The 69799-nt window shown below is 39.0% G+C and overlaps 1 protein-coding gene across 3 annotated transcripts; it reads right to left on the reverse strand.

The window, feature by feature from the left end:
- Positions 1-5259: 5259 nt before the first annotated feature.
- Positions 5260-37956, reverse strand: LOC108940083 (transcription factor 20-like). 3 transcript variants are annotated; one of them, XM_018761937.2, is made up of 7 exons: positions 37390-37956; positions 10322-19159; positions 9914-10007; positions 8910-9047; positions 7999-8048; positions 7255-7356; positions 5260-7075 (listed from the first exon to the last, which is right to left on the reverse strand). In XM_018761937.2, the coding sequence occupies exons 2-6, from the start codon at positions 17897-17899 to the stop codon at positions 7297-7299; spliced, it is 7920 nt and encodes a 2639-aa protein (XP_018617453.2). In that variant the 5' UTR covers positions 17900-19159; positions 37390-37956; the 3' UTR covers positions 5260-7075; positions 7255-7296. The 3 variants fall into 3 exon arrangements, with proteins under 3 accessions (XP_018617453.2, XP_018617454.2, XP_018617455.2); XM_018761938.2 differs by lacking the exon at positions 37390-37956 and adding an exon at positions 36224-36312; XM_018761939.2 differs by lacking the exon at positions 8910-9047.
- Positions 37957-69799: the final 31843 nt, after the last annotated feature.

The following is a 69799-nucleotide window of genomic DNA, read 5'->3' on the forward strand; positions in this document are numbered from 1 at the left end:
AGATGAACAGACCTGATCGCTCACTGCACTCCAACCAGACTGCATGCTCCTCCACCCCTGCCCACTTGATGGTCCCACACACGAAGTGGTCCAAAATCACAAGCACAAAGGTTTTCAGTTGTGGCTGCATTGTGGTGGAATGACCTCTCCCTCTTACTTGCTGGATCTCGCTCAACATTCAAGAAGGGTCTCAAAACTCATCTCTTTAAGACCCATTTCTTTTATGATCTCCAATGTTCTCTATAAAGATGTACCGTTATCCGTTTAATAATAATGATAAAAAAAACGAACTACAGGTGGTCCCTGACTTACGACGGTTTGACTTACGATTTTTCGACTTTACGATGGTACAATAGCGATACGCATTCAGTAGAAACCGTACTTCGAATTGGAATTTTGATTTTTTTCCTGGGCAGGCGATATGCGGTGCATACTCTCTCACGATGCTGGGAAGCGGCAGCGATCCGCATCTCCCAGTTTGTCACGCAGAGGTGTGTTTTAAGTGTATTAAATGCATTTTCGACTTACGATATTTTCGACTTACGATGGGTTTCGCGGAACGTAACCCTGTCGTAAGATGGGGACCCTCTATATGCAGCTAGAGGTGTGATGTACGCTCGTTCATGTGGTGGTGTGTGACAAATTGACCGTACTCAAGAATCACGCGTCTGCATCTAGATCCCTCCGTCTTTTGGTGTAATGAACGGTTGCGTTATACTCTGGGATGTAAACTGCTTCGGAGAAAAGCGTCTGCTAAATGAATGAACGTAAATGAATGAACGCAAGTAAAAATCAAAGCTAGTTCAGCCTTGAAACAGTAATATAGCGTTTGTGTTATTATAGGCTTATTCGACGCGAGACTGTCGCAGCACAGCAGAGAAATGTTAGTGGGCGTCCGTGCGGCACACAACCCCAGATTTACCGCGTTGAGGCCCAGAGAACTAATGGTAATCGTTTCCAAAAAAGAAGCTGGAGACGGGAATTTCTCCAAGAGGGGACCTGCGCAACGTGCGGTGCGTTGTGAGCACTGGTGCAGTAAGCTGAATGCACAGAATGGGACCCTCTTAACCGGGCACTGCGCAGCGTGTGTAAAGGTTTGAACCCAGTTCACGTTCCACGTGATGTACAAGTTTTACGGAGCATTTCTGTGCAACTAGAAATCCCCGAAGTGGACATTGCTGCAGTTGGAACCAATTACAGAACACAGCACTACTCTGCTCACTGCCAGAAATAACTACCCATTTCCTTCCATATCCAGCTTTGTTTGGGGGAAATATGACCATAGCACACATGCTGAAAAATATGTAACTGCTCTCAGAGACATAAGTCTGTTTCCAAGGCAACCTCCTAGGCTTGTAATTATGCACACGGTTAGGTCAAGAGCTTTGCTTGATTTTCTTTTAAAGAAATACTCGACTTTCTAAATACTCAGCAACACATTTTTCTACACTTTCGTATATGAAATCCACTTTGGGAAAAGCGTGATGTTTTGCAGTTCATCGATTACCTTTTACTTTCAGCGACTGCTTATCCAGGAGCGGTGGCGTGTGGATCTGGAACCTATCTAGAGGAGCAGAGCACACAAAGTGGGAGGGAGATGCATTGGATGGGATTCCTGATCATCACAGGGCTTCTCTCTCCCTTTCTTTTAAGCACACACACACACACACAGGCTCTCACAGACACATACACACACAGTCATTTTGAGTCAAAGATTCACCTGAACTGCACGTCTGCGCCAAAACGATGGAGAACATCAAACTCCTACAAAGACACAGCCCGGGTTAAATTCCGACACAGAACTGTAAACTGCTTAAAATAATCACACTACGGCCATACAGTCACAAGAGATTCGGTGACGCCGCAGAAGTTTAAATGCCGAAAATGAACCGTCTTTCACACGGAAGAGAATGAGAGGAAATGCACGCAAGACTGCGCTGATCAGATTTTGTTTGCCCAAAACATACTCTTTGTCCATGATTTCACTATAAGTATCGAAACCCATCACAGGTGAGCGGTATACTGAAAATAGGCATGTCCGCATGGTTAGCGTTCATCCAAATCATCTCAGACCTCACAAGTGGCTGCAGTAACACCCGAGCCACCTAAACTGAGCAGTGTAAAAGGTGACTGTTATAACAGATTGGCTCAGAACCAGGACTTATGACTTTAAATGGTCTGGCCTTTCGCACAGTGCGCCAACACCATTTATACATTCATTCTAAATCTTTGTGTGACTACTGACACCAGACGCTCTTGTTTTTTTTTTCCCCCCACAGCACAGAGACCTGTTTCAGGAGAACTGCTGACTCTAAATTACCCTTAGTGTGTGTGAGAGAGAGAATGTGCACTATTGCCCTGCGATAGGCTCCAGACCACCCTGACCCTGCACTGGACAGGAGATAGTCGACAATAGATGGATGGATTTGTTAATGGGAATATTGGTCAAGTCAGTTCAGTTGGTCAAGTTGTAGAGACGACAACCATACGGCTAAGAGCAATAGCGATAGTGATAGTGACTGGAAAAGTAACAGGGATAAGTGATAGTGATTGTAATAGTGTTTCCTTTGAATTAAGTCTGACAGATATTATTACCAAACACTGGGCAATAATATCTAATGACCACAAGAGGGGGTAAATAAAATAAACTGCTTTTATTTGTGGACAAAGGAGTTTAATCAGTTGGAAGAGGCTAAGAAGATTCTTAATATGATTAAATGAGTACACATAAACGGAGTGAAGTAAAAAAAAATAAGAAAATAAGTAATTGAAATGGAAATAATTTCTGAATATTGATTCTAAAGTGTCTTCCTTATCTACATTTTTCTGACGCTTTCGTCCGAACTGTCTTACAATGTTATGGTACTTACAATCATTTACCCATTTATACAGTTGGGTAACTTTACTGGAGCAGTTTAAGGTAAGTACCTTGCTCAAGGGTACAACTGGAGATTGAACCCCCCCCCCCCCCCCACCGCCCCGCTTGTCCCAAGTGAGGTTGCGGCGAACCGGAGCCTAACCCAGCAACATAGGATGCAAGCCTGGAGGGGGAGGGGACACACCCAGGACGGGACGCCAGTCCATTGCAAGGGACCCCAAGCAGGACTCGAATCCCAGACCCACCTGAGAGCAGGACCCCGTCAAACCCACCGGGCCTCTGCACCCCCACCCCCACACTATATTACCAGCTGTCCCTTTTTTTGAATCTGATACATGTACACAGATAATAACTGGCATTACTATTATTATTACTACAAAATGTGTTTTGTATGGGATCAAGATAGTACATGAAAAGTGTATTTTAAAGCGAAACAGATTAAGAAGGGTTCCTTTGTCACACTCTATAAGTATCCTAATTCACTTTTATCCACTTACAATATTTTATGTCTAGAGTTTCTTCCACATTTCTTCTTGGAAAGTGCTGTTGTGCATTTATTTCTGAAAGAAAAGCTGAACCGTAAAGATAGACAAACATTTAGGGAGAAAATTTGTTAAAAATATGACATCTCGCCGTGTGCTCTGAGGAACTGAGAATTACAGCCCTGGGCCAAGCACAGACTGTTAAATGAATTTAGATTACAATCATGAATTTTGTCATTTATTCCTAAAGGAAAAATGGGTGTTATGGCTGCAAACATTTTTAAGAAATACATTTAAATATATTTAACATGTATTTACTGGCATATAACCTCTTGAAAACCCTTGCAGATAAGGATGAGTGGATACACACACACACACACACACACACACACACACACACAGAATTAGTGACAGTGAAAAAAGAAAATGCAGAGACAGAGGAAGATGTGTTACTGACAAAGATGCAGTGGGAGTGGAGTTATCTTTTGTATCATTCTTTGCTTGCACAGAGGTCCTTTACACAAAATTTACCATATGGCATGTACCGTATACAAAATGAAAAGCAATCAAATGAATCATTTAGAAAAAAAGAAACAGAACTGAAAAAAATGAGTCAAATATAAATTTTAAACTTGAGGACATAAGTTTATGCAACGTATGTTTACTAAAATAAATACTAATGAATATGTAAAACATTATATATTATTATGCATCTTCAAGCATTATAATCATTATAATTTTAATAATTACATTGCGGCATAGGGCTAACTCACCTGCCTGAATATTTTAGATGATTTGCAGTCCATCACTGTGCATACTTTAAAAGACTTTTAAAGCAGATAAGATGAGAAAGAGACCCGTAGTAAGAAACCCGACAATGAGCCGAAGAGGAGTGTCAGATGCTGGCTGATGATGTTCTTCTTAACGAGAGAAAAGTGGAGGGTAAGGAATGACAGTCGTTAGAAGAATCCAGCTAAACAAAGATGCATTGCAGAGTAAGGAAACTATATATTTTAGTTGCAACTAATGTTAAGTCCCTGCGTGTAGTATTTTTCACCAAAAAATATGCCTCATTCATCCTTGACATATTTGCATTCTTTCTTCAGGGTTATCAAAAGACAGGGCTATTCTTCTGCTTTTTCAGACTGCTAATTATTGTAGGCTTTCAGACATTTATTGCTTTATTTCTGAGGTCTTTTCATGTAATTTCCATAAGCCTCTTTCCTTCTCCTCATTCCTTATTCCTCACAGTCACTCTAGTTCTTACCCTTTGCCATCACACCCTGAAGGCCTTTCTGGTCTTGTACAAACAGCGTTGCTTCACTGAACTGTTAATGACGTGCAGTTGCACTTTATCCTGGAAGTGATGTGTGCTTTGGGGAAAATTTTTAATGTGTGTCTCAGCTTTGCTGTCATTACTGCAAAAACGAAGGTGCTTTGGGTTGTCTGGGATAGGCACATCGAGAGTAAAATCAAGTTCTACTGCGATTGCCCTGAATTTAAGAAGGAGTTGAGACTTGGCCCTATGAGTCAAAGAGAAGAAACGCATTAATGCTTTTCTGCCCACTAATATATAAGACCAGATGAGTGGTATCTAGTGGCCTCAACAGGCAGACAGTGCAATTATATAAATGCAGAAGAAGGACAGTAGAAATTTGATGAATAATATTTCATATAAAAATTAAACTTTAAATTAGTGTTCTGTACCCTGCAAAAGATGTATTCCAGAATCACTCAAACAGCAACCACTGGCCACATAACTGCTTTAAGTATACATTTTTTTTTTACATTTATTTAAATATAAATAAATGTAAAATGTAAACGTAAGTCACTATGTTAGCAGATATGAAAATGACATAGTAATAGCTAAACCAGCATAGATAACTTCCTGTTTGAGCCAGAATTTGTAGAGTATGTCACAACGACTACCTTATGCATTTCAGACCACATAAGAACACAGCCATTTTCCTGACATGCTTAAGGTAACACATCTGTAAGGGCAGCCGTTTCCCTTTGGGTTCCGTTCCAATTCTGCGGTAACTTGGCGTGGAAACACACCTGCATCAGCATAACGTCGGATCATGACCTGCCTCAGCCTGTGCACGAGACACGCTTGGGTCTCTGGCTTTGTATGCAAAAAGTATGACTCGACCTGTCTGTCTGAATCCTGAACCTGAATGAGGAGCTTATGGCTCTGGTTCTCAAAAGACTGATTCTATTACTATATTTTTTCATCATACACTTTCGAAAACTGTAAAAATGACTTCTAAGTGTAGAACATGCCAAAGCCCATAACTGGGATGTCCCTCTCAATACAGAAGAACAAGGGGAGAAGGATCATTACACAGACAAGTACAGACATATTTTTGTAAACATTAGAAAGAGAAACGTGGACATCAGAGTATAAAAGTAAAACCCATCAAGAAGCATTTTCCATTTTTTTCCATTAAATTTATAATTCCTGTTCATATTTACAGGAGGCTGTAGTACCCCTTTATATTGTCATTTTTTACTGGAATTAAAAAAAAACTGAAATGATGAAAACAGCAACAGACAGATCAGTTTACATTTCAGCGTTATATTAACATTGCCTTTTCTAGGATGGAAAAATGTTTATGCCTATCTGTATTTTTAGTTTACTGAACCTCTTCACTGCAAGAAATAAGGTTTTTTTTTTTTTTTTTTTTAAAACTTAAATCTTGGCTTCATTCACTCAGACACCCATAGGGTCAATATGGTCATTTGCATTCTTCCATCTTTCACTCAGATAATCTTTCTCTGTCTATAAACAAGACTTCAAAAAAGTCTGTACATATGTTGTTTGTGTCTGCTCTGTAAAACTGGAATGTGAAATAAGAACACTTTTCAAAGGACTGAAGGTAGATGACCAAATGCACACACATGTGAACCTAAATACACTCACACATAAATGAATTATTCAAAAGGCAACAGGCATTCAAATTTCAAGGCAATGCCACCCTCATGGAAACCCAAACTGTCATATTACTGATTCTTCTTCTCAGGCATTTGGTGGCATAAGAAATATTAAATGAGTAAGACATTTACGACTTTTTTTGTAGTGTATGAATTCCAAATTAAAATACTGCCATTCAAATCTGGAATGTCTTGATGACAATAACAGCAAAGATCAAAATAATGACAGAAAAATCATAATGATTATAAGAATAACACATAACATATTGGCCCTTTCTCAGTTTTTCATAATCTCTCGATGTCCTCTCAGATGCTTGTTCACAATTCCCTGTTCCCCTTTCCATCCATGTATCTGTACAGAGCTTCACAATAAAAAAAAAGATAAAATAACAGCAACGGTAAGAAGGAAAGCACAACAGCTCGGTCAGTTTCTCTACAAATTCAAAGCTTATTTAAGAGAAAGAAAAGTCCTTTTTATGAATTTCTTTATGCTCTCAGTCCGAGGGGTCGGCTCAGATTTTCTTTTCGGTCCAGTTTGTTTGCCTTCCCTCAGTCCTACTGTACAATCGTCCACAATGTTTTCTTTTTCAATAAATCTTTTTCATTTTTTTTTTTTTTTTTACACATTTTCTCAACCAATGACAGAAAACCGCAAATTTTTATTTTTTGCTTGGTAAAAAAGTCTTTCTAGTTCGTTAGCACTAAAATAAAATTGCCACGTTTTTCATTTCCTTTCATTTTTATCTCTTCATCCCTCTTTCTTGAACTGGCATTAGTCAACCTGAAAAAGGACAAAATAAGAAAATCCAAATCAAATCCACAGTTTAACCACATGATATTGAAGTTTCACCACAAAATTAAGATTGTTTAGTGGCTCAGAGAAGTACACAGATCCCTTCAAGCTAAGAGAGACATAGCTTCATTCGTCGCTACATCGCCTAAATTGAATCTCTATCTCACCAGTCCCAGTTGGAATTTCTTCTCTTCCTCACACAATCACCCTCAGCCTCTCTCTGGTTGTTCTGGGTGGATGATCTTAGCTGGTTTAACATTCTGAGAGAACTGCAGAAAGAGGAATTATGAGAAAGGGTGGAGAACTGGACGACACCAAACATACCTGCCTACACGTAGCGTTCAGAGAAATGAGTTTACAACAAGTGGCCAGTTCTAGGGGTGGTGATCCAGCCACAATGTGACTTAAATCAAATGGGCACCACAACTGTGTCAGAGGAAGATGCAGTCCATTTTAGGAATATTTCATTTGAAGGAACAATGACATGCACCCTGATGTGGAATGGCAGGAGTTTCTTAGCTACTCATAAGTGCCTTCAAGCAATATGTCCGGTGCATTCGGGTTGTCAGTGTCTTCCTTTCTGAAAAGTACTAGTCCTTCTCCCTTTGTTTCTTGGGAAGCACTTTGTGACCCACAATGAGTGAAATGGACAAAAACATGTAGGGAGTGTGAAATACATAAATTATTAATTCTGTGTTTTTTTGATGTTTGTTGTAAGCGTAATATTTAAGACGCCCTAATTTGGTATTTAAACTGGCTAGCATCTGTTCCAGACCCTCCTCTTCAGGATTTGACAACAAACAAAACATCTGTGTACACCACTTAACAGCATTAGTTTCACTCACTAAAACAATCAAAGAATCTCTTGACATTTGACTAATGTGCAGACTTTTTACCAAGTCTTTTCCTACCTTGTGCTTTGGACATCGTAATGAAAAGTTGTCTTCGTTCAGGGAGCACTCTAGGGCAGAGGAAGAAACAGAAATAGATGCATTAATTTCATACATATTGAAGTATAGAAAAGTCTTACAGACTAAATAGCTTATAAGGAAGATCTTGCATCCTTTTATTCTGCTGTTTCCTTTACAAAAACTAATTTTTTCCATAATAAACTACAATTTGCAGCTAACAATCCAAACAAGCTTTTTGCCACAATGCTAATGATTTTGCCTCATTTTTACATTTACATTACATTTATTTATTTACATAAATTTTTTAGAGACAAAGCTGATTTCTTCACCAGGATGTTCTTGACATCCACTTCCCCATCCTTGCTAGGACTCCAAGCAAAGTCTCAGTCTCCAGATTTCACCCCCAAAATCTCTGACCTCCTGAACTCACACCAAGCCACCACCTGCTCTCTTGATCCAATCCTCTCTCTTACAGTCCATTTCTGTACAACTCATTCCTTTCATTTCTTGCATTTTTAATTCTTCACTCTCCTCTGCTTGCTTCCCATATGTCTTTAAAGTGGCTGATATGGCTGTCAAAGAAACATTCTCTGAACCCAAACTCAGTCCAGAAATACAGGCCAATCTCTCTTCTCCCCTTTCTTTCCAAAATTCTGGATCATGCAGCTTACAACCAGTTATCCACATTTCTTGCCTAGAATGATCTGGGAATGGATGTCAATCTGGATTCAAGATTGGCCATTCCACACAGAGTGCTCTCCTTGCATGGTCAGAGGCTCTTCAGTCAACTAGAGCGGCAACATTTTAGACTGCACTGTCAACAACCGCATCCCACTTGCATCTACAAGGTGCTTAGGATTAAAAGACTGCAACTGAAACGGTCTGAGTTTTAATTATCGGGTAGATCTTACCAGGTGGCTTGGCGTAGCTCCCTGTCTTCCCCTCAGTCTCTTTCAACCGGTGTTCCACAGGGGTTGGAGCTGGATCTGTTACTCTTCTCCATCTACACTGCTTGATCTTTGGCTCTGTCTTGCCTGTCATGGACTCTCCTATCATTGCAATGCTGATGATAGTCAACTCCTCTCTTTCCCCCAACTGCCAGAGATGTGTCCTCTCACATTGCTGCCTGCCTCATGGACATCGCTACTTGGGTGACTGACCTCCCTCTACAACTTAATATTTTCAAAAGAGAGATCTTCTGTCCAATAGCATCTATCCAGCAGGCCCATCCACCTGTCAGCATCTCTCCATTAACGTAGAAAATTTGCTTGCTCTACGCAGCTCTTGGCCCAGGCCATGGTAATATCTTATCTGGACTAACGCAACTCCAGTTGCCAAAGTGTTTCCATGTATCTCCCCTCTTTGTCTCTCTCAATTAGCTTCCTGTGATTTTCCATATCGAGTTCAAATCTCTGATTATGTTCTACAAGACAGTCAAAGGATCTGCACCCTGATACCTACAAAACCTCATCACACTCTATACCTTTGCAAGACTGCTACACAAGAGGTCCAAAACTGAAAGTTAGTATGTTTTCAGTTTAGGCTCAGATGTAGTGGAATGAGCTGCTGCCGAATGTCTTTTAGACCCAAGACTCTCAAAACCCATCTCTTTCAGACCAACCGTTATGATGTCCTGGTAGTTTAATAAATTTCCATGACACCATCTGTCATGATCACCTGTGGTATTGGAGAAACTAACTGTACTTTGACAATCACATTACTGCAACTGAAGCTTTCATCTGTTGTGAAATGTATGTTGTTTACCTTGAGGTGTACACTACTTAAGAAACAAGCTTCTGCTAAATAAATAAATCTAATGTATACACAGATACCAAAGGATACTGATCCATCATTGTATGTTTTCACTAATACAAGAGATGTGAAAATATCCTCTTCTGAAAAAACCTACACTGACCTGCCTCCAGGGCACAAAGGTAGTGATATCTCAGAGTGCAGCCTTTACTGTAGCAACCAAGAGTTGAACCCGCCGCTTCACAGTAAGAGCAGCTCTAGCGGAGATAGAGAGAGGACTGTTACAACATATATATCGTTTACTGACTGTAAATCTCATGAACAACAGTCAGGCAAAGAAATGCAAAAGGTAACCACAAAACATAATAGTGCAAAGTCATGAGAGAGTCACGCATAAGAGATCCAGATAAAAAAATTCCAAAATATTTAATCATCTGTAACTGTTTTTGAAGAAAGTTAACAGTAATATAAATCTACTGTTTAAATTTGAAATAAGATGGGTAACAGCATTTTAAAATGAACGCTCAGAAGATCTTTAAAACAAAGATGAACTGGAGTGAAAAAAACTCACTGTGTCTCTGGCACCGTCTAGGGCTTCCTGCAGTCCATACAGCCTTCCATTGACCAAATACACCCCACTGGTCCAGACTATACACCCCTCATGTACCCACAACTCTTCAGCATCTATGGGCACCTGAGGGAGCAGGGATAAGACTGCTGAAGGATCAGTGGGTTCCTGGTTAACAAGCTGAAGAGGTGGAGGGGGCTGAAAGGGCAATAAGGCTTTGTTGTTAATGGATCCAGTTTTGGGCAAATCCTCATTGGATTTATGTCGTCTTTTGAAACGTGGGTGTGACGTTAGCTTCCTGAGTTGTGGTCTTTTCTGAGCATCCTCCGTCTGTTGCTGTGGACTCTGCAGTGATTGTTCAGGGTTAAATGCATCTCCTGTCAGATTCAACCTCACATCTGTGATGGTCAGTTCAGATGTCAGGTCCCAACTGTCCTTTGTTATTTCTTTGTTCCCACTTTTGTCTGTATTACATGACACACTCAGTCCTTCCACTGGAGACACTTTTTCAGTTGGAGTAGCAGCAGATGCAGGGTCTCTATCTTTTTCTGCTGAAGAATTACCATTTATTACAGATACAGGGGTCTGGATCTCTGTTAGCAACACCTGTTGCTTTGACAATTCAGCTGTGGTTGTTCCCAAATCTACCCCTATAGTGCTTAGCTTTACAGTTATCTGGTTCTGCCTGGTCACTGGAGAGTTCTTGGGAAGCTTTGTTAAATAATCAGGAGGATAGTAAGGTCCATAGAGATCTCCTAGATCTTTGTAGTTAGCCCACTTTTTGCATAAGCAGCAGAGGAGATGGTCACTTGTGCTTGACTCAGTCATCACAGGTCCAGAGAGCACAAATCCAGAGGAAGGAAGGGCCTTACCCGTTGGGCTGGACTGAACAAGGACAGATGCTAAGTTTTCTGCATTTCTCTTCTCTTTCACTTTATCCTTTTCTCCATCTCTCCTGACAAGTTGAGAAGAAAGGGCTGAGCTCAGTGGAGTGTCAGCTCCTTGACCCACATCCTTCCCTGCACATCTACCTCTGCTGTATTCCACAGCAATTTCAATCTTCTTCTTATCATCTTCTCCATTCACAATGGTACACACATTCCCCATCTCCTCCAGCTTTCTTTCTACATGAATATAAGGGGTAAAAACAGATTTTCTGTATGTAGAGAAAACCCCACGGCTGCAGAATTTTCCACTTCCTATCTCAGCATCAATTTCTTCCTTACTCAAAACCCCTACTATGCCTCTTTTTCTCCGTCTTTGTTGTAGCCCGGCATCTTCTATATGACCATCTTCCTTCTTTCTTCGTCTCTGTCTTCGAGGTTTTGCTTCTGGATCAGGTTTGGTCTCTTCAGTTTCAGTGTCTTCTTTTTTTGTTTGTGATATAATAGGAGGAGAAACTGAGGTAGGAGGTATTTTTGGAAATTGCAATGAGTCAGCAGGAACTAAACTTGTGTTGTTAGTGCTTTGATTCTCTACTGGAGGTGTAGGAGCTGGCACAGATGTGTGGGATACGGGTAAAGCATTAACAGACAAATTCTGAGACTGGGTTTGAGTCCTCTTTTGTTTATTCACACTTCCAACTGGGCGTCCCTTTTTCTTCCCAGATGGAAAATAGCCTTTTGGCACTGCATTCTCAAGCTTGGGTTCTATAAACTGTTGGTCTGTCATTGTGGTGCCAGTAGAAGAATGTTGATGATGATGTGGCAAATGGGGGTGTGAGGGACTGTTTAGCAGGCAGTGACCTAAGCTCTGGTTATGGTGGGGTGACTTGATACCAATGTAATCCCTTCTAGTATAATTATCCATACCTAATTCAATATCGCTCTCTTGAAGTTTTTGTTTCAAAAGCGTAGCTGCTGTGTGCTTACCTTTTCGTGTCTCTAGCTGCAAATAAGTAGTTTCAAAATGCTGAATGTCTGCCAAGCCAGAGGATGAGGGAGGTGGGGAGGCCTGTACAGGACAAGGTAATGGTGGGGGTGGGGGTAAAGGTCCTAGAAGAGGAAAATCAGGAGGCATCCTTAAATCATCCTTGATCCTCTCTCCAGCGCACTCTCTCTCTGTTTTTGGAACTCCTGACACCCCTAAGTCAAAGTTTAATTCTGACTCCAAATCCTTGATAACATTCCTTGTCATGTTTCCCATTACATCACATTTAAGCATGTTTTGATCTTGATGGGGACCACATGGATACGCAGTAGGTGGTTGAGGCCCTGTCTCCTCAGCACCTCTGTATAATACAATATCATCTAAAGAGAGAGCATCTCTCATATAGGGCAAGCAATTTCCAGAGCGAGCACTAATTCCTGTGAAATTCCCTTCATCAGTAGATTCATGGTCCTGGATGTCAGTGTTGTAAGAAGATGTTGTGTGAGACAAGTTTGACAGATGATTTGGGACTGAATCTGTATTACTAACACTGCTGTCACCATCTGCTTTTTTAATGTTAGGTGTAATTTTTTGAACTATTGCCTCCAATTTCATACCTCTGCCTTTCCTCTGTGGAAGAATTTTTGTTTTAGTAATAGTAGATGTTGGAGACACCGAAGAGTCAATTTGAGCAGATACAGTCAATGGCATTCTTGGACTGGATGGATTGAGATGGACTGCATCTATATTGAAATTAGCAGCATCATTATGACTGGATGCAGAGCTGGTATGCTGAATTGGGGGTCCTCGTTGCTGTCGGAATGTGTCCTGGTGCTGCCTTTTTGCTGGAATTGGAGAGATGAAAGAACGGATCTTCCTTCTCATCATTAAGGGTTTTGTATCCCCAGACCCACTTGTTCTGCTTTTACTACAGGTCCCTACACTATTACTACCTCCAGTACCACCACTTGTTCCATTATCAGTCACTGGATGCAATGATTTGACAATGTTTTCCCGTCCATCTCTTACATGGTTTGAATCTAATTGCTTCAGGCCTGTTGATGTAATTAGATGATTAACAACTGATTCAGGGGGTAGAGCAGAAGCAGGCTGCTGTTGTCCATCAGTTTGTCCATCTATTGCCCCTTGCGACATCTTTTCAGACAGTGACATGTTCCACATTTTGTTATAGTAATTTCCATGTGAAGACACTGAGGGCAGTTGGTGGTTAGAAAGCATACTTGTTTGTACTCCAACTTCTGAAGAGTTCAGGCGTTCACTTGTGTCTGGGTATATTACATCCTTGGATGAAGGATGATTGGTGCTTGGAGCTCGCCAGTCATCTACACTATGAGAGTACTGAACAGAATGTGAGTGAGGATAAACTTGTAATCTGTTAGTGGATTGTGGGGTTTGTGTATGATGAGAGGATAAATGAGGGTGTTTGGAAAGATGATGAGCACTCTGAATTTTGTTGGTTGCCTCCTTTCTTGTTTCTTCAAACCCAAATCCAGCAGTTTTTGTAGAATGGCTAGATTCATCTGAACCTTCAAAGTAGGACCGAAACCTTGAAGAATTTGGTGATGACTGAGAATTAGAATTTGAGAGAGAATGTTGGGAGGCTTGTTGAGGTTTGTAAGAAGCTAAGTTGGTGAGAGCTTTTCCTTCATTGTAAGTCCTACAGAAGTTCATATTTCTGTCCATTGATTTAGGAGATCTGGCATGGTGTTCAGAGGCATTTACTTTTGAAGTTTTAGAATTAAATATTTCAATGCTAGGGGCTCCCTTTATTTCATGGTTGATCTCTTCCTGCTTCACTTCCCTCTTTATATTCGGTTCTGTTTCATTGTCTTGTTTTAACATTTCAGATGAAGAACTTACTGACTGTTGAATAACGGAAGCTCCTGGGCACCCAATTTGTTGCTCACAATTCCCCGTCTCCATTTCTTTTTCTGTGCCAAGCACACCTTCAGATGTCACATCATCAGCTGGTGAATTGTCACAGATGACTGAATGACGCTCAGCTAAAGATATGTTCTGAGGGTTTCTTTGTCTTACTGATACTTGACTGTCACTTGTTTGTTCATGTTTGTTTATTGCAGTCTCCTGCAATAGCAGTTGCTGTACTGCAGAAGTGGGAGTAGACTGATTTAAGGACAATTTCCTTGGGGAAAGAGAATAGTCCGCCAGATTGATATGTTTGGAACTGGGTATGTCTGCAGATTGCGGCATGCTAGAAGCAGTGTGACCTGGGGGTATTACCATTTTACTCTGACTGTCTGAGGAAGTCCACTGAACTCCCTTTGATCCAATGCCAACAGCACTCCAGGACTGAAGAGAAGGTTCTTGTCTTAGGAAAACCTCACTTTGATGTCTCTCCTTTTGTGGGTATTGTTTTTGAAGGGCTGGTGTTTGAGAAGTGATGTGATGGTCCACACTCAGTGTAGTGTGGGTGGTCATAACATGGGGTCTTAACTGTTCCATCACAGATTGAGGATGTCTGTATTGGGAATAATGATGAGTATTAGGGGTTAGTAAGGGTTGAGAAAATCTCTCGTGGCATCCATAGCGTTTATCTGTGTGATAACCCTGAAGAACTTCTTGTAAAAGACTTGGAAATGGTTGTTGCAGATGAGCATTGAGATCATGCACTATTCTGTCCTGCCCTTCAATGTCTGACCTTTTTCGTACTGGAGAGCTGTAATGTGATTGATGCTGATGGTAATCCCGATACCGAAGATTTGTCCCTATTCCTGCTTCACATGATGTCGGTTGCCCGCTTGTCTTTAAATTCATCCCAGTACCCTTTGATAATTCATATACATAGAGAGTTTTCTGAATGTCAGAATGAGGTTGATGAGTCGTTACCCAGTGGTCGAAAAATGGTTTAGAAGGAAATTTAGCACCATGATATGAAGGGTTGGCAGTCAAAATTCCTTCACTTTCACCATTTTGACAACTTGAATCCGTGAGGGAAGAGCAAGAGTGAGTCTCATCTTTTGGGTAAGAGCTACAGTTTCCAGCTTTATTCTTTTGATCAGACTCATCTGATAATTCTGTCTGTTCTGGCATTGTCTCAGGCTGAGTTACTTCTAAACGGGTTGAGACAATTACCCCAACACCTCCTGTTGTGTAGGTTTCTTTAGAGCTCAGTTTTCCATTTGATTCTTGAGAATGGTCTGTCTTTTCACATTTGTTTCTCTCACTCTTTGTTTCTTTCCATGAAGGCTGTGTATGCTCCCATTCCTCCTTCTCCTTTTGTTTGCTTCTTCCTTCCTCTTTTTGAAGGCTCTTTTCTTTCTGGGAAATATCAAGTTTTGTCTTTCCCACAGGTGATTTGCTGTCTTCCTCCAGCTCCTTTAATTTATTGCTTATCTGCTCATGCTCTAGCTCTTTAGTAACATTATTAGAATGTACACAAGAAACAACAGTTTCATCATTAGCATTAGATGAAGAAATTCCAGGGGAAGGAGGAGAAACAGGAGAAGAGCCTATTGAAGAATGGACTGCAATGGGTTTCACTGATGGAGCAAGACAAATTGTGGAAGAAGGTGTAACAGCACATTCATCAGTCTGGCCAGTTTTCTGCGAGGGAGATGACATTTTGCACTGTTTAGATGTTACCATGTTCACATGAACAGGTGAGACATGACAACCCTTTTCAGTCTGAGACTTGACTTCATCTTGAATAATCTGGGATGGAGGGCAGCGGTCATCTGATTCAGACACAATGTCTATTCCACTCAACCTTCTCACATTCTCCATATGCCTTTCTGTAAACTGCTCTTCAACTTCAGCGCTCCTCATTGGACTGTCCAACATTTGAGAAGATTCCTCCTGCATTGCAACTTCAGAATTAGTGCTCCCATTATCCCTTTTACTTTTACTTCCTTCTCTTTTTGCAGTTGTACTACAAGCAGCATTTATAATCTTGTTTTTGTGCTGACTTGAAGGAATATACTGCTCTGATTGCTGGCCTTGACTTTGTGGTCCATTTTCTTTGCTTTTTTTACGTGAGACAACAGAATCTGAGAGCAGCATGTGTTGCACAGTATTCGGTAAATTAGCCACTTGCGTAGTTAAAGCATTCAGACTATTGTTTCCAGGGCCCAGGATTATTTTATCTTGTGGAGAAGCTGGGTACAGGGAGGAAGATGGAGGCTCACCACTGAACCCACCTTTGGTTCCTACTCCCATTTGTGATGGAGGGTGACTGTTACTTGGGTTTGTACTCAGACTGGCAGTGTTAACACTGCTGCTTCCACAACTGCTGCTGCTGTTGTTAGAACTGGGTGTAGGGCTTAGTTGAGGAATCATCTGTAGCAGATGATTGTTACTGTGGGTGGTTCGTGGCTTCAGAACAGGAGGGTGAGCTGGGTGTACAGAAGCTCCAGCAGAACTGCCTTCAACACTACCCATCAAAGGAGAAGGAGATGAACTACAGCTGGGTGACTGAACCACAGAGGCAGCTGGAGAGGGGTTAGAAATTGGACTAAAATTCTGGTGGAACTGGGGTTGCTGGGTTTGAGAATGCATCGGAGACTTCGGTACTTCTTGTGATGGGAACTGAGGTATAGAGAGAGCCATGGAGGAAGACTTGGAGGATGAGGGGTGTTTAGGGTAAGGAAGCCCTGGTTGGTGTAACACACTGGAAGGATGCATTTTGTAAGATGGGTCACAGGTTTGTGCCAAATTTTGCTGATGACTGTGATTAGGATAAATAGGATGGATAGGATGGTTCGGATGCGAATGAGACGACTGTGAATTATATGCATAATCAGAAGTGGGATAACTCTGACCCACGCTCTCAAACTGCCCTATGCTATTTGTACTAGGCAAACTGGGATTAGGATTTGAGTTTGAATTGACATGAGTAGAACTGTTTATTTTGCACTCAAAATTGTTTCTCCCAGTATGGTACCTTTGTGGAGGAGAATTATAAACACCTCCTGACCCTATGGATCCATTTGGAGGGTAGTGTAAGAAAGTATGAGGCAGTCTGTGACCAGAGAGACCATAGCCTCTTTGGTGGTGCCCTTGGTGTGAGGAATAATTTGGGGCCTGATGACGTAAGTGAATCTGAGGTCCAACTGCTGGAACTGGGGAGTTCTGACCTAAACGGTACTGGTGTGAGGGAGAAAAGGTTCCAACACCACTGCTACTGCCGTTACCACTACTACCAGAGCCAGCTGCAGTACCGTAGTCCACCTGATAGTGAGACATCCCAGAAGCAGAACCTGAATTTCTGACAGGCCGGTATGGATGAGGCACTTGACTATCCACATTTGAAAAACCCAAACCGATCCCATAACTGAATCCCTGGCTTCCTCTTCGATTTTCTTCCTTGCTACTTGCTGAAAAATAATAATCAATCACTTCTTTCCTGAAAGGGATGTTGGTGCTGTTAATATCAGCATGTTTTGAGTCACTCGGGAATACCTCCCCACCTCCACTGACTCGGCTTCTTGCCCCATAACCCTGCATGAGGGCTGCCTGGCTGGTGTGAATAGGCATCATATTGTGAGGATGCTGGCTCTGTGCCTGAGGATTGTGTTGTTGCTGTTGTTGTTGTGCTGCCACATATTCTTCAGGTATTCTTGGAGAGCTCTGAGGGTCTAATGACCGTGATGGGTAAAGGGAGGTCCCGCTGCCTCCATCAACCCCACTAGCAAACACAGGATGAGGAGCAGAACCATCACGAAAACTTTTCATTTTTCTCTCACTACACTGAATAAATCAGCGTACAAATAATTTCACTGATACTGTGGTGAGAACACTTCTGGAAAACTATTTCCGTAGCTGTAATAATACAAAAAGAGTCTGTAATAGTAACTGCAGACAGAACTGCATAAAAGTGGCGTCACAAGCGCAAGAAGTCCATCGTTGCCACAGGCGCAGCTGAAGCAGGTGTAATTCGCGCAGTTGTAGCAGCAAGACTTTTAATTTGCTACAGCCAAGGCAGACAGGTGATAGAAGACCTGGCCAATAAAAATCTTCAAGGTACACAACTGCAGTTCTTTTGTCCTTTTTGGCTAAAGGTAATTAAAGTATCTTACTGGATCTCGAATTGTAAAGTAAAGGAAGTGAAAACGGGCTGCCTTCTGAAAATTTACACAGACGTGAGTAACAATTGAATAGAAAATATAAATATTGCAATTATCACAAAGCAGACACAGCAGTTTGGCACTAGAAGAGAGCAAATATGAAAATTTAAATGGATCTGCACCGAAGAGTAAAGTAAAGCTCAAGCTACCTTAGATAACTACAAACAAAACTGAAAGAAGATAGTTACACTGTAATAAAACACAACTGTTTTTGCAAATGCTGTTAACTGCTATGGTTACTGTAATGCTTCAAATCAGGTATCACAGCCATATCTAAAATCTGAGGAAAAAAAAAATTTGCAATAGCATTAGCAGCAGCAGTCCTGTACTATATAGCACAACTGGTATTTCAAGCTTAAGCTTTGCTCTACAGTGACAAAATTATTAAAAACATGACATTCGTTTGTCCAGAAAAATATCTACTTCAACTTCAATAATTCTTAGTTTATTTTTTCTTCGTTCTTAATGACTGCCTGTCCTTGTTTTTCACTTGTTAATACTGACTTTATAAGTGGAATCTTAGTTTGCATTTGCTTACTGTTACATCATGAAAAAAGAAAAAAGTGATTCTTTGGTCCCCAATCAATCCTCTTTTGTAATCCCAAGTTTTTTTTCTTTTCCTAGTTGGATATATCAAAAATATATTCCCTTTTTGTATTTTATTTTAGCGTTCTGTTGATTGATTTATCCCTCTCTTCTTTTAATGTGTCTTCTGTTTATCATTCTGTAATTCCAAGAATTTTTTTGCTTTCCTTTTTCATTGTGATGTCCATGAGCACATCTCAGTCAGCCTTCTTTTCTTGCTTTCTTCTGCATGCAAGGGAGGACCTTACATTCAATATTCAAATATTCCATTGAGGGAAAACACCTGAAAATATACGGGGAAAAAAAAAATCAATTACCATTAACAACAATTTTTTGGTGGCCAAGCAAGCTACTACTAATTACAGTTCAGTACACAGTTGGATTTTAGAAGTTTGCATTTTTATGGATCAAAACACTTCTTACATCTCCAGTTTCATGTTCTGTTTATACACCCTTCTTTCATACTGTGATTCACAGTTTAGTATAGTATGAAAATATGTGCATATCCATATGCATGCATGCAGTACTTTCAAACAACATTTCAAAATTATGTCCTGGAAGCAATGAATATGACACAGGGAGCATTGTAGATGGGATGCCAGTCTGCTGCAGGAGTTTTATTAAACTAAAGCAACATTAAAGTCTACGTTTTAAAGTGAGAGTAAAAATCTCCACAACCTGCTTTATACATGGAAGACAGTCACATTGCGTGTGTGTCAGACAGCTTGGTAGTGAAGTGGAGAACAGTGTGGAGAGAATGAATTAAAAAGTGTTTGATCTTAAACAGCAACTGCCTGTCTGGTTTGTGACTGAAGACAAAAAAACATAAGGATGGACCCATTCATCAAATAAATGTGCAATGTTTGTCAGTCTATGCTCACCTTCAGTTTGCAATTAAAAAAGCATAACAGTAGACAGGCACCTTTATTTATTCACTGGATGGTGTCTGTAAAAGTCTAGGATATACAGATATAATAAAAAAAAACACACTGAATCAAATCAGTCCTACAAAGCTCTGTGAAATTATCCCTGTACAAACAGAACCTTTTATTACAGGATACTAGGATAATAATTTATTAATCTCTGCAGGGAAATTCTCATTTAGTTTCTATTCTGAGTGCATTTTGCTGCAGATTAATGGAGGTAAACTGAACAACAGACCAGTTTCACTCCTCAACAGAGAAATTTTAGAAAAAAAAGTGGTGAACAAGACACCATTACAAATAAAAGAACTGGGAAATGTTTGTATGTTTGAAAATTTAAAACTGAAACATCTGCAATTCCAGTGTATAGCACTAAAAGACAAACCAGAAATAATTGTTTTTGCTAGAAACATTATAAAATGTGCTTTAGTCTGGTATTTTAATTTTAGGCGACACCCTTCATCCATGGATCTTTAACCATTATAGATAATGCTAATTCAAACCCCTCACAAAGGGAATCTGCCTAGGCTAATGGGGTGGTTTCACGAAATGAATTAACATCATCATGTGAGGAATGAGTATACTGAAATACTCAATGCACTTGAAAAATAATGTTTTTCAGTACTTTCATAGATTTATTGCGAGATTTACATGTAGCATCTTGAATGATTAAAGCAATTAAACCATCATGGAGTCAGCCTTTTTTTGCCGCTTTTAAAAAAATAAAATATGAGTACACAATTGTGGCACTTGAGTTTAATGGAAAACAAAGAAAAATTCTTTTCAGTATGATAAATTGGTACTGGTATTCTTGTAGATGTTTATCACATATGTTAATGGTTTCTTCTCTACAATAATGAAAAATCAGTTATTTTTTAAAACAATCTACAGTACCTAATTTGTGGCAAAGATTACTGCTCCCTGAGTGCTAAAGAACTTTCTTCCTAGAAAACTCAGAATCACCTTTCTAAATCAAGCCTTGAATAATTAATGTACTGCTTTTATTGCAGCCATTCACCCTTCACTTGACTCGTCACTTTCAATGTTAAGTTTTTCACTAAATGCATACTAAACAGTTCAAACTTTACATTTATTACCCAGTTACTGTGATAACCATCAATTTTGTTATGCAGATGTGTACATAAGATTTGGAAACAAACTCACAGCAAAATTAAAATTACTTTAAAAATACAAAAATAAAATAAACCCAACAAAAAAGAATCAGCTGTGGCACAGGCAGAATACACTGGTTTGCCATCACATTACCCAGTCAAGCATTTTTCTGTCAATCGTATAAGCCCACCAGTCTTCTTACTAGTATTTGTTTTATAGAACCGCTGTACCTCTAATTTGCATAAATTCAGAATATTTACCCATCCCCAAAAAATAACACCTCTCAGTTAACAAAATTTTAGTAGGACATAAAAGTGAATTGCAATCAAATTTGCTCAGTTATGCCCACAGTCATTCACTGTTTATAGCCATTCATCCTAAGGCAGGATCACAGAGGTCCGGAGTCTATCCCAGTAGCACAGGGCATTAGGCTGGGATGAGTACAAAATGACCCAACAACAATGAGTAACAGGGAATTAAATTCTAATTTGTGGTTTATTTTCTCAGTTGATATGGTTTTACCCTAAATACAGTCACATATTGGTGTGCTTGCAGCATTAACATTTATCAAGATTACAAGCCTACCTCAACATTTATACAATGTGGCCAGTAGACATACGGATGCAGCTAGAATGTATGTGAAAATGAGCATCTGCATGATGACGTAGATGAATATAAGCTGGAAGTTTTTTCAAGATCGGTATTAAAATCCATCATGTGTGCCATATAAAATATGCCTGGAATTAATTAATTCAGCAGGGATTCCAGCATCCAGGCCTCCGTGAAAAATAGTGGGTTGACAAGCCTCAAATCATAACAATGATGCAAAACAGAAAGGCATCAGTTAAATAATATTTCATTTGAATGTATCTGTATATGTGATTTGTCCATGTTACAACCACAACTGGGACCAAAAATCTGTTAATGAAATTTTATTTGTTCTTCGATCAAAAATCACTTTTACCACTAATTCTCAATGGATAAAAGCTTAATAATACAGGTACCCTCAATTAATTCATAGGAAACGTTCTGTAAAAATCTTGGACATCCATCAATTGTCAATAACAACGGTTTAATGCAGAGATGTGACCTGAAGCTTATCCCTGAAGCACATCAGGCAGGGTACATCCTGCATATGATGGTCTCGAATATATCAATAATAAATAAAAACAGTTTGCAAAAGTTTTTACTTCAGTGTTAAAAAGTTTATTTATTTTAGTATCTACTATTAATTTAGTATTAATTTGGTGCCACATTAAAACTTTTAAAATGAATGAAAATAAATATTATTTACCTCTACATCTTGTTTTTGATGACAGTTACTATGAACGGCAAATCGTGGAAGCAAGGTAAATTAGTTGCTCACTCGTAAAATGAAGAGCTGGTGCATTTTAGTAATATCTGAACTTCACTACAACTTGCTCATTAAGATATACTGTATACAGGTGGTCACCGACTTACGATGGGGTTACGTTCCGCGAAACCCATCGTAAATCCAAAATAGCGCAAGTCAAAAAGGCATTTAATACACAGCTCTGCATGACAGACTGGGAGATGCAAGAGAGAGCATCACGTTTTTTTTAAAAAAAAGTGCGTTTTTAACCGAATGTCTATCGCCAGCTCACCATCAGAAAGTCGAAAAAATAGTAATTCGAACCATCGTAAATCGGGGACCACCTATACAGGCTGGGGGGGGGGGGGGGTTGATAAAAACAACCAGGTGAGGTCTGTTTAAACATGAAACACAGGGGGCCAATTTCAGTATGGGACACAGTCAGCCAGTTAGGCTTAAGTAAACAAAAACAGCATCCAGTGGGGGTGTACCAGAAAATCTCTCAGCACCTCTTTGGTAAACCAGAGTTAGACCAGAAATGGGTAAGTCTGCTGCAAAAGCTTTCTGCCTCTGCTTCTGAACCTGTGTCTTTTATATTTCTCAGTCCTGTAAATGACCTGAATAATAGACCACAAATCTAACACTGTCCACACAACGCTAAGGGCAGTAATATGTTTGCAGAATCAGGCAAATAAATCCCTGGAATCTCATATTCATATTGCAGTACACTTGATATCACCCTTGGTGGTACATGTTTGTGCACCCACTGGTTCAAAGAGCACAGGCAGTGGACCACCAGGCTTAAGATAAATAGTCAGATGACTCACCCTTTACTGTGTACCACAAAAATGGAGGACTATGGGCCAAACTAAAAGAGCTCGAAGTGCTTTCTAGATTCAGGCAGTTCTGCAGTAATCTGGTGCACATATTTCCTGGCATGGTTTGAATGCATTCGCTGTCACGGGAGCACAGTCAATGTTAATTGCTATTTAATGACACTAAGTGGTCATATTCACCCCACCCCATTTTTCAGCCTTTCCTACTTGCAGATAAGGGTGTTTCAGAATGACGGCACCCCCTACAGAGCACGTGTAGTTGCTCAGTTGTTTGATATTTATATTTATTTATTTACGTTTATTTATTTAGCTGAAGCTTTTCTCCAAAGCAACTTCCAATGGATACTATGCAGTGTTATCAGCCCACACACCTTATTCACCAAGGCGACTTACATGTGCAAAGGTACTTGGTTCATCCAAATTCTAAGACCTTGCAGATCAACAGATCTGAATGCAGTCTAGCCCATACAAAGTACTCAGTTCAGTTCAATTCACTTTATGTAGCACTCTGGCATGGTTGCCCTGTAACACATGTACTTATGTAAACACATATTTTGAGCCTTTGTACCTACAAAATGGTGTTAAACTGCTGCAGCATCCATCACAACAATTTTATACTCAATACCCAATTGCACTTAACTTACGAGATACTTGTAAGTTAACATACCAAAGGTACTGTCTGCCTTCATGCAGTAATTTAGATTTTCAAGGAGGAAAAAAAGCATGGTTAATGAATATGGAATTAGACTCCACAGGCACCTAAAATGAAGGACTGACTGAAAAATTGAGGCCTAAAAATATAACTGTTACAGAACAATTTAACGGTTGTGAAAATTTTTAACTTTTTTTTCCCCCCACCTTACAAATGTAATTTGTTTCTGAAAAACTTTTTGTATAATGAACTGTCATAAATCAAAGACTTAATTAGCATTTGCAATATTTATCATGTGTTCCTGAGCCCCAAAACTGATACTCATTTATGCTACAATATCAGCCACTCCCATTAAAATGGACACAATTTAAATGTATTAAATTAACTGAAGCTTTTGGCAAGGAGACTTAAAATGTTGAGTGGCTTACAATTATTATTTTCCCATTTACACAGTTCAGTATTTTTTTTACTGGAACAATTCAGGTAAGTACCTCAGTCAAGTGTATTACAGTTGAAGATGTAATTTAAAAAGGCATCCTCTTAATCCAGTAGTAGCAGCTCTAACTACTACGCCATCTGCTGCCGCCTCTAATTAAATGACTTCAATATTTAACATTAGTTATCATAGCACACCATTAAAAGGCCTTCGTTAATTGCTCTGCAATATCCTATAGCTATCTATACTCATTCAACACTTTCATAGCTATTATGTACCATACATTGAATAAATGCTCACAAACAAAACATATTTGCACACAGTATGACACTCAAAGTCTGTTGTATTAATCTGAGGGAGGTTGAATAGCCAAACACAGCACTCAAGTACTATTTTTCAAAAAAAAAAAAAAAAATTACTCAAGTTCAAAAATGTTGTTACTCTTATTCTAATTTCATGAATAAGTAGCAACGGTAACAGCTACAAGATACAACTTTTACTTATTATTCAATAAATGAACTCTGATGTGCAAATGAAAACACAAACAACCAGACTATAGGTTCCAGCTGGAAGCAGAGGGGTGAGCGACAGGACTAAAGTGGAGGTGAAACTATCCAGTTTTACTATGAAATGAGTTCACAGAATTCAGAAATGATTTTCAAAAATTAAACCGATACAAATGTACATTTGTTATACTAAGATGATCATAAGTGAACATCTGTCATAACGTCACACTGGGAACTTCCTTTACTGTATGCTTGTAGTAAAAAAAATAAAAAATACATTATTCTCCAAAATAAAGAAACTTAACTGATGACCAATGTAATACATATAAATGTAGCTTTGGAAATTTTCCTCAAATCAGTACAAAAATGTATGTTTACTCCCAACTCTCCATCAGGAGCCAATGCAAAGGAATAACTCCAAGAATAATGCTGCATTTAAATGATTTCTGATGTTCTAAGCTGAATAGGCTTTCACAGTTCTTTTCAAACACTTTCTATTTACCTGTTATTAAAAACAAAATGGTAATTTCTATTACCACAGACAGTATGCTTAAATTAATAAAACAGGAGCAACTGACTTCCCCAATAAGTCTGTTCAAGAACAATTTAGACACACTTTTCCAAATTCAACTCACAATACAGATGAAAAAATATATATTTTTAACTTATCTTTTCTTATCCTTAACTGTTGGCCTCTGATCAGAGAAAAGATTGGTTTTAAGGAGAGAAAGTTAAAATATTAAAAGTGACAAACTGAAGTAATGAAAAGAGGGCAACAAAAATGTAACAGTAAAAGTACCTTTATTTACAAAGGTATTTGAATAGAAGTAAAAACTCTACAAGCCAAAAATCCAAAGTTTACTTAGGTACAAGTAATAAAGTAAATTTAATGCACTACACCCAACCTCTGGTATTAATTCAATGTTTAATGTAAAATAAATACATAAAAATCAATTAAAACACTGCAGGTGAATTCATACTGAAACAAGGTGACATTGGATAGTCTAAAGAAGGGCCATGATTACTGAAATATTAACAGCAAAAACTAGGAAACACACACACACACACACACACACACACACACACATTTTCAGAACCGCTTGTCCCATACGGGGTTGCGGGGGAACCGGAGCCTACCCCAGCAACACAGGGCGTAAGGCCAGAGGGGGAGGGGACACACCCAGGACGGGACGCCAGTCCGTCGCAAGGCACCCCAAGCGGGACTTGAACCCCAGACCCACCGGAGAGCAGGACCGTGGTCCAACCCACTGCACCACCGCGCCCCCCAACTAGGAAACATGGGGTACTTAATTTATTGAGAGCCAAACTACAACTGTTAAGAAGACAACATAGTGGCTTTGGTCTCGTCTCACTGAGTTGTTGGGAGGCAAGTAAAATGTAAATTCAGTCTTCATAAATGTGAAAAATTGTCCTGTATGCCAAAGAACGGGTATTAAATGAAACTAATCGTAAAGTCGATTTCTCATAATCCAAATGGGTATATCCTGGGGCATGGCTGGTTTTCATTTTAAGACTGCTCAACATTAAATCTTCATTTCAACATGTTATACTTAGGTATGTACTAACATTAGCTGCAGTAAGTACATGCACTTAGAGCTACATCTTTATTTACCACTCCAAAACATCCTCCACAATAGTCTCTGGTAATGCTGCTAAGCAGGCAGCTATACAAGTTATAACAATTTAAAAAAAGATATAGCCTTATAGACAACGTTCAGCATAATACCTTGGATATAACAAAATTACTTGTTAAAAGTTATCTTTCAGAATAAAATACAGTAAACTTCAGGCATAAAACTTTGCATTTCCTTCTTGGCTATATTTTTTAATCACAGAAAAATGAGATATAAACAGCAGACCAAACAATAAAAACAACAGTAAATAAACAAAATTAAATAAAAAATCCAAATGGCTGAATTGTGTATTAATAGATTTTACTTTTGCATACTTGAAAAATGTGAAGTTATAACCCTATAACAATTTTTGCATGCCCAAATTCCTGTCAATATATACATTTCCACTAACTGGATAATTAACTTTCAGTATGGTGGTGTTTTTATCTTTTATCCCATCTAATCCCTGTTGCTATTCTTCTCTTCATCTTCAGTGCTGTTCAGGACAGTAAACACCCCATCATCTAAGAAAGTTTCCTCCATCATTAAACTGTTCTGTCATCCCTCATACTACTCTGTCATTTATGTCAGGACACTTAAACAGTTATAACCTGGATTTTCATCTGCAATTTTCGAAACAATGTATAAAATGTATTTATTTCAATAACCAAACTGGTCTGCCTCTGCAGTAGCAAGACTTAAAATATAAGTTTGAAAACTTCCTTGACTACGTCATAGCTGCAAGTGTGAGGCAATTCTGAAGTGCTTCTGAAGTGTTGAAGTTTCAGGTTTTTATGTGAAAAATACCAGTAAAAAGACAATTGGGAATTAAGCAGAATTAAAGAATTAAAGCTACTATACAATACAGTGACTACTGATCTTAGACCATAATCCTCATCGGCACATTTTCTGCTGCGACTGGTTCCAAACATCCAAAACATCCAAGTGAATTAACTAGTTGGCTGCCTGCAATGGTTAAAGTGGAGAACTATTTTAAATCAGCACAGGTAAAAGAAATAACAACAAGAGCCATGTCTCCAACGACTGAAACGCCTGTTGCAGACTACTGATAATGAATAGATAGCTATGGATGTCTTAGACAATAGGAGTAAATGGAAGAAAACTGATTTTAAAAAGTTTCAAAAATATTTCTTCTGCTTTAGGATAAGATAGGTTTAAGTTTAATATATGCTTTTTTAATTTAATGCTTTTAAATTTGTTGTTTACACAAGCCATGACACTACCCTCAAAATTTAAAAGTGGGATATTGTTTGAATAGTTTGGTTGTTTGTGTAAATTAAACATTATGGGTTTCAAGTTCGAATACTGCCCTATTACACTGCTTTCATTTTATCGTCGTATGGAACTGTATCTGAATATCTTTTGAAAAATGTTTTGATGTTTGTCATTGACATATTGTAAAAGCGAAAAATGACTAGAATGGATTTCTGCTAAGATTACTTCATTTAAACAATATTTTTTTAAAAAACTCAGACCTCACCAAAAAAGATGAAAGATTTAAGTATAAACACATGTTTAAAAATTACATTCTAAAACAAAATCCATCAAAATTACTCTTGGATAAACATTTGAATATTTGGAAGCTTACTAGTATATTTTTGGAACATTATATTTTCACAACAGTGGTCTCTGCATGTGGAGAATAATCAGAACTTAGCCAAATGGATATCATTCGACCTTTGTAAATTTTCTCAAGAAAACATGAATCACTGATCTTCTAAAACAGAAGAATGGCAAAACTGTAAATTACTTTCATCTCAGCCTACAGTTTCCATGGTAGCCTCCTTCATTCAAGGCAGCTAAAACAGCCATTCAATTGCTGTGAAGAGACTGCAGGAAAATAGTACTGCTACCTGCAATCAGACTATTTGATCAACAAGCTAACAATTGAAACTGTCACAGGCTAATCTACTATCAAGTTTCAAATTTGGTACCAAATTTCTCTGCCCTCTTCAGAAACAGATAAAAAGTGCTTTAACCAAAGTTGTTACTGATACATTGTTCTCATTTTCATGTAGGCAGGATGCTGAGAAACTGGTTCATGTTTCTGTTTCGAGCAGGTAAGACTACTGTAATGGTCTTTTATCAGACTGTCTGTATAAAACTGTATCCAGGTTACAGCTAATACACAATGATGCTGCTAGAACTGTTCCAAGAACTACCTTGAAGTACCTGTGATCAATAAGATCTCAGTAGGAGGGTGTGCCTTTAGCTACAGAGTACTGAAATTTTGGAGTAGTGTGCCAGGAATGCTCAATTTATTTCAGCCTTTAAATCCAAGCTAAAGACTCATCTGTTCCCTGTCACACATCCATAACTAATTCCTGTTTTCTGTGTTGTCTTTCAGTATAAAACTCTCCAGTCTTGTTATGTTCTCAGTTACTAACACTTTCCTTTTGCTCTGAGAATTTTTTATTTTTTTCCCCAACAAGACCAGAGGAGACTGGCCATGATACCGGCACTCCACATTGCCAGGAGCTGATTAATGCATGCTATGGTGGACAAGACTGGCATATCTGAACCTGGAAATCAACTCATCAACTTATTAGCAACCTTAGTAACCTTAGTACAAGCAGCTGTTTAAATTGGATTAAAAGTCTTATCTAGAATGCCTAAGAGGGGTGGGTAGCTACTGGCACTTGGACCCCTAGAGGTTTTTCTTCTCCCTTACATTTCAGGTGGGAGTTTTTTGTTTCCTTTCCTGCGTCGCCAATTGGTTTACTTATTATGCTTTAATAATTAATAATGGCCCTAGAAAAATTGTACCCATGTTCGGGATACGGGCTAACTGCTCCTATCTTTAGACTTTTTCAGGGGTGTTTGCAGTAGACACAAAAATTATGAGCCAATGAGGCACAGACTTTACAACAATGTATGATAACCTCTTCTTCATTTTGTATTGCTTAACAAGTTGCTTTCATTACAGTTTTGACAAATGTTTTCCTTTTAATTTTTGAATATTTTTTTGTTCATGTAGCTCTGTACATTTAAGGGGGGGTCTCAAAACTCACCTCTTTCATTAAGTACTCTGTTCACCCCTGACCTCGTAAGTCCTCAATAAACATCTACAGGTTTGTTATGTTTAATAACTTTAAATGATTTAACAATTTGTTTAATATTGGAAAAGCCTTTATGCAGCTACTCATAAACTGATCAAGTGGTATGTGCAAAATATACTCAAGAATCACGTGGGTGTATACAAATCTTTCTTTCTATTGATGTAATACACCTTTTGTATTGTTCCCTGGGATATGTTGCTTTAGAGAAAAATGTCTACTAAAGGGAATAAATGTAAATTTGTTTCCGTAACTATATGTGTCTTTCGTATGTTTACGTGTACTGTAGTTTAGTAAAAAATATAAAATTAGTGTAGAAATCTTCTTTGTTCATTTCCCTCATGATTATTTTTAATATCTTATCATCCGAATGTTTTTCATTAGTATTTCTTGAGACTACTTTTAAATGTTTGAAGGGTGTTCGATGAAGTATTTGGGCATGTCTGTAAAGTCCAGCAACCCATCATTTCTTCCCCATTTAAAATAACAGGAAAGGACCTCCTGGTTTACAAACTAATGTTAGATAGACCATTTTCAGGAATGAATTGGGACCATTTAATGGGAGAGCCTGTAATTAAACTGAACCCCCTGGCACAGAAATTTCTACAGTGACAAGCACACCATTGCTTTTAGACTATAGCGCTACATTTGATCAAGCAGATAATATTGTATTACATAATGTAGAGTCCCACACTGACCCATGCTTAAGCGATTGACCTCTTACCTCTAAAATCATGTTCAATATGTTCAGTGTGACAAACACATTGGTGATGTCTCTAGTTAAATATGGATTTGAACAGGTTTTCATGTTTGCACCATTACTGTTCTTTTCCCATTCTGACAGAACAAACTTATATCTTGGTAAGACCAAATGACATGGTGTGAGTACCATCCATCCAACCATCCATCCATCCATCCATCCATGCTTGTCCCGCACCAATCTAATTATTTTTGTGATATAAAAAAACCAACCAACCAATGTCTACAACTGCTTGCCCTGAGCGGAGTCGCGGCGAGCTGGAGCATACCCAGCAACACAGGGCGCAAAGCCAAAGTGGGAGGGGACACACCGTGGACAGGATGCCAGTCCACTGCAAGGCACCCCAAGCAGGGCTCAAACCACAGACCCGCCACACAGCGCTGCACTGGCCAAACTCGCCGCACCACCCAATATAGAAAACTGCATAAACAAAGACTTTCTCAAAAAATAAAACAAATGTCCAACTTCTTATACATGGACAAGGTACATAAGAAACTATCACTGATTACTATTTAACAGAAGTTAAAATTTAAAATGCGCAGGATTAGTAAAGAATTTTAGCATCATTATTGGGCAGGTCCTTGTTTGAGCAAAATCCCTATCATACGTTTTAGTTAAGAAACATTAATAACAGAAATAAAAGCATTTAGTATTAGTTCAACACACTCGAAGCAATATGTGCATTTGTCCAAAACAAATTAGACTATGTTCTTGCCTTCTTCACAGAGTAACAACAGCACCCTTACTACAGCACAACAAAAGTGCTTCAGTATGTCTATAAAAAGAAGTAGAAAGTATGACTATATTACACTAGTTCTCACATCCCTGCATTGACTTCAAGTAAAGTTTAAAATCCTACTGCACACATACAGGGCTCTGAAGGGATTGGCCCCTACTTACTCATTAGCATACAAAAGCCAGAACACTCTTCTGTTGCAGGTTGCAGGCTTTCTTGTAATTTGGAGAATAAATAAATCAGGAGTACGCAGTAAAGCCTTCAGCACAGAGTGCTTAAACTATCAAGTGGTCTACCAGGCAATTTTAAAGATGCCCTATTAGTCACAACATTCAAATCTAGACTAATTAATCCTACTTCAAATGAAAATGCTGGTGCTTTGATCTATGTTACTATCAAATTGTGCAATAAAGGTAAGTAAGTGTTTTACAGTTTTATGCAGCTACTTGTATGATGAATGTTGGTGCATATGGTGAAGGAAACTAACTGTACTTAAGAATCACATATCTGCAGCTATGTCTCTTTCTCCTGATGTAATGCACAAATTGTATTTTCTATGAGATATGCGTACGTTGTTTTGAATAAAAGCACCTGCTAAATGAATAAATGTGTGTAAATGTAAACAGTGGTAACAATACTTCATACATTTCTTATCTTGTGGGTGCTGGTATGCTCAGGCATATTTGGCTGGTATGAAACCTGCAAGCATTTATGACTACAAGCCTTCACCATGCTGGCCAGTTCACTGCTCTCACCACCTATCTAGGTGAACATTACAAGCTGACCTGACAATTTATCATTTTGAGGACCAGTACGTTCCTTTTCAGCTTGCTTATGGAGCACTCTTACTTTTTTTTTTCTTTTTATACAAATTGTGTAAAGTTAGCATGCCTGCTGTGGAAGAAGGACACTGAGCAACCAGTAGGCCCAAGTATTTCTGTTCTCCTGTATTCACCTTAGGAGTCTGGTTTCCTTCTAGTTTGCGGTCTTCTTTCTCTTTTGCCACCCGCACTTGTTTTAAAACTGTATTGTACACTATATTCATCTGTGATTGTCTCATCAGTGCCAGTTACAAGTGTTACTTGTTTTAATTTTCCTTGTATTTTTCCAAGACAGGAAAGCTCTTATTGCATCAAAATCTGAAACATCTTATCAGGAAAGATGCCATTTTGACATTAACCTGAAATCATCTGAGTTGAACTGTATCATGAGGATATATCTGAAAAATTGCAATTCACAACAAACTGCAAGAACCCTTTGCTAATTTGGAGGACTGAAAAAATCTGTTCTAAATGCATAATAAAAGGCAGTACAGTTACATCAACATACATTAAAGCAATAAGTGGGTATGTTTTGTAATAAGACAAAAACAAAGTTAAATCTAAGTCTTTGCTCAATGACATGTAAAAAAACACTGTAACCTTCCCCACACAAGGAGCGTTCATGTTATGAGAATTTGATCAAAAGTAATTTGTGCCCTAAAATTTGCATAACGATGACAACTCAAGATGGCACACTGATGCAGCAGGTAGTGCTGCCAATTCAGGCTGTTTATGTGTTGGTGTCCTCCAGGTGCTCTGGTTTCTTTTCACAGTCCAAAGACACATGTTTAAGATTAACTGGTATCTCTAAATTGGCTGTAGTGTGTGAATGGGTGAGTGAGGATGGACAAGTGTCCCATCGAGGGTACATAGGTTCTGGACTGCTGTGACCCTGACCAGGACAAGCAGTTAGTGATAGTGAGTGAGAGAGATGTTAGCTCACACTGAAGAGAAACACCTTACGAGAACAGAAATGTCAATTCAAAGTATGATTATGTGTTAGGTGTTTTTCAGGTGAAAAATCCCCCATGCTTAGCATGGCTTCTCCTGCACACCTCACTTGTAGCTGTGTGCCCACTTGCAACCATCACACAGAAATTTAGTGACTTTTTAAATTGTTTTGTGGTTCTGGAAGACTATACCTATTTAAACAAATGGTAATGCATTTTTTAATGACTACTAACCTTACAGAGGGGGCGCGGTGGCGCAGTGGGCTTAGTTGGGTCCTGCTCCCTGGTGGGTCTGGGGTTCGAGTCCTGCTTGGGATGCCTTGCGGGTGTTTCCCCTCCCCCTCCAGCCTTGTGCCCTCTGTTGCCGGGTTGGGCTCCCGCTCAGGACTAGCAGTTTCAGACAGTGTGTGTGTGGGTGTGAGAGAGTAATACAAAAACTGCAAAAATAGCTTGAAGTTCATAAAAGACTGGTGATCAGCTACTCAGTCCTAGTACTGGCATGCCTGTGTTTAAGATGTCTATTCTTAAATTATCTGCAAAATCTGTTCTACTGCAGCTAATAGCTGAGCACTCATTATAGCTTTGTGACAAAACACCTGAAACAGAGAAAAAGTAAAAAAAAAAAAAAAATGTTTATAGTTATCACTCAGAGGTAAAAAAATTATTTATAATTTAGATTAATTCATTAAACTGTCATTACAATTAATTTTATTTGGCTTTGATCAATGAAATAACATAAACCCATTAAACTGGATATTCATTTAATTACAAATGAATAAACAAACATATTTGCACAAGTGAATGTGCCACATTTTGCCATCATACCATTTACACTAAAATAGACATTCTTCAAAAACAAATGCAAAACACAACTGACATTACAGTAACTCAACTGACGTGTTAAGTTTAAATGATTTATGTAATTAAACATAAAGCAACACCACGTTCACTGTCTGAAATCGCTTTTCCCAAGCAGGGTTGTGGTGAACCAGAGCCTAACCCAGGAACACAGGATGCAAGGCTGGAGGAGGGAGGGGACACACCAAGCACCGAGGGCCAGTCTGTCGCAAGGCACGCCAAGCAGGACTTGAACCCCAGACCCGCCAGAGAGCATGACCCAGCCAAGTCCGCCACCCCACCACACCCCCTACATCACATTCAGTATATTACATTTAATTTTACCATTGTGAGGCAACTTATTTCAACTGAAATTGTACAACAATTTATAACCATGTCATTAATCCCATGCACTAATTTATCTAATTTCCTTTATCGAGAAGTTAAACGTCCAAAGTTGAAATGAGATTTCAAAAGTAACAATTCAAAGTAGAGTATACACCAAAACAAGCAAAAAAAAAAAAAGCTTTGAGAATGATATTTTCATCTGGTCACTCAAATCCACAGACCTCAAAGCCAGAAAAATATTTTGGTTTGAACTACAAGATATCATACAGAGGCACATGAAAAAGAAGGAAATTCATGGAGTAAGGGCACAAGTCTTAAAACATTACCTTCTGCAAAACAAGATGAAGCCCTGTGCAATTCTGTTTGTTTTTTTATAAGAAAAAAAAAAAGATCTTTATTTAAACTGACTGTTCAATGCTTCAACACTAAGAACAAATTTTGTGGATACTGTAGAATATATGCCACCCTATACCAAAGTTGCCAAAACTACATCTTTCCCAAACTCAATAGAAACATATAATCTTTTCTTCTTTTTCAAACTCAAAACTGAGTTCCTGTTTGCTGTAAATGGAACTGCTAGGGATTTATGAAAAAAGGGACAAATTACCCACTTTATCATCTCTTTCTATGTTTTCCATTTAATGCTGTGAGTATTTAAAAAAAAAATCTATCCTTTACTTACACGGCTCCAAACTATTCGGTCACATCTGAGGAAGCTCATTACTCTGATTTTGTTAGACATTAAAACTCACAACCAGCTTGCTAGTCCTGAACAAGTTAAAAAAATGAAAACAAAGAACTGGGCTTTTCCCCACTAAAGGTACTAAACATTAAAAACAAAAACTTACCTATGCACAGAAGAGAAACATCAAATATTCAATTCTGTTCTTTTGGCATTTCAGTCATCACAAAGGAATTCATTTTAATTTCTGCTGTACCCCAGAAACCACAAACCTACTGCACATTCTTCCATATTTACATTGCTAGCTCATTAAATTCATTCTTCCCATATGTTGATCTTTCACAACTGCACTTTACAAGCTGTTTTCAAGCAAAGTTCTGTACAATACCAATTCGTATTCACAAGAAAGTATGGTTTATTTTAGTTATAAACAACAGAACAAAAATGGCTGCCAACTTGTGAGATCATGTTGGATGTTTGGATGGACAGAAGTACATATGTATACAGTGAATACTGTTTTCACTCATGACAAGAGTCAATCAGACTGTTTCAGCAGTAATGGCTCAGGAAGGAAAAGTACAAAAGCCAATGTGGTCTGAATAAAACATGTCAAGAGCAAAAGCTGTACTCTACACTTTGCAGAAACACACTGTCTCAAAAGAAATGATGGAAACTAAAGAGCAGTATGTGTTTTGATTAATGCGTTTAGTTTTTATTTAAATAAAATGGTAAGGGACAGTATGCATGTTATGCTTATGTCTGTTTTATTACATTTTAGTTTTATGAAACTGAAGGACAAAAGAACATTCCATATGGTTTATGTAAAACCAGTAACCTTCGTCAGCTTTTGCAGGCGTTTGTGTAACAATCCTAATAGGCATGAAACAAATATGTAATGTTTTTTACTTGACATGTAAGCTGTAAAGTAAAAGTTGCTACACTGAAATGACCTGAAAAAGTTACAGTGAAAATTCAGATATAACAAACAATTAGCTGCTGGTGTTGGTGGAAAGTCAGCATTTACAATTATAGACAGTCAGCATTATCTGTGGACAATTTAGAAGGAATTAATTTACTGTATATACTGAACTAATTACTGTTACAGTACGGTACAAAATAATGTGCAGTAGTTGTATCCAGCCAACCCAACTCAAAGTGCCACTTTATCTTGTCACCCATACCATGGGCAAATACCTTCTCTATCAATAACAAGGTCTTAGACAGGCCTCAGGTGTGGAACACAAGTTTTTACTGCAACAAGATAATAGATGGCAGACATAAAGGATGCATTAAAAAAAAATGCATTTTTCAGTGCTTTAATTGCCTACTATTAGGTAAAATAAACAAATATGAACTTGAGTTTTTTTGATTATGGAAAATGACTTAAATAAAAATGCAATTAATCGGCATGGTGATTATTCCATGGCCCAACCCTAAGACAATGTTCATTCTACAACCCTGCAGATATCAGATATTTGAATAAAGGCAGATTTGTCTGTAGTTTTAAGAAAACACATTCACTTTTTAATGACAGATCATGAAAACAAACAGGGGGAAAAAAAATCACAGGACATTAGTCCCTGAAAAACAGTTACAGTAATACTGATAATCATTCAAGTGTGTTCTCTTTGCATGCAGCATAAATGTAAACAATTAAGCTGCTACTGTTTTGCCTCAAAGTGAAAATGTTAGAATATACTTACTGAAAGCTCTGGCAAAAACATGAAGAAAAAACACTTCATTTCAAAATACAAACTTCCTTTGGAAGACCGCTGCAGTTTGGAACTCTTGTTTAATTGCAGGGCGGTTTAATTAGTGGATGATGTCACCACAACAGGGTCATTATTCCTGAATAGGCCAGTGGCAGGCATCAAATATATCAATGCCAAGGTGAGGCCACTGCCGCTCCATTGTTCTTAATGGCACCGGGCCGTGCGCGCGCTTCGGCTTCCGCTCATTAGCATACGACACGGTGAACGACACGCGCACATTGTGTAGCGCGGTATTAAAATGAGACGCGTCGTGACGCAACACGTTTAGGTCCGGCGGAGCGCATTAATCATCGAGTATGACAGTAAATAGTAACACATTTGAGCCTCGAGAAAGTCATTATTTGTGGAGTGTTTTAAAACAAGGCGCCGCGTTCCGCCAAGTTACGCGGTGCAGCGGGAATGTGCAACGCCGAAGAACAATAGCATAATTAGAAAGTAAACCAGTTCAACATTGGCTAGTGGGGTCAGTTTGTCTGAGAGTGTACTGTACAGGCCAGGAGTACAACAGAAACACAAATTATCTGAAAAAAAGTGTACTACAGTACTACATTCATAGGTCGGTGCAGCCAGCGAATTGAGTTTTTTTCCTCGTAAACATACAGTTACGGTGGAAGGTAGTTAGGCTGGTAAAAAATGCTCGAATCAATCAATGCCGTTCGTGCTAGCCTAGTAGTAGTTCTTCAAAATCTCACACCGAAACTCGGGTAATATATGTTACTTAATCAAAACCGCAAACAAACTAGGCATAAAAACTGAGCGCAGATTTTCCGGGTCTCCCCCTTCTCCCCATTAGCTAGTTAGCTTCGAAACTACTTTGTATGCTATTCCAACGAACGTTCGGGTGACAGGCTGGCGGCTAGCGAGCAATTAGCGACACCTCCCCGCATTGTCGAGACGTTAGCGAATATTCCCCATACAGGTTTTGTACACGTACAATATAACCGTCCCAATGTTCCATTTCCTTTTTCTACCCCAAAAAAACACGAGCTAGGGTTCACACAGCCACACAGAGACCTTTCTACCTGAGTGAGCAGCGCTCCTCAGCTCGAGGACATGGGGAGAGTGGGGGGCTCCTCGTTTTCCTCACGGAAATTTACCTTGGCTTGGTCCGGCGCGCGGCAGAGCTCGCGAGCTATGCTCGCTCTCCCGTCTCTTTTGTGCCCGCGATCCTCGGGCTCGAGTAGAAAGCCACGCCGACTCTCGCTCTTCCGTCGGGACCACCCAGACCAGCAGCAGCAGAGGCGGCGGCGGTGGCGGTGGCGGTGGCGAAGGAGCTGCGGGGCCCCCGTTACACATACACAATTCGCGGGCCTTTTCCTCCAGTGTATTTCCTTTTGTTTTATCCTCGCCTCCCAAAAATAACGGGTCCAAAATCGGGGTGTCAGTCAGCCCAGTGAGATCCATAAAAAGACCCCCGCCCCTTCTCCTCCTCTCGCTCTCCTTCCTCCCCTCTCACACACCGTTTGTTAGGTAAATCTGCTCGAAACGCCACATCCAGTGTGCCCCCTCCGCACAACTACTGCCGCTGGGTTTCGCTCATTGAAACCAGTTTCCACCTTTCGTGAAAGCACCACAGTTTTTTCCTCTTATGTATGTAGATTCGTTGCTCTTAAATTTTTTTACTCAAGACCGCCTCAAATTGCACACACACTCACACACACACACACACCACCTCCCACATTTCTCCCCATAATTAATATCCTCCTCTCTTCCCTTTTCCAATTACTCCCTTTTCCAAAAAAATCCATTTTTAAGTTATACACATGCCACTGCACCCCTAGAAGAACAAACAGAAATACATCTGCCTGTGTAGTTCTGCTGGACAGCCATGGCATGAGCTGAATATGTACTTTCTATCGACAATACTTGTACGTAATCATTTTTTCAGCAAAGTTAAATTAACTGCATGCAAAGACCACAAAGCAGGGGGTACATACAAGTACACCAATGTGATAAAATTAAGGTTATGAAATACGAGTAATCCTCATTTGCATCTGTGCTACTTTTGACCATATCTTGAAAAATTTTACATTTCATTATGTCATTCTTACTTCAGTTGAGAACCTTCCAGTTTTATCAACCTTTGTCTTTTGATCATATATAACCACATCAGTTGTTCAGAATATTGAGATATTAGGAGAGGAAGCAATCCTCTCAGATATTTTTCTTGATGTCTGGTTCCCCTGTCATTGCAAATTCAAATAGACTTTGGTTTAACACTTAAAGCAGGGTTCAGTTGCTCAGTGAAGCACTATATATTAAGCCCTCTAAATATAGCCACATCTCATACTACAGTGCAAATGGGCACAAACACCACTTTCATCCTTAAAATCATGCTATATTACAGAGTGCCAACCAAATGCCTTACATTCATTCACTGCAGTAAATATCTCTCCCCCGTTAGAAGTATAGAACCTTTCTTTTTTTACGCAAGGCCATTCTGTCATTCCTATAGTGAACCATAACTATTTTCATCACAGTTGCCGTGGCAACGACATCACTTGAGACATATATGATGAACCTGCCTATTATTCCCTTGCTTAATAACTCACTTTTATATTATTTTTAAAAGTACCAGCCATCAGTTTTCTTCTCATGCCAACTCTCCTAATATCACAGGCAAACTTAATAACGCTAGTCTTGTCTGCAAATCAAATCATGAGAGTGGGAGAAAAATTGGTGTAAGAAACAGAGGCAGAGACAGAAAGACCATTGTGTGAACAGTTCACAAAGAAACAAAAAATAAACTAATAAGAAAAATAATGTGATATGAACATAAAATAAAAGTTTAAGTTAAGAAGTACCTGCATTATAGGTACAAACATTAAAACATTATTGCCTATACTTTTTGACTTAACTCATTTAAAGGGAGAGAGAACCATGAGTTAAAATACAAGTGGGAATGAGCTGAGTATGTTAAAATGAGGAGGCTGTTGTTCAAAGAAGCAGGATGTGTAAAAAGTAGACATAGCCACAATCTTAACAATTATGAATCAAGATCTGTCAACATGGATATGCCATGCTCTGAAAAAGAATTTGCTTCCTTTTCAATTTTCTATTTTTGCAGTTCTTTTAACATTAAATCTGAGCTGATCTTTTTGTCAGTTTTTGTTTATGTTTGGAGCCTGGGAGATAGAAATGAAATCTATTGTTTTAATGTCATTTCCTTGTGTGGAAGATAATTCTGTGTACAGTTATAGGTGTGAAGAAGTAATTGCCCTTTTACAGTGAATAACTGGTTCTGGCACCTTTAGCTGCAAACTAAACACCTCATATAGCTTGTTGTAAAGGGTCTCACATTGCGGTGGAGCAATTTTGGCCCACTCCTCCCTGCAGAACTGGGTTCAACAACATTTGCAGAGTTTCAAGCATGCTACAACACATCAGTCAGATTCAGGTCAGGATATTGACTAGGACATTTCATAACTGTTTTAAACCATTTTGATGTTGACTTGTCTGTTTGCAATCATTGCGTGCTGCATGACCCAGCTGCATGTCAGCTTTAATCCACAGAATGGATGTCCTGTAATTCTCCTTTCTGATACAAAGTATAATTCATAGCTTCTTCACTGATAAGAAGGTTCAGAGGTCCTGTGGCAGAAAACGTTACCTGATCACCACGCTGCCACTACCATGCTTGACTCTAGGTGAAGGTGCTTTGAAAGACTGATAGGCTTCTGCATCTTCTCTCCAGAGGGCTTCAGAAATTTCCTCTGAGTGTGGCATGACATATTTCTTTGAATCGCAGTTTTGTCAAATTGACTTTTGCTGGTAAGGGTTTAAATGGTTGAAAATGATATTGTACAGGGATTGCCAAAATAAAGTCTCATTGTATTCAAATGTCTGATTGTAATTAGCCATTTCATTAGGTTGGTTATACATATACATCTTTTTCTTTATTCTTCCACATCAAGGAAATGGCATAAAAATCAGTGCTGGTGTAAATCTTTCTCTCTCAATCACTATTCATATACAACTAGAAAACACAAAAAGATCTTCTTGGCAATGTGAACAACTTGCAAAATTAGTGAAAAGGAGCCAATGCTTTTAACAGCATTGTATGTATGTAATATGGGGGGTGCGGTGGTGCAGTGGCGCAGTGGGTTGGACCAGGTATTGCTCTCTGGTGGGTCTGGGGTTCGAGTCCTGCTTGGGGTGCCTTGCGGTGGAGTGGCGTCCCGTCCTGGGTGTGTCCCCTCCCCCTCCGGCCCTACGCCCTGTGTTGCCGGGTAGGCTCTGGTTCCCCGCGACCCCGTATGGGACAAGCAGTTCAGAAAGTGTGTGTGTATGTATGTTAAAAAGTCAAGGTTTAACAATGTTGTTATCTGCTTCTTTTATTTATTGAAAATTTAAATTAATCTGTTTTATATTTTAATTTTCTAATGAAGAAAATGGTTTGAAAAGCAACAGAATGTTCATATTCTCTGCATTTATTATTTTCTGTTACTGTATCAAAATAACATTTTCCTACAGGCTTCAGCAAGCTCATTGGGAAATACATTCTAATAACACTGTGGTCATATACAGTACATTAATGTGTAATATTCAGTAAAATTTAAAGATTTATTTTTTGCAAGGCTTATATGCCTACAGATGCAACACGTTTGTGTACAAACCAGTACAGTGCCTTAAAATGTGTTCACACCCTTACCGATTATTTCTCATTTTACTGTGTTGCAAGGTTTAATCAAATATACCGTTCTACTCATTTATGCTCAACCTTCATATAACTAGGTTCCATACAAAGAAAAACAGCTACAACATCTTATGCAGATAAATACCTCTTTTTCATACAACAGACTTATTATTCAGTACAATATCATTTTCCCCATTATGATTATTTTAATGAAGCAAGTTTTTATTCCGTTAAAAAGCTTTTAATTGACATACTAAAGCATAACTATACACTTGCTCTGTCAAGCTCGCGAGGGTGTAAGTTAGAAATAATCCAGATGCCCAGATGTTTGCCAAGCTTGGCATTCAGACTGCACACATTTCATCAGCAGTCAAGGTGACATCATCAGCACTCAATGTGTGTAATGTAGGTTTGAATGTCAGTCTTTATATTGGGTCTAGAAGCTGGAAACTTCCTTGTCTTCAATTTGATTGGCTGATTTCAGATGACCTTGAGTGTTGGATCCCATTCTACTTTCTGGTTGGCTGATCACTGTGGCTGTAACTGGTTCTAAGGCTGATTTAATCTAAATAACCTAATTAATTAACCTGATTAAACCCTACCAGTTTAGTTTTTGGTTCACATTGGGTGGTCCTTGTGTCATATGGGCTCATAGATGGGGTCCAGATCAACATGCTTGTTTATTGACTTTGTTGAAGAGTACCAGGCCTCGAAGAAAACTCTGAGCGCTTTGTATCCACTTGAGACTGGATTTCCGGATTCTCCAGGTTAAAAGTATGCCCTTCCTGGTCCTGGTGCACAGATATCAGGGAGAATGGGTCGTGTCTTTTTGTTGCCAGTTTGTGTTCACAGAGATGTGTTGATAATTTCCTCCCTGTTTGGCCAATGTAGTGTTTGTTGCAATTGTTGCAGCTGATTTTGTATATAATTTTTGTTCTTTCTTCTGTCTTGAGTTTTTCTTTTGGTCTTGAGATGATTCTTTGTAGAGTAGCTGTTGGCTTGTGGGCTATTGAAACCATGTGGTTGGAGCAACCTGGCTGTCTTTTCTTATATCTTCTTAATGTATGGTAGAGTGATTTTTCAATTTGGTTATTCGTTGGCACTTGTTTGTTCATTTTGGTGGATTAGACAGCATCTGATGAAGTTTCTTAGGTAGCCATTGTGTACAAACATCTTGAAGAGGTAGTTTTCTTCCTTTGCTTTGAGGGCCGTTGTGCTGTAGTGTGTTTGTGCCATTGTAAATAAAGTTCGTACTCAGCTCATCTTGTGACAGTTTGAATGATTGCCGTCGATTGTCCCATATTAAAACAAATTTTTGTTGCAAAAAATGTTGGTGCAGTCATTCATGAATAAAAACATCTTTTGATGTTAGAAAATTTTTGGTGACACATTTTAGTCCACCAACTGTTTTTTTTTTTTCTACTGTACCTTCAGAAATAACAGTAATTTAATCCCTTGCAACAGGAATTTGCCTAATTGGGTGGCTTTGCTGTATGAATTAACCCTGTTATGAGAGGAACAGAGGTATAACTATAACTGGAGTTTTTTGGGAGGGTATTATTACACTAACTCATGGCTTCACCTAACTGTCAGTTACATAGAATGTATATAAGCATCCATTAACCTTCATGTAGTATTTTCAGAAACCCACCACTCCTCCACCTGTCTCTCTCTTTTTTCAAAAGGTGTCACAAAGAGAGAGGCTCAATGACCATGCTTTACAGCTGGTGCAAACCCTCCAATGAACTCTATGACAAAGTGTAAAGTACACTAAGCACTCACCCGAACACACAGTCTTAGTTTCAAAATGAAAAAAAAATCAAATACACACACACACACACATTTTCAGAACCGCTTGTCCCATACGGGGTCACGGGGAAAAATCAAATATATAATTGAAAATGACTTAATTGATATTGAGCCAGCTGGACTCCATTTTCTTGAGAGATCATGCTAAGTTCATTAGGCTCTTTCTGTATTGACTTGGAACCTACCTATGCTCAATTGCATGAGTGGAGGATAAATTATTATTGGCTTTATGAGGTCTCAGAACTGAAACAGCAGATCTGATTAGTTATGCTGTGGAATTTTCAGATAACATTATTAGGCGGCAAGAAGATGAATGTTATAAGAGGACTTGTATTGCCTGGGACCTTCCCATGAGCACAGTTAAGTCAAGTGTAAAAAATGGAAATGCTACAGATGCTACCAAGATCAGGCCCTCCTATCATACCAAGCAACAGGAGGAGAAGGGCAGTTGTCAGCGATGCAACCAAGAGGGCTCCCACAACACAATTAGAGCTGCAGAGCATTGTCTGCAATAGGAAACAGCACTCAGAGATTTAACCTCTCTTTTAGTACTTCACTCATTTGGGAAAACTGATAGACATGTGCAACTGCTGAGAGAAGTCAGTGTTACATTCATGCTCGGGTTTTGCTAGAAATGATGTAACAGATCCTGAGACCTTAGAAGAAGTTCTTTTGGTTTGGTGACACAAAAATTGAGCTCTTTGGCCTGAAAATGAGGCACTTTGACTGGTGCAAACCAAACGCAATTTGTAATTCGGGTAACGTAGTCTCTTACATCAAGCATGGCTGTGACAGTGTCATAATGTGTGTTTTTTTACAACCAGATGGGCTGATAAAATTTTGCTGTCAAGGATAAGATGGACTGAACCACCAACAGACTAATCATGCTGGACAACCAGTTTCAGAGAACAGGAGATCTATGATCTGCAAAAGGTAAAACTCGGAGGTTCTTCGTTCTGGGTCCGTTGTGGTGGAATGACCTTCCCTTGTGACTCACAACTGCGGAAACTCTGTCTACTTTCAAGAAGGATCTGAAAACTCACCTTTTACAGATCCACTTCACCCAAGATCTCTCCAGCTCGTCTATGGTGTAACTGTTCAGGCATCGTAACTCCATAAGCATCCCCAGATACAACTTTTATTCAGCCACTACTCTGGCATTGTACTTGCTTATTTCTGTATCTTATAAAATTAAAAAAAAAAAAAAAAATTGGTGGGAGGGTATCGGGATTTGTCTATCCTGTGTTTGATGCACCTACTCGATCGATGAACCTCGGTGAAGCAAGTGGTAGGTAATGAACTAGGGTTGCTTGAGACTTTCATGTCTGCAGCTGTGTCTCCTTCTCTTAATGTAATGCATAAATTGTATGTTTGCTAAGATGTATGTCGATTTGGACAAAAGCGTCTGCTAAATGAATAAATGTAAATGTAAGTGTAAATGTAAGATTCACATTTTAATTGGACAATGACTGAAAGCATATGACAAAAACTACCGAACGATTTTATAAAAATAAAGTTAGAAATCTGCAATGGCAAACCAAAGCCCGTTTCAGTTCAGTTCCTGCTGCTACTGAATATTTGTTGTGTGACATGAAAATTTCCATCCACTGATGCTCTTCGTCTCTCTTTGCAGAGTTGAACCAATTCTGCCCTGAGGAATGAGCAAAAATTTTAGAATGGAAGGCTGCAACGCCTAGACTTTCCAGAGCTGTAATTGCTGCTCAAAGCATATGTGCAAAATGTTGACTAGGGTTTACAGCTAAGCAAAGGCTAGTTAATGTGACAGAAAATTAACCTTTATGCATATGTTTAATCTAAATCAACCTTATAAACAAGTATAAGGAAAAGAATGGCCATAAAATGCTTCAGTGAATTAAAAAAAAAAAAAAACATTTTAACATACAAACAGTTGGTGTGAGATTCATTATGGCACAGGCTGGTTTTAGTCCTGGTATATTATTTTGTCACGCAGAGGTGTGTATTAGGTGTATTAAATGCATTTTCGACTTACGATGGGTTTCGGGGAACGTAACCCCATCGTAAATTGGGGACCACCTGTGTCTTAAATCAATACCAAAGATTTATATTTAAATAACAGTAACATAAAGAAAAAAATAACAGGATTGTGTTTGCGGTAGTCTTGTTAGCAAAATATTAATTCACACAAAACTAAACTGTAGTCTAACTTCGAGACTCATGAACAAAAGTATCCATATAGAGCTCGTAAATAAATTGATGGGACTTTAATTAATGTTCATAAATTAGAAAAAGGATTCTGCATATAATTTCTTGTGGTTTAGATACAAGCTAGAGGGTAATTAAACTGGTGCAAAATTCCCTTATCCAAAACAATAAATGTATTAGGTAACAGTTATGTATGACTATACATTATACATGTCCTTGAACATCCTGAGTTGCTATTTTGGTGTTTACAGTAGGATGCGGAAACTATGTTGTGATGTACACCACACTATAAAATTGTGAAGACTGAAGCTGCAATGGTAGTAGTTCCAAGAGCATTTAAACTATGTTGTTTTTCCCTGGCATAAGATAAGACAGAAGTAAATTCACTGAATACAACCTCCAGATTAATCAGTTACATGTCTGAGTTTGAGACCCTTGGAAGAGCAGTTGCATGACTGGGTTTTGAATGTGCCACACAAATTCTAAAAAAAAATATGTAAAAAAATCTTGGGAAGATGTTCTGTCTTTCTTTTAAAAAATGCCACCCAAATGTTTCTGAAACTTAATACAGAATAACATGTATTTTGCCCAATTTGAATTTATACAGAACACATTTCAGCATTAAAGGTGTCCTAGCTCAACGCAGCATACGATTAACAATGGCATTATAAAAGTACATACACTTTCGCAACCCCTTTAGTTCAACTGTCGGAGTCCTGGGTACAAGAAGTAGAAAACTCTGATACTACCAACAGAAAGGTGGAGCTGTCAAAGTCTTACCATGGGAATATTATAAAGAATTCAAAAGTAGGCCAATTTAGTAGGCAGCATATCGTAAAATGTATTTAAATAATTAACATTATACTCCTTATATACAGCACTTTCAACATGACATTGTAAATGGCTACTTCATCATTAATTAATGTTGAATAAAATATATAACATGAAAATAAAAAATAGATTGAAAATTCTGGTATAATTTGTAGCGCACTTAAAGAGATTGAATTTGGAATCCATTTAGTATAAATTTATATGACTAAAATATAGAAATGTACTATTCATTTTAAGAAGCGAAGCAAGGAAGAATACTTAAATGGACAAACCTTTTCTAAAAAAAGGGATCTTTACTGCAGATGAAAAAGTCAGTTCTTATTTGTTACTTACAGATAAGGGATTTAACTGACATTTCAGTGTTTCTAGTGACTAGCATATGCCTGACTGGTACAATGTAAATGTAAAATATTTCTAATATTCAGTGTATTTGTCTGAATGCAATGTCAGTATTTAACGGCAAACATTTTAGATGATATTCTTTTTCAACTTTAAGTGTACTGGTGACAAATAATGGATAATGTTCTGTTTCTCTAGCCTCTGTATGGGGAAGTTGCTGATGCACATAGTAAATTAAGGAACTGCAGAACATTCTGCAATATTTAAACTATTTAACAAAAGACAACATCAAAGGTTTTACAGTAAAATGCATGATCGCACAGTTACATGTATAATTTAGCATTAATGGAGTTTGCTTCATGACCAAAAAAATTCCAGGGTCCCAAAGGTACCAGAGTGATACTACTCTTACCGAATAGGCAGGATGATTCACCAGAATTACTTTAATCAGTCTGGCCCTGATTCATAAATAACATTAGTGTCATAGCCTGAAAACATATTTTTAATTATGTGTTATTATTTTTGTTTTTCTTCTTTAAGAGTACAGTAATGTCACACTGTACTCAAATAAGATAAACAAAAATAATAATACATAATACACTAGAAAACACTGGGGAGGATTTGAGCTTAGAAAAAAATCAATGTTTGCCTAAATTATCAGATTTTCTTGACAATTGAAATGTAGAGTGCTGTGAGAAAGTATTTTTCCCAATTCCAGTTTTCTCTGATTTTGCAGCTTTTTAACACGAAATTTATCATCACAGCATGAATACAGCCTACCACCAAGAAAATGACAAAACCAGTACTAGTGTTAATTTTTTTGCTCGCAGGCTCTATTCATATACATTATATTTACTCATTTAGCTGAAGTTTTCTCCAGAGCAACTTGTAATATTAAGCTGTTTACTATGATTAACCCATTTAAACAGCTGGGTAATTTTTCTGGAACAATTTTAGGGTAAGTACCTTGCTCAAGGCTAATATAGCTGGGATTCAAACCTGCCACCTTTGGGTCCAAAGACAGCAGCTGGAAGCACTATGCTTCCAACCATGCCCACTGAATGCTACTTACAGAATCATCTGACTAAATTTAATATAAAAACTCCAAAAACAGAGAACATACTTGTTTACGGCACTTCACATAAAAAAATAAACAATGTTAGTAAAATACTTAACGTTACATTAAGATGATGCATTAAAATTGTTATGATAACATACAGTTATGATGTACTGCGCTGACCATTCTCAAAGTGATTATGTAACTTTAATTCTCCAGAAGATGCACATAATTTTGTACCAAAAACACATTGTTCCAGTGCCATGATTGACTTCAAAATGTACAATTTTATGGTAACTAACAGATTTTTTTTCTTTTTTTTTTACCCATAGGTCAGCCCTCCCAACAGAATATTGAGAAATGATTGTTTTTTATGAACATCAACAAACAGGAGCTGTTTGTTGCTTTTATAGTGATCTGTTTTTAAGCTTGCCTGAGCGAGAGGAGAGCGAGAGAGTCATCGACAGGCATGCAGAGGTAACAGCTGCTGTTGTTTTAATAAGAAACGGGTGTGCTTTTCTCTTACTGGTTGTGTGTACTAATGCATGGGTTGATGGTCACTCTGGGGAAAAACAACATGGTCTCTCGTCATCCATTCTTTGTATCTCGCTGGTGTTTTTTGGAGCGCACGGGAAGCCAATGCTGACTTCATATTTAGCAACTTCACAAAAACAGAAAGTGAGAGCATGAGAGAGGGAACAGACTCAACATCTGCTTGCCAGTGAATGAAAATATGTTGCCTCTTCTAGCGGCCCCCTCTTTTTTTCTCCTTCGCTCTCCTTTTGACCTGAAATCACATTATCAGATTCCCTTTCATAGACCAGGTCATAAACATGCAAAAAATTCACATATTTTCTGAGCCTGTTTTTTCCGTAACAGTATTCCAGATATGAGGTGTTCTACTCAGTAACGTTTTGACTGTATGGACCTTCACCATAGCACAGCAGGATGTACCAGATGGGCTGAGAATTTTAACAGGCTCAGAAAAAGTGACACCTTCCAGCTACAGAGAACAGTGACCAACAACCTGCTATGAAAAGCAGGGGGCAGAAAAAAACCAGGGCTACAGAGAGGCGAAAAGGAGCAAAAACCCACATCTGGCAACAGCTGGAGAGAAACAGGAGGAGGGCTTAGGGGCAGGGGTGGAGCGATCAAAGAGTATTTGCTGTAATACTTTTTTAGTGTCTATTAACAGGGTTTTTAGGTGTGACTATACTGAGGAGACTGGACACTTCATTTCATTATTTCTGCTGAAGGCCAGAGGAGCAAAGCAGAGGAAGAGGAGTCAGTGACATATTGGGAGAATAGAGACAAAGAGAATATGCATACAATTTAGACTGCTTTAACAAAATTTCTGAGAAAGACTTTTTTTTTCACGCTGGAAAAATTCACCTTTCCAAAGTGTGAGTACAAATCATTCGTCTGTTAAAAAAAAACTATGTGTCAGTATGTCATTTAATCCTTTTCTCTTCTTTCTCTGCCTCAATAATTTCCTGCATTTAATTTTTTATTACTCTCACATACAGTATTCGTTGCGATGTCTCATGATCTGGGCCTAACAAATTTCAGTGGGTGTAGTAAATTATGATCTTTTGTCAAATGGTATGTGTGGAGAACAGTCAGCAAGCCCCACAGAACCCTAACCCAATAATAAGGTCCAATCAGTTGATTAAATGCTATCTCTAATGTGTCCAGAATTAATTCCACAAGCAGTTTTTAAAATGATTTTAAGTTCAGCTCTTTTTCTTTCTGTGTTATTCATCTCTGCATTTACTATTTTTAAGGAAAACGGTCTCTTGTTGTTTCTCTGACAATGAATATGTGATCAAACTCTGCAAACTACAGATTTCTCCCTCTGTGCCTGTTTAACCTGTATGTCTCTCCAAAACTATGCACTGGGCTAATTTCCTTAGCAGAGCTTTCCAGTGTCGCAGACACTAAGCCTACGATTCTTAAAAGTAAGCTCCTTGCTTCAGAGTTTTAAAAAACCTAATTAAGTTAGAAGTGTATTAGTTTGGTCATGAGACTTTCTACTCCTCTTTTGCATTTTGCCTAAGACGACCATCCCTTTTTTCCTTTCCCCTATATTATTCTCAAATGTATGACATCACATTTACTTTTACTTTGCTTATGCTGACAAATGTCAGTGCGCAGTTTCAACATCCCTAGAGAGAACATAATGGAATACAGGAACTTGCTAAAGACAAACAAATAAAGAAATACACGTGTACATACTGCAAATTTGTTGTTCAGTTTACTGGCTGCAGAACTGGTCTGGCCTTTTTACACGGAAAAAGTAGCATGGTGTCCCAATGTACCATTTCCCTTTCTCTGACTCATTCACTCTCTCCAGAGATTACAAAATGAGATTGGCAGATTTCTAAAGGTTTACATGATTTTCTGTTTTTATGACAAATGTCTGTTAATTTTTCCCTCTATTTTTCTCCTGCAGGTAAACATGTGTCGTATCAGCATAGTCCGTCCTGCGGTGATGATTACGCTACTGGTTGTCATGGTGTTTGCAAAACCATTGGCAGGAGAGACCAATGAAATTGACTATGGATACTGGAATTACAGAGAAGGAAGTAAGAGATGGAAATGCAGATTATGAGTTCACCTATTTGCATTTGCTACTAAACAGTTTGCGTTAAGGAAAGCTATGTGCTAATACTACAGGTTGTCATTGTGCACTCATCAAATGAGCATTCAGTGTTAATTTCTTTAGCTCACGCTACAGCTTGAAGGGGAATATAACAACTATATATTGGCCCCTTTGTCACCATGGCAGCTGACAACGTGAACGTGGCATCCGTGCGCAGCGTGACTCGGGTTCTGGATGTGTGGGGGAAACGAATATTCAGCGAGATCAAGAACTTGCTGCACTCTCAGCCCAGTGCTCTCCTGCCAGACTACTCCAGGTGATTGGGCACTGCCTCAACAGGTTTCCAGGCCAGACATGTAGCAGACGCAGCAGCCATTTCAGTCCATCCAAACCTGTGCTTATGTTAAAGCATGCCAATGTACTGCAAATCTTAAGTTGCATGCAGAATTATAGGATTTTTTCAGGGTGTGTGCTTCATACAGAGTCTCCCAGTTATCCACTTTAATGATTTAGAAGTATTAGACCAAGGTGGTAGGTCTAGGAGAATGCTTTGTAAACGTTGTTTTGGCTTTGAGTCTGCTGCAGGGATTGCATATGTGGTTGGCCAAGGCTTTTAAGCACCCCACTGGGAGATCTTTGATAGGAGGTGATGGGGTGGTGGTAGGGTGCTGTGAACAGCATGCGCAAGACTTTGGAGGTTGGTGGGAGTTTAGAAACGTTATTTGTGATGGACAGGTTGTTGTGGATGGTAGGGGGTCTAATACTAATACTTTTATCCCAAATGTTCCTTTAAAACTTCATTTACCCTAGCAGATTTTTTTTTGCAATTTCACTGAAATGTCACGAGATTCTCGTATTTCTCTATTCTGTAAATGCAGAGCATCAAACACAAGAAACACATATTAATATTATCTTGGCCTTTCGTTAAATGTGACTTGGAGAATAAAACAGTATGATTTTGAGTATCCTGTGCTATGTGCCAATAAAAGCAAAATTTTTACTTCATGTTACTAATGCAATAATACAACTTAACAGACAACAGCAGACTTCTCTGAAATGACACTAAAAGCTTTACAAGATTCCAAACTTCTGCCTATTCATGTCTTCAGTGTGCATTTGTGTGCAATTTTTCAGAATAATTGATGAGTAATAACACATCCTTATTCTGGTACAGCACCATTCAGAGCACCAGTTATTAAGACATCAAGTATAAGATGTCATGTTTAACAAAACATTAAGCTACATAATATTCGAAGACTGTGTGTATTTTAATATGCCATAATAAGTGTTGCAGAAAAAAATTAATTGCCTTGTTTTGTGTGTCCTACAGGGTGCGCCCGCTCTCAGAGTCTCTTAATGATCTCTTCAGGGAAGTCTCTTTGTTGCAGAGGCGCATCACAGAACTCAACAATCGCCTAGCAACCTTGGAACCCCATCTTCGTCGCCACGGCTACCGTGAGGAAGTAGAGAGAGGAGGGGAAAGAAGTGGTGGTAGAGCATCAGTTCCTCAGAGTACAAGAGGAGGGAGGAGACGCTTGGCTAAATACACCCCAAGGTATATGGTTAGAGTGGTACATCCAATGAATTAAACAATGCGGAGGAGAAAGGTGAAAGTGTACATGAAGGGGGTAGCCACTGACAGTGAAAGATAGAAAAAAAATGGAAGGAATGAAGATGGGAAGGTAGAAAAAGGCAAGTGACTGAGAGCAGTACTTCTATACAGAAAAAAGACAGCTATAAGAGTACATTAAAAATGTGGAAATTAATATTACTCTTTCAGTGCTGCTTATAAATAAAATGGCAGTCTATCAAATGTAACATTTTTTATACATTTTTGCTCAGTGTCTGGTAAGCAGTAATAATTATCCAAAAATTAATTCATTACTCCTCTACAAATGTAACAAATACATGTACCACAAAAATGGTATTTACATGGTGCCATAGGTTTGGTGCCAAATAAAGAAAATCATGTATGCAGAAATCTTCTTTTCTGTGTGTTCTTTAATATGACTTGTTGGTCTGAAATGGTAGTTGCATTGCAGTATTAAAATGGAAACAGCTTGATGCAATACTCATGCCTGATAGCGTAACAAATCCATCTTCTGTGCCGCTTCAAAAGGAGCATAGCTGTGGGTCTTCAACCACATGGTGGCAGCCGGTCACAGTTTTGTGGTGTGTTCTGGGTTTGGCCAAAAACTGTAGGTGAATTCACTTGTGCAGCGTTTCAAGCATGAATGATAAAGCTTGAATTAATGTAAAACGTCTTTTGTTGCACATTCCTGTGAATTTTCGTGTCAAACTATCATAACCAACGTGGTGCGGACAGAGTTGAACTTTAGAATAAACTAATTTAACTAATAAACATTTATTCTTTCACGTAATGCTCTTGTCCAAGGCGACTTTACTATGCTGAGGTTGTATGCTCAGCTACTTACAAATATTTCACCCCTTTATAGAGCTGGGTAATTTTTACTGTATCAACTCCGGGTAAATATTTTGCTCAAGAGTTCTACATTAGAAACAGAAATTCAAATGTAAGTCTTTTGATTCCAAGCTGACAACTGTAACCAACTGCAAACCCATGCATGACACTTAAGGTGCGTTCCGCTCGAAGATGGTGCAGTGAGATACCTCAGTGGATTTTTTGGTCACAGTTCCAGCCCCTTAACCACTATTCAAAATGTTACCTTTTAATCTGTCAATTTCTCTAATGATGGGACGTTGTTCCTATGAGAACTACAAATTCTTCTTCTCACTTTCTCTCTACTTGTTTGCCCATCACCTTCTGTCTATCACCCTGCATCAAAATGTTCCTTCACTCTTTTTGCTCCTTCCTTTCCATCTGTCTCCTCTCTGCATTTCTCTTTGCTGTCCTCTCTTCTTTCTCACCATCCTGCCCTCCCTCCCTCCCTCTACATCCTTCATCTGGTGCATGCTATATTCTCCCTCCCCCATCCATCTCTGTCTCTATCACCAATCAATGTGGGCGTCCGGCTGCATGCTGCATTTTTCTGGTGTGTGTTGCTTCCCTGTTATGTCGAATCCGGCAAGACAGTTTACATATACAATACTAACCTCCCACTCTCCCCTTTTCTCTCTCCCGCTCTAAAAAGATCATGTTGCTAGGTAACGGTTAATTGTCAAGAAGAAGTGACATGTGTTGCAATGCATTCAGGAATTGTGGGAGTGAGAGAGAAAGGCAGGGAGGGTGACAGAGGCAGAGAGGCAGGGTACGAAGGTAGGGCTAAATACAGTAATACACATTAAAGCCTTACAGAATTCGCTGAGTATCACAAGAAATGGAACGCCTTTCTTTTGCTCCCTTTCCCCAACATTTCGCTATACGTAATATAAGCAATATCTTACAATGGAATGTTAAGGCTTTTTAGAGTATGTTCTGTATTCATACCTTTTATGCCAGAATGTAGATAATTATTTCAAGTTTACTGCACATAAAACCCGCTGCAAAGGAGGTAAAAACAGACACACAGGTATGACACAATTTGAAGATTTTTAAAAATTAAGAATGCAGATCAGGTCACGTAATGAAGTTATTTCAAGAGTAGCTATGAATTTCTAATACTTCCAGAGACATATGTTTCATGACTGCAGTTATTTTGAATAAATGCTTCATAGTTTTTGAAAGATTAAATCTTCATCTATCATATTATAATAATAGAGGGAAAAATGTAGCAGTGCAGTTGCTAACAATCCAAATTATTACCTCATTGTTATGATTTATTAATAAATTGCGAGGTTTAAGTATACTGGTAAATCAGATGTATGTGAAAATGACGGGTATGAAACGATAACTCATTTAACTGATAAATCAAACATTATTCATTAGGTCTGTAGAGAGGCTAACATAGTAGATTCCCATGGAAAGAAACACTGGTCCGTATCAACAATTATTGACATTCAGCTTAAACAGTGAAGTTCCATTATGCACTACTCTCTCTCTCCGATCTCATAATTGCTCGATAAATGCGTACGTTTATGTTTAACAATTTTGAAGAACAATTTGTTTAATCATTGAAATGCTTATGTGCACCGACTTGTATAATGCATACTGGTTTATACAGTGGTATGTGACAAAATGTAAGTGTACTACTGTGGTCTGCTTTTGTAAGCATGATTACCTCAATGATGTAGTGCTGCAGCAGTGGTATAGCAGTTAAGGACACAGAACACTGCAGATTCAGACAGCTCTCCCTTTTACTGCTGTGGTACGCTTGAGTCTGAACTGCTGCAGTAAAAATACCTTTGAATAAATGAGTTAAATATTGTAAGTTCTGTTGGATAAATGTATATAACTAAGCAAATAATTAACAATGACTTACCTCTGGTACGGGGACACGGTGGCGTGGTGCTCTTGCCTAGATCCCGATCTCTGGTGGGTCGGGGGTTCGAGTCCTGCTTGGGGTGCCTTGTGATGGACTGGCGTCCCGTCCTGGGTGAGTTCCCTCCAGCCTTGCGGCCTGCGTTGCCGGGGTAGGCTCCGACTCGTCATGACCCTGCTTGGGTCAAGCGGTTTCAGCCAACGTATGTGTACTTTTGGTACAAGTGTCAGAGTTATTAAAGACTAAACATTGACACTATATGTTGAAAAATGAAAAGACACATATTTGTTGAGGACATTATGTCACAGGATGGGCTCTTGCCCTGTTGAGCAAGGTAGTTAAACGGAATTCCCCCAATAAATGGATGAAATTGTAAGCAAGTTTGATAAAATATGGTTAAAAATTTCAAAGCAATTAGATTGACAAGGTTTGGAAAGGATTATTGCTTGTCTGCTGCTTGTAAAGATGAAAAACTTTTCTTTTGAAATTTTCATAGATTTTTTTTTTATTAATATGATATTGTTGACATCAAAACCTTAACCAAAAACCTTTTAAGATTGGTAAGTTATATCCATGCAAGGCTTGCATATTATGCACAATTCTATGTATTTCTCCACACCCTCTTCACTTTTGCAGATTTATTTTTTTTGATAGAATACATTATTATTGTTATTATTGTGCACTGTGGAATATTTGATCTGCATGACTTCTTCATGGCTTGGCCATCACTACCATCTTCAATGACAAAATAACACCACTTTCAAAACACCGCTAACAAAATGCCTTAACTATTATTGACAATTATTTACAGAAGTGCTGCTTTATGCAAGCTTCTGTTCATGATGACCTACCAACTTAAACTGTGAACATAAAATCCCAGAATCACTAATGCATGCAAATACAATTTTGTTCACTTAGGTAAATATGCTTAGTACTCTGTGTCACCTATGAAAGCACAGTATTAAACACCTAGCATATATTCTATAACTGTACCATCTATCTTTGATGTTTTCAGTTTTATATACTGTGTTTTTGTTCTTTTCCACTTTATAGTATGAAGCATGTCTTTGGGATAACAGCAGGAGTTGTTCCCCAGTTTCAATAATAACTGCAAAGAAATTGAAATCAAATTATAATGAAGAAAATATGGAAAATTCAGCAAAGAGAAATCCTGATGATTTTCTGTGTAACAATGCAGTGGTGTTTTATAACCAATACAAAAGAAAAACAGCACAGCCAATATTACTGTGATTTGATTTAATTTTAGGCAGCATGGAAATTTTCATTTTGTAGCCCTGTAGCTATATACCCATATTTCAAAACTGACTTTTGTCTTGGCATTCCTACACATTGTCTGAGATTGACATTTTTGTCACTATGACCTGCACTATTAGAACAACTTTTTCTTCCTATGTTGTAATAGTTTGTAATATCTAATGAACCAAGCACATCTTTTCTTCACACTCAGTCAAAATTAAGCTTGAAAACAAACTCTTTAAGTATTTGGTATCATTGCATCTACTCTCACAAACAGAGCAAACAGTCTAATGTTCTAAAAACATGAACTTTCATAAGAAGGCTTATTAAGAAGGCATTAAATACATAGAATGTCCTTTCAATCAACCTTCATTTTAAATAACACCTCTTTAAATTGGCATAAACTGTCCTGAAGGTGTGTTCAGTGTCATTTATGCCAGTCAGCATGGTACTATATGCTTTTTGTTGTCTCAGTATGACATAGTTCATTACAAATGACATCCATCATGAATGAGCTGAACAGGGAGATACTGTATTTGTTGCTGTTTTGACAATGTTAATTATTTTGTAATCTCAAAAGACTGATTAGAATCATTACAGTATTGCTAATTTTCCAATACACAAATACCCTGGATTACAATACCTCAGGGTATGAGAATTCGCTTTTATGAAGAACTTACGTTTGCAAAATCAGGTTTTCCTCTACTTTCCCTACTGTAACGAGAAATGCCTTTTGGGGAAATATATAACTAGAAAACTGCTTCTTTCTGATATAGAGGGTTACTTGTAAAGTGTGAACAAAATCAGAGCCACCACCTGACTTCTTTATAACATGGAGGAATACTCAAGGAATGGGAAGATATCAGGGCCAACTCATGAACTTTTTTCTTCTTCTCACATCTGAGTACCTATGGGATTGCACAAAAGTCTCTCCTAAATGAGAGATTTATTCAGTTTTTTCTTTATTTTATGCATTTTACTTTTTTAAACATTCAAAATCTTAACTGTGTTTCTAATAATTAACAAATGTGGCAACATAGGGGAGAAATGGTAATAATTAGGTGAACAACTTGATTGGTCACATGCAAGTTTTAATCAAAATATAACTTCCCTACAGAGAATATGAGAAGAATGGGGACAGCTTATAAGCTTGGCCAACAGTTATTGCACTGTTATTTTATTATGACATTCACAAGTTCACAAGTTAGTTACATCTCTAGTGAGATATTAGCATTTTGCTTGCTACCTCACTCTGCTAGAAATCACCAGGAATATTATCACGTATCTCGAAGAAAATAAATGCCTTTTTTTCAGTTTCACCATTAAATGTGTCAAGTGTCCATCTGCCCAACTCTTTATGGCCCAGTTTCTTGCATTATACTTAGGAAAACAACATTTACAGGGCTGTAGCTCACACACACACACATTTTCAGAACCGCTTGTCCCATACGGGGTCGCGGGGAACCGGAGCCTACCTGGTAACACAGGGCATAAGGCCGGAGGGGGAGGGGACACACCCAGGACGGGACGCCAGTCCATCGCAAGGCACCCCAAGTGGGACTCGAACCCCAGAAGGGCTGTAGCTTTCCAAGGTATTTCATGTAAAAATATTCCTTTTTGGTTGTACTATAATAACCATTGGTAAGTGTTGCAGTAAGTTATTTTTACATATTTCAGGGAAGTTAGACTTCCAACAAAACACCATAGCAGGGGTCTTTCTTCCCAGGTATTGGAAATGTTAATGAGGAAGAAACTGTCACAAATATATGTATATATATATATATATATATATATATATATAATATCTCCTGAGGGGGGCGCAGTGGTGCAGTAGGCTTGGCCGGGTCCTGCTCTCTGGTGGGTCCAAGGTCCAAGTTCAGCTTGGGGTGCGTTGCGCCGGACTGGTGTCCCGTCCAGGGTGTGCTCCCTCCCCCTCCAGCCTTGCGCCCTGTGTTGCCGAGTTAGGCTCCGGGTTGGCACGACCCCGCTCGGGACAAGCAGTTTCAGCCAGCGTGTGTGTATGTATATCTCTCCCTCTCACCCCGACATGGGGTGGTGTGTGTGTCTTCTTCAAGCTTGGGTCCTCTACCAGAGGCCTTGGAGTTTGAGGGTTCTGCACAGTATCTTAGCTTTTCCTAGGTCTGGACTCTTCTGGACAGAGACTTCAGATGTTGTTCCCGGAATCTGCTGGAGCCAGTCTGGGGGTCACAGCGCCGAGTGCTCCTATTACCACTGGGACCACTCTGGACTTCACCTTCCGCATCCATTCCAGTTCTTCCTTCAGCCCTTGGTACTTCTTGATCTTCTCATGTTCCTTCTTTCTAATGTTGCTATCACTTGGGATTGCCACATCTATCACAGTTGCCCTCTTCTCCTCCTTATTGACCACTACTATGTCTGGTTGGTTGGCCAGCAACTGCTTGTCAGTTTGGAACTTGAAGTCCCACAGCACCTTAGCTCTGCTGTTTTCAATCACCTTTGGTGGTGTCTTCCATTTTGACTTGGGGACTTGCAGTTCTTGTTTTGTGTAGATGTTCCTGTACACTATAACAGCCACTTAGTTATGTCTCTCAGTGTATGCTATCCCAGCTTGCATCTTACACCCTGCTACTACATGCTGGACTGATTCAGGGGGATCTTTGCACAGCCTGCACCTTGGGTCCTGTCTGCTATGGTAGACCATGGCTTCTACGGATCTGGTGCTTAGAGCATGTTCTTGTGCTGCTATGACAGAGCCTCTGTGCAGTCCTTCACGCTAGCCTTTTCCAGCCACTGGTAGGATTTCTTAATGTCAACCACTCTCTGTATCTGTCAATGGTAGAGCTCGTTCAGGAACTTGGTCTTCTACGGTGTCTCTTCTTCTTCCTCATCACCCTCTGCCTTCTGCTGCCTGAGGTACTCACTTAGTGGTTTGTCCTGGAGGGGCAGCTTCCCGATTTACTCTTGGATGCTCCTTGTTTCATCCTAGATAGTTGTTCTGACACTCACTAACCCTCAGCACCCTTTATTTTGGTTATCATACAGTATCAGGGTGCTGGACTTTGGGTGGATCCCTCCGTGCATCATGAAGAGTTTTCATGTCTTGACATCTGTGGCACCTATCTCCTCCTGTGGATAACTTATTATTCCAGTTGGGTATCTGACAACTGGTAAGGTGTACATGTTGATGGCTTAGACCTTATTCCTACCATTGACCTGGCTTCTCAAGACCTGCCTTACTCTCTGAAGGTATTGGGTTGTGGCTGACTTCCTTGCTGCCTCATCGTAGTTCCCATTGACCTGTGGGATACCCAGGTACTTGTAGCTGTCCTGTATGTCTGCTGTCCCCAAACCGCTGCACCACTGCACCCCTCTGGATATTTTTTGTTTTTATTTTGTGAAGCTTTTGATTATGAATTAAAACACATCCTACTATGAGACGTTCTGCATCCTTCTGTGGGTCTAGCAACAAATCTGTTTGACAAAACTATTAGCCACAAATAAGGAGTACTATACAAAATAACATTTAGTAGGATGTTGTATACCAGAGACATCTGTGTTATTCTTCTAAATTTCATCTCATATATTTTCCAGAGGTAATAAAAATTTCATGGCATTATATTTTATGTTTTTTCCTTTTCTTATATGACCTCTGTGTGCAGAGTTCTTTTACAGCCTATAAGTTTAGCAGGGCTCATGCATCCTTTATGAGTCCAGAATGAGTCGTGTCAAGGATCTGACTACCTCACTAAGCTACAAATTCAGATTTTTAGCTCATCAAGGTAATTATAACACTTGCTGGGAGGTTGCTCAGGTTGTGGCTGTTGAAGAAGCAGTTCAGTTAATTAGAAATAATGATGATTCGGAATCAACCTTTCAGCGAAACCATTTTGATTATGTTTTTGAAAAATTATCACATTTTTGCACTGATTATGTTAATAATAGTGCAATATTCACATTGTAAAAGGCATACAGGACTACCGTGTGATTAAAAGTGCCTAACCTAAAAGTGCCGACATGCCTCTTTCAAAGAGACTGACAGTAGTTGGATCTTGACACTAATTTGAGACTAACATACTGAATCTAAATGACGATTTATGATGACTGCTGCAAACATGAGTTTTAAAAAATATATATGTAAGAGACGAGGCAGGAGGCAGGAGATGCAGTCGCCTGTTGCTGTGGGCTTTTACTTGCCTTAGACAGCAGAGAAGGAAGGAGACGGGAAAGGGAGAGCAGGGAACAGGTAGGGAGAAGTTTTGTGCTGGTCAAGGGGGCTGGGAGAGCCGGGTCGGTCGGGCCCCGGGCGTCGTCTCAGGGTTCGGGTTTGCGGTCGCCTCTGTCTGGTTCTCCTCCTCGGTCTCTCCTCCTTACTGCTGGGCACCGGGGAAGAAACAGGGGATGAAAGCCCCAGCTGTGGCTGCTTTGCCCCCCATCTCCGCCCCCTCCCTGGGCGGCCTCGGCGTGCTATAATATATTTGTAAAATAAACACTTTCCATATAACATACCTGTCATAAAGTGACCAGTATACTGGTGTCAATTCAAACCCACTGGGCTTTCAAAAGAAACATTATCAGCATTAAGTATTCAGATAATTAAAGGGATGGTAATGTTGTCCAAATAACTGTGATCAAAATAATTAATCTAAACCACTGTCTCTAAACATTGACAAGCCTGATTCATAAATGACTAAATGACATGAAGACTAAAATGCAAATGAGCTATAGCTGCATATGACGCACTTCAGTTAATGCTAGTCCAGAGCTCTAATGTAGAGTACATGGCCAAAAACATACAAAACTTTTAAGTTATTCAAGTCTCTACCATAATGCTGTTTTTTAATTCTACTAGGAAAGTGGGATATGTGTTTGGCTCAGACTAAGAAAGTCTTAATATTTGTTCAAAGTTCCATATACAGTACCACTCTCCCCAAGTCACATATGCGCAATGAAAGATGACAAACCTGATATATTTTGTACATTTTCTTAACGAAGCTAGTCTTCTGTTCTCATACTTATCTTACAAAGAACAATTTCAGTATAACAGTACAACAGTGTCAAAACCTAGTGCTGAATTTAAGTATAAAAATGTGTTAGTGTTTTTGTCTGCCCACCCTCCCTGATTGTGCAGACCAGATGAGGCCTTTAACACCTCGCCTTGACTCAACTGCTTTGTGGCTGTGTCTTCAGAAATATAGGGCTGTAACTTAATTTGTTCTAAAGTCACTTTTAACGCTGCAGTCCATTTAAGTTTAATAATAGAGACATCACAATTTATTCATGATTTAGGTTCTGTAAAAACCTCTGATAAAATAAAAGTGAATAAAAATTCTCTGTAAGACCCTTATTTTTATATATATGTATCATCTTGTGACCGGGGGGTGCAGTGGCGCAGCGGTTTTGGCTGCTCTGGTGGGGTTCGAGTCCTGCTTGGGGTGCCTTCCGACGGACTGGCATCCCCTCCAGGGTGTGTCTCCTCCCCCTCCAGCCTTGAGCCCTGTGTGGCCGGGTTAGGCTCCAGCTTGTCACGACCTCACTTGGGCTGAGCGGCTTCAGACAATGTGCATCTTGTGACCATAACATGCTGATAAAATGCAGATATGCAGTTGTCCAGAGCCTATCCAATAAACACAGCGTGCAACACAGGCTACACCTTGACTGAGATGCCAGTTTGCTGCAGGACATTAATTTTACTGCTTTTTATTAATTTTAAACACTAAAATGAAGTCTGCCTTAAAACTACTGAACATAAATAAATATCATCATCACAATCTTCTATATGATGTTGATTGTTGACTAAGCCACGGGGTAAGATCTGCCTAACAGATCAGACTCAAACCATTTCTGTGGCGATGCTTTAATTTAAAGGTGTTCTATAGTGGAAAACAGTATTTGGTGGTTGACAGTGTCAAAAATTACAAAGAGTTCAAGGTGAATGAGAAGAGAAAAAAGGAAGGAAGCTATAACTGAATAGAAAGCTCAAAACTGCAAGGAGAGAAGTATTTTTTTGAATCGCCAATCTGGAATCCAGACTGACATCCATCAAGGAGAACTTTCCAGACAAATAATGAGATAACTCGTAAGCTTCACATTCATATTTGTTGGCAACGAAAGGGAGTAATTCAAGTTGAGTACTACCAAAATACAGTTGTTCAAATCCTGCTCCCACTGTTGTAACTCTGAGGAAGGTACTTAAACTGAAGTGTTCCGGAAAGAATACCCTACTAAATAAAGGGATCGATTATAAGTTGAAAGCAAAGTTGTTCAGCCAGCACTGAAAGTGGCCTTGGACAAAGGAATTAGTAACAGAAAGGTTAGTATTAAATATTACATAGCTTGCTGATGATGATTGCGGCATGGGGAAATAGTGCTGATCAGACACTAGGTATGACTCAGTGTATTTATACATCTCTTCAGCAATGCTCAACAACACTCTTAAAAAATGTAGGACTGGAGAGGTTAGGCTCCGGCTCCCCGCGCACCTGCATGGCACAAGTGGTTTCAGACAACGTGTGTGTGCGTGTGCAATTTATTTATTTATTTATTTAATTTTAGTTTTGTCAGTGTGCTCCAAAATGGCACGTTGTATGCTATGCACTGTGTGTTTTTTAGGGGTTTAGAATAATCGTAGTGCCCCTTTGTTTCTGTTCTAATCAGGGCGTAGTTTTGGTTTTTGGCTCTCAGCCTTCGACTTCATATAAATAGCACTATATTCGGCCTTCTGCGTTATATTCGCATTGGAAGCTCGCCACTGCAGTTTATCATGTTCGTGTAAGTTTTTTTGTTTTCCCTCTGCTATATCCAGACATGCATTTCTTTTGTGTAAATCTGCTTGTAGATCTATGTAATCTGTTATTGTCGTTTGTGTAGTTGTTGGTTTATTTATTTTCTTGCAGTTTTGTTAGTGTACTCTGAAATCCCATAGTGTCATGTACTGTAGACTGCTAATCACTCAGGGGTTCAGAATAATTGCATGGCCCCTTTGTTTTTAATTCCAGTTAAGGAGTAGTTTCAGTTTTCAGCTCTTAGCGGATATAAATTATATTATGGCAGCTGACACATAGGAGCAGCCTTATGGTGCAAACATTCAGGGTGCAAAGGCAAGGGAGCAGAACTGCTAGAGTCCACTGAGGGAGGCCACCGCTACTACCTGAGTTCAGGCATCCACATTGTGTTCTGCAAGGGATCATGGACAAAAATGTTTGACATTAAAGTTGTCTACAGTAACCAAGCTAAGTCCTGCCACTGTCATCACAGGCCCAGACACTCCTGCAGGTACAATAACCTGGTGTATCCTTGTCTTTCAAGCCTTCCATCCTGTTTCAACCTCTCCATGGGACTTTCAAACGGCCAGTCTGCTGTGAGGAAGGCTGACTTCATTTCAGCCTATGGCTTTTACCTCTCACTGGACCCTATAGTCCTGACAGAAACTTGAATCACCTCAAAAAATATAGCCACACCTGCAGTCCCTTCCACAAACAACTCCTTCCACACCCTTCATTCCTCTTGCAAACATGGAGGCACAGACCTCTTCATCTCTCCCCAGTAGGAATGTCTTGTTCTGCCTTTAAACCTGCCAATCAGTGCTCCTTTGAATTCCATAATGCTTCTATCAGTGCCCCGACCGTTCACAGTGGTTGTTATCTATCACCCTTATGGCCTTCCTGCCTGCTTCCTGGATAACCTTGACATCTTGTTGAGCTCTCTCACAGGGGACAACACTCTATTGATTTTCCAGTGTCCCCTCCCCCTCCGGCCTTACGCCCTGTGTTGCCGGGTAGGCTCCGGTTCCCTGTGACCCTGTATGGGACAAGCGGTTCTGAAAATGTTTGTGTGTGTGATTTCAACCTACACATTGGGGATATTCATGCAAGCAGCCTTCTGTCACTCCTGCAGTCCTTTGACCTCTCAATGTGTCAGTCCTTTGCTACTCACAAGGCTGGCAATCACCTCAACCTTGTCTTTTCTTGAAACTGTAGCCGTCCTGTCCTCTCTCTTACTCTGTTACATGTCTCTGATCATTTGGTCATCTCCTTCCAGAACTGCATTACTGCTACCGACCAATCTCCTGCTTCTTCATGCTCTGTCATTTCCACCACAACCTGAAATCTTGTATGAATTCTTCCCTCTCCTTTGCTGCACTATCCTCCCTCCCTTCTGCCGTTCTCAGAACTGTCCACAGACAATGCTACCAATGCCTCCCTTTCAGCCCTACCCTCCTCTATAAACTGTTTCTGTCTTCTAACATCCAGACCAGCAAGCTCGAATTCCACCCCCTGGCTATCAGATCTACTACGTGCCAACAAATGCAGACTCCAAGCCACAGAACAATAATGAGAGGAATCAAAGACTCTCACAAACCTGGAAGTTTACAAGGAACTCTCAGTAAACTGGTACTCTGTTGTCTCCTTGGCTAAAACTCATCTTCTACCACAACAAAATACAGTCTGGAGTCAACAAACCAGACTGACTCTTCACCACCTTCTCTTCTGTACTCTGCTCTCATCCTCCCCCTTCTCCCTTCTATCTCACCAGTGACAATTTTTCCCTGTTCCTCAGAGAACAAAGTCAACTCTATGACTGTTAAGTTCTCAGCATCCACCTGCCCGGACCTCCCTGCCAAGTCAAGTTCTCTGCATTTCAACCCCTGTCAGAAACTGAAATCTCTGACCTCCTGCTCTCACACAGAACCACCACCTGCTGCCTCAGTTCAATTCCTTCGCCTCTCCTACAGGAAATTTTCTCGTAACTTATCTCATTTATCTCCAAGATCATCAACTCCTTACTATCCTCTGGTAGCTTCCCATCTGCCTTCAAAAATTGTTCTCATTTCACTGCTGTTAAAGTACCCTCTTTGGCTCCAGAGTCAGTCCAAAACTACAAGCTAGTCTCCCTCCTCTCTTTCCTGTCCAAAACTCTGTACTCTCTCACAGTATCAGATGCTCTCCACTCTTTCTCCTTAGGCCTCATCCTCTTTGACATGTCTTCAGCAACTGACACCATAAACCACTGAATTCTAGTCTCCTCTCACTACTGAATTCTAGTTTCCTCTCTTGGACAGTTTGGCATCAAAGGACCTTCACTAAAATGTTTTAAGTCCTATCTATCAGGTAGAGCTCATTAAGTGCTCTGGTATATCTCCCAGTCACCCCCTCCGCCTCTCTCAACTGGTGTTCCACAGGGTTCAGTACTCTGCCCCCTACTCTTTTCCATGTACACCTCTTCCCTCGGCTCTGTCATTGTCTCCCACAGATTTTCCTATTACTGGTATGCTGATGATACACACGTTTTCCCGCTCTTTCACCCTGGAGGCACAGATGTTTTCTCATGCATCATTGCTCGCCTCTTGGCTATCTCTGCCTGGATGTTTGTTCACCACCTAGAACTCTACCTCTATAAAACTGTGATCCTTCACCTTCCAACTTGTCCATCCTCCTGTCCAGCACTCTCCAACAAACTGGACAACTTGCTCATTTCACCTACCTCATCGGCAAAGAGTCTGAGAGTAATGATCAACTCAAGTCCCTCTTTCTTTAAACATATTGAAACCACAATCAGATTGTGCGGATACATCTTGCATAACATCCACAGGATCTGCGCTTATCTCACAACAGACTCTATGCAACTCCTGGTCCAGGCCATGGTGTTGTCCTGGTTGGACAACTGCAACTCTCTCCTGTTCAACCCCCGCTTTGAACGAGCAGTTTTGGACTGTGTGTGTGTTGCCCGTCACCCCGAGTGGGGAAAGCCACTGACAGTAGTTTATCAAAGACCTCTGGAGATCTTTGTATTGCTCCTATTGGTATTTCTGTAGCATGCTGAGTTTTTTGAGGTGTGGATGCTAGCCCCATGCTCAGCCCTCCTCATTTTATATCTGGACTTGAGCCTGCTACTGTTGGAGCCATTATAAAAAATACCATAAGGGGTTATCACTTCTCTGTGTCATGAGACTGGTAATAGCTTAGTGCAGAGTTTTCTCTAGCTTTGATTGGCACCCTGTTCATTCACAGACAGGGGAAATAGTAGCAGAAGTCTGAGGCAAAATGTAAGTCTAAATATATTCAGTAAGAAAATTTTTTCATATTGTCAGAACTGAATGAAGTAAGTTTGTCTATGTTCTTGTGTGTTCTCATTTGGAGAGATTTTATTTTAATAAGTTATTGAACTATGCTAACTAAAATGTCATTTTATGTGTTACATTTAATAGTGAGTTAAACATTTGTAAGTGCTACTCAAGAGTTGAGAGTGAACATGTAATTATAGAACTGAGTTCTAGAATTTACACAAAGATATATTAACATGTTGTAATGCAAAGTGTAATGACAGTAAACTACAGTGATAGTCAATTGCAGCATGTAAATCTTGGATTTTTTATTGATCACTGTTTTCATGTACAATGCTGTTAAAAGAAATGTGTGGCTACATATTCTGTGAACTTCTTCAGATTTATTGTAATTTAATGTTTAATGTAACCTTTGATCTCTGTACTCATTTAACTGTAGAGCAAGTCACCAACAAAACTTAGCTGTTATGTTTGACTATGATTCCCATCTCTAAGTAGCAGTAATGAATATTCTACAAACTTACATTTGTGCAGGCAACTACTTTTAGCACTTCAAAGATTCGTGGCTGTCCTTTGCCACTCTTCTGCTTGAGTTCACTTAGTGGTCTATTTATATTTGAGAAAGTTGGCACAAAGCAACAATATGTCTGGGCCATTACAAAGTCCAAAAGGCATTTTGTTGTATTTAAGTAGTCCATGTCTGGCAATGAAATCAAATTAATTTATTTCTGTATAAGATCTGGAAAATGTCTTTTAACTCATCTTTCTGAAGGGATATGCAGCTTTATACTGTACATTCGTTTAGCTTGTAGTAGTCTACAGAGCCAGGGACTCAAGGAAAGTTCCTTGTGGTGGCTGCCACAGGAGCATGTTTTACATTTTACAGTTTGATGAGTAATTGAAATGACACAGGATATGGTCACTAGCTGTCAATATGCATTAATCCTCACAATTTAAATTGAAACGATAGAGAATTCTGAAAAGGGGATAGGTGGATCAAGAATACTAGTTGAAAGAATTTCTTCATTCTTATAGTAGGGAGACCTGGCTGCCTATTCAGGTAGTTTTTGTCAGCTTTGGAAACTAAACAGTGCACAACCATCTCAAATATAATGACCTGCACATGATATTGAAGGTTTGTACTAAGAGGAGACACACATATCCTGCATTGTTTCCTGTACTTCCAGGTTAGGATTGGGACCACTGCAGTACTGCATTGCATAGTTACTGAAACTGAAAGAATGACTGAATATTACGACTGCTGAAGACACTGTGTCCCTCAGTATATAGAAAATTGTGAGATAAACCTAGTTACACTGTTGATTTATTGAAGCCTTGTCCATCTCTTACTTTCAGTCCAGACATAAAGCTCAGTTTTAAGGATCCTGCACATTCTCAATTGACATCAGTAAATATCACCCACTCTGCAGATATCCCATGTCGCCCTGTGAACGCATAAGCTTATTATATGTTTTGTGTCAAAAAATTTAGGATATGCTCAGTCATGTTGTATTTAATCACTATTAATCACTTTTGTAGCGCCTTCAACCCCCACATACAACTCCATGTCTGGTACTAAAGTCCCACCCACACCTTAATCTTGACAGGTGCAGAGATGGATGGTTGCAGGAATTCAACCTACTAACCTAAGACAAAATTAATTGTTAAATGTAGACATTTAAAGTAAGGCACTATCAACTGACAGGGCACTTTACCATACCCCCAAAACTGGAGAGTTTCCAATCTGCAGTCTACAATCTTATCATCTGTTCCATCCTTCCAGTTTTGATGAGACTTGTGTTAATAATTCTGCAATAGGGCTTCCAACATTTCTGCAGGTTTCCCATTTTACTGTATACTGCCGTGAGCTCAGAAAGAAGATAAGTTCACTCAAAATCCTAAATTAAAATTGCATGTTCATTGCATGCTTTGAATAGTTACACAATGGCTAATGATGTAGACTTGCTGGCAATGTTGTTAATCCTGTGTGTGGAGCAAATTTTTTCCTGATAGTTTGTACCTTTTTAACCCCCTCCAGTTCTCAGTTGTCAGAGACATCAGGTCACTCTTTATAATCAGTAAAAAAATGTAACTTGAATTACCTGAATTACAAAAACTGCTTTGATATGTCAGTAACAGAGGTATCATCAAAAGTCTATTTACTGTATTTTAGTTTTCTTTTTAGCTGTAATCCTCTGTCCCACATTTATGGAAAAGTGAACCCAGGGACCCTGAAAGCTAGCAGCTGCCCAAGGAGACATGATGTCAGCCCTTACAGGTATTGTGGACTTACCCTAAGTACAGGTCAATGAACCTGGAGAGGAAAGACATGCCCACACATCGTGGTAGATTGGAGAGAAAGCGAGAGAAAGACATAGAATGTGAGAGAGACACTCCTACTTAGGTAAACCTATATACGTAGATGTTATATGATTTTCATGGAGAAGTGTTTTTGTGAGGGGGCGTGGTGGCGCAGTGGGTTGGACCGGGTCCTGCTCTTGGGTGGGTCTAGGGTTCGAGTCCCACTTGGGGTGCCTTGCGGTGGACTGGCGTCCCGTCCTGGGTGTGTCCCCTCCCCCTCTGGCCATATGCCCTGTGTTGCCGGGTAGGCTCCGGTTCCTCGCGACCCCGTATGGGATGAGCGGTTCAGAAAATGTGTGTGTGTGTGTTTTTGTGAACTGAAACTGATCAGAAGGCTGCAAATCACCAATGGTTTATTCCTATTCCATTGAATCTGTTGTGTCACATGAGATGTTTTACTGCAGGAATGGGGTATACTCCAAAGGTATGCCATGGCAGTTATGGTCAATAAAAAAAGTTTGTTAAACAAACTACAGAAATAATTGAAAGGGTCAAGTTCTTAGAGTTGTTACTCAGTAGCTTGTACACTTTTTGTTCCAGATGCAGAAACCAAAATCTCAAGAAAGACAGATGGAAAGGAGGATCCTGTTACAGAATACAAAATAAGAAACTGCCATGGGAGAGGGTAAACAAGATCAACAAATGCTAGAAAAAGAAAAATAATTGTGTGAGAGTCTTTTTATTAATACTTAACATGTCTTGGTTTGTAATTGTACAAAGAAACAAAGAGGTAATTATTTCTGCAGTCAGCATCATAAATAAATATTGTCCTTTTAACTATTACTCCTTGGATTTTTGTAATGAACTGATGAACAATATTGTTACTTGAATATTATTTATTAATAATAACTGATGATAGGTTTAATTTGTACTTCCATAATCTGTACAAACATGTATTTTGCTAAATTTGGTAATACTTTAAAACAGAAAAATGAAGAAAATTAAATGTTACATTTAATGTACCACTGCATGTGACTTTTCTCATCAAAATTTGTGATAAAATAAAGGGCTCTAAAATGTGTAGTTCATCAACATAATTATATTGAAAGGGAAAGTATTATGTGCACATTTTACAGTTGTCAGCCAAAGAGTATTCATATTGTTCCCATTTAAATTTTTATAAAACACTGTCCACAACAATTCTTCACCATCAAATTTTATGCAAATTTCTTTTAACCTTTTTAAAAATGTTTCAAAAATTATTTTTATTGAAAGTTAAAGGGAAATTATTTTTTACAAACTAATTCAGACATCAGAATACAAACTGTTGGCTTTCTGTGTTCGTTCACTCACTCACTGTTCACAAACTTTCTTACGCACTTAACGGCATACAGTCATTCATGCTTAAAAAATTAATAAAAACAGGGACATTGTAAGATCAGACAAAACAATCTTATTTGGAGAAAATGTCATTTGCGTACAAAACAGCCCTCCACCCACTTGATAGTCACTGAAAATATACAATATGGGCTCAATGCAGAAAAAATGACAAAGATCAAATGTAGTTCCTCTCTTAACAACCAACATCAGTAATTATATTTATCCTGTCACCGTATTATTGATATCATCATATTTAATATTAAGTTACAGTATACTTTTGTACAATCTGGTTTTACACACATTTTAAAAATGAGCAAAACCTGTAGTAAATAAACACAACACCAAAATTGTAAATGATGGCTTAAGAAACTACTGAATTGTCAATGAAATATGTAATTTAATTTATGAAGTATGCATATAACTGTATGTTCATTCACATTTTAATATATGTAACATATTTGACATACTTTGCTTTACATTTTTTTGCTTTCACGACCAACATTTTTTTTTTCAATAAATATGTGGACTATGAATAATTGAAAATTTAGGCTTTATAACTGAGGTACAAAATGAACTTGTGTAGAACTCTGAGCCTCTAAATAATACACATTTAAATAAATTGCTGTTGCACACTTTCAGACATCAGTGAACAGGTAAGGCTAATTTGTAGATAATGATTCAGAAACAGACCGATGCAAAAATGCCTTCAAAATCAATTGCTGGTTAAGT

The sequence above is a fragment of the Scleropages formosus genome, chromosome 20 (assembly GCF_900964775.1).
Source record: "Scleropages formosus chromosome 20, fSclFor1.1, whole genome shotgun sequence".
Lineage (NCBI taxonomy): Eukaryota > Metazoa > Chordata > Actinopteri > Osteoglossiformes > Osteoglossidae > Scleropages > Scleropages formosus.

Coding starts and splice junctions, on each gene's coding strand:
- LOC108940083 (XM_018761937.2), bottom strand. CDS start 17,899: ATGAAAAGTTTTCGTGATGGTTCTGCTCCTCATCCTGTGTTTGCTAGT. Junction 10,008..10,321: donor TAGACGGTGCCAGAGACACA/GTGAGTTTTTTT, acceptor TATCTCCGCTAG/AGCTGCTCTTACTGTGAAGC. Junction 9,048..9,913: donor CCTTTGTGCCCTGGAGGCAG/GTCAGTGTAGGT, acceptor TTGCAATGATAG/GAGAGTCCATGACAGGCAAG.